This window comes from Malania oleifera, chromosome 8 (genome assembly GCF_029873635.1).
Source record: "Malania oleifera isolate guangnan ecotype guangnan chromosome 8, ASM2987363v1, whole genome shotgun sequence".
Classification (NCBI taxonomy): domain Eukaryota; kingdom Viridiplantae; phylum Streptophyta; class Magnoliopsida; order Santalales; family Ximeniaceae; genus Malania; species Malania oleifera.
In genome coordinates this window covers 9,848,047-9,917,292 of record NC_080424.1, presented here as the reverse complement: position 1 = coordinate 9,917,292, position 69,246 = coordinate 9,848,047, and the positions used below count along the sequence as shown (strand labels likewise).

General features: G+C 35.5%; 1 protein-coding gene across 5 annotated transcripts; it reads right to left on the bottom strand.

The window, feature by feature from the left end:
* Positions 1-32,820: 32,820 nt before the first annotated feature.
* LOC131161863 (uncharacterized) lies at positions 32,821-40,331 on the bottom strand. Of its 5 annotated transcripts, none has more exons than XM_058117853.1 (22): positions 40,100-40,331; positions 39,772-39,873; positions 38,263-38,433; positions 37,489-37,755; positions 37,160-37,369; positions 36,960-37,016; positions 36,607-36,843; positions 36,308-36,435; positions 36,054-36,201; positions 35,867-35,976; positions 35,670-35,789; positions 35,417-35,527; positions 35,215-35,316; positions 34,951-35,061; positions 34,739-34,828; positions 34,479-34,595; positions 34,158-34,272; positions 33,972-34,070; positions 33,798-33,875; positions 33,533-33,663; positions 33,353-33,428; positions 32,821-33,272 (listed from the first exon to the last, which is right to left on the bottom strand). In XM_058117853.1, the coding sequence occupies exons 2-22, from the start codon at positions 39,820-39,822 to the stop codon at positions 33,261-33,263; spliced, it is 2,541 nt and encodes an 846-aa protein (XP_057973836.1). In that variant the 5' UTR covers positions 39,823-39,873; positions 40,100-40,331; the 3' UTR covers positions 32,821-33,260. The 5 variants fall into 5 exon arrangements, with proteins under 5 accessions (XP_057973836.1, XP_057973833.1, XP_057973835.1 ...); XM_058117850.1 differs by having other exon boundaries at positions 32,821-33,268; XM_058117852.1 differs by having other exon boundaries at positions 32,821-33,268; positions 33,972-34,049.
* Between the last annotated feature and the right edge of the window lie 28,915 nt (positions 40,332-69,246).

Genomic DNA, 69,246 nt, shown 5'->3' with positions numbered 1-69,246 from the left:
ATTCATGTTCATATTTTTTTATGTAGGTTTTTCATCATTAATGTCTGTCCAGTTTTAATTACTTAGAGTTTTCTTTATTATATGTGTTATGTATATTCATATTAATATTTTAGGATATTTAGTATTAGCATTCTAATATTTTATCATGTTTACATATAAAAGTATCAATCATTATGCCAAGTTTAGCTTTTTGGTATATATTTTGCTATTATATTTAGTATGATATTGTATAGAATATTATGGTATAATTCTTAATTAGTTTTACTTATTAAGGCATTTTTTTTTATAGATGGTATTACTTTTTGTAGTATCTTTAGTATTTTAATATATATATATATATATATATATATATATATGGTATTTTATTACCTATTTTGACAATTGTAATATTTTAGTAGATGTGCGTTACTATTATTATTATTATTATTATTATTATTATTATTATTATTATTATTATTATTATATGCATTGTGATAGTTTAATATCTGAACTTATTATCCTATTAATATATATTAAAACCTCCCATACTAGTATTTTCCTATAAAAAATTCTATACAATTTCAAAATTTGGGAGTGTATTTTATTAAATATTTTCTTGATTTTTATCCCTATGATTGCAATTAAAAGAGGGTACAAGCCCTTCGGGCTTCACGTACCTCGGTTCTGACGAAATATATATTGTATATATTTTTATTGGTATTTCAAAAATTCACTAAAAGGGAGCAATTTTAAAGACTTTTTAAATTTACTTAGGAATAATTTCATAATTAATTAGGTACCGTTTGTAAGAACGGGCGCGTAGGAGGTGTTCGTACCTTCCCCTCTCGTAATCGAACTCTCGACTCCAGTTTTGGTAACGTAGACCCATCCTACCCTTAACTGGGTAATAATTAAATGTTCTAACCACACTAAAATGTTAAGGGCGACTCCATTCTAATTTTTCCCGAAAATTTAAACCACCTTTTTTATTTCGCCATCCCGGGGCTCCCGCGATCCGGGACATCGCGATAGCTTGGCGACTCTGCTGGGGACTGCAGAGAGTCGAGCCAGTAATTAATTAGAAATTATCCCGAGTTCAAATTTAATAAATCTTTTAGTTGCTCCTCATTTTGTGAATATTAATTATAAATACTTTATTTCCAAATTTTTAGTATTAATTATAAATATTTTCTTTCTAAATTCGTAGATAAGAATATTAATGGTAAATATTTTCTTTCCAAATTTTTGATATTAATTGTAAATAGTTGTTTTCCAAATTTGTAGATAAGAATATTTATTGTAAGTATTTTATTTCCAAATTTTTAATATTAATTGTAAATATTTTTTTCCCAAATTTGTAGATAAGAATATTAATTGTAAATATTTTCTTTCCAAATTTTTAATATTAATTGTAAATATTTTTTTTCCAAATTTGTAGATAAGAATATTAATTGTAAATATTTTCTTTCCAAATTTTTAATATTAATTGTAAATATTTTCTTTCCAAATTTGTAGATAAGAATATTAATTGTAAATATTTTCTTTCCAAATTTTTAATATTAATTGTAAATATTTTCTTTCCAAATTTGTAGATAAGAATATTAATTGTAAATATTTTTTTCCAAATTTTTAATATTAATTCTAAATATTTTCTTTCCAAATTTGTAGATAAGAATATTAATTGTAAATATATTCTTTCCAAATTTTTAGATAAGAATACTAATTGTAAATATCTTTTTTCCAAATTTTTTAAGAATATTATTTGTAATTATTTTATTTCCAACTTTTTAGATTAAGTGTGTTGATTGTAAATATCTGGTTTCCATAAGCATGTGATTGATTATAAATACTTTCCTTTGTTGTTTGAATAAACATGTGATTAATTGGGAATAAGCATGTGACATGCATAGGGGGTTAGAGGGATTATGCTAAGCTTATAAATTCACACACTTTCACTAGCCTTCTAGTCGGGCTTCACCTATAGGATTAGAAAGGAGCATAGTACCGTTAGCTCTCATGGGACAAGGTCCTTGGGGGCGCGTGAACCACTCCGCTCAGTTTGAACTTTGTCAAAGCCCATTGGGTGAAGATAGGGTTCAGGCTGGGAACCTGTTGTCTATAGGGAATAGAGCCTACCCACACATACTTATCTATAGTTTTTCCTAACTAGGATAGAGCCATGAAGAAATCCTGTAAAATACGTGTATCTACCTTGGGTTGGGATAGGATACTCCTCCTTCTCTATGTGACTTAATCCGTGTCTTTTGCATATATGTTTTGTGTTGTGTTATGCATCTTGTATCCATTTTAGACATGCATACTACTTAACCATTATTCTGGAAAAGCCCAATAATAAGACCATGACCCATCATTTTGAAAAATAAAACACTTAGCCTAAGCATTTTAAAAGATGGGTCGGTCCAATCCTTTTCAAATAAGTCAGACCCAACTTTTTTTAAAAAATAAACAAATCTAGGCCCGACTTTTCCCAAAAAAAAAAAAAAAAAAACCCAGCCTAGGCTTGATTTTCAAAAAATGCCAAACCCATATTTCAAAAGGGGGCTTTGGCCCTATTACCTGAAAATCCAGGCCAACCTTTTTAAAACAATCCAAGCCCAACTCTCTTTAAACTGGGGCCTCAACCCATCAAAAATAGCTTGAAGCCCATATTCTGAAACACTCGAGGTCCAAGCTAGTGCACATCAAAGTCCATAAGCCTGCGTTGAACCAAACCAATGGGTTGACTCGCCCGAGTTAATCCCAAACTCAGATTATTATCTGACCCTTCATAGGATTTAAGGTACATGGACCATCTTCAAGGAAAGACTTGGTTGAGGGAAGAATTGAATTGAAATGGTGGCCCATCAATGATCGTCTTAATCTTGAAATCTTTCATTAGTGGATTTTTTTCTAAAATTCTGGCAAAGTGGTTATCTAGGTAGCATTACATTCATGTATTTCATGCACTTCACACATAGTCATGCACGATAAGCTGCATGCATGTTCATATCCTTATTTGCATGTATTTTTGCACTAGTTACACCAATACATAAACACCTATTGCACAACATAATCATGCGTCCCATACTCAATTTCATAACCATGCATGCATAGTCATCTCCAATAAGTCGATAATCACATCCCAATTTTCTGTAAAACCAGTGTGCCAAGGTGGTGAGATCAAGGTCCGGTATTCCAAAAGTAGGCAGAGCAGAACAATCTCTGTACATACATTTAAATTCCTGACGAAGGGTTCGAGTCATGTGGAATCATCTAGAAGGCCACAGAAGATCTTTTGAACAAAATCATGAAAATGTCCATCAAGATGTTCAAAAGATTAAGGATCAAATGGAGGAGGTAGCCCCCGTGTGGAGCAAAACTACACAACATCCAGAGCAGGCAGTTGAAAACAAGCCTTTGTTCCCACCACGACTGATGGAGTCGTTAGGCCTAAGCCTACACGCATTTATTCTATCAACTCAGAGCCTAAGATCCTAACTAGAGATAAATGTCCAAGTTTCGCCCTTTATCAATCCTGATATTCAAGAAGAGAGAATAGCTGAAGAAATGGGCAAAGAGCAGATACCTGGTGCAGAAATGTATCAGGAAAATGAAGTATGGAAAGAACAACTACAAGTTATGCAGGAAGCAAACATGTCTGGCTCATCGAATGCTTTCAATCCTTGTTTGATGCCGAATTTTATCTTTCCTTCAAAGCTTAGCTATCCATATCCATGTGTTGTCTGTTTCCCTAAAAACACCCTCCAGAATAGTCCCAATCGGACGAGCACCCAAACTGAAGAGGCAATCAATATGGGAAAAGCAAAGTATATGGAGTCAGAACAAAGCCTTGCTAAATGGGTTGGTAGAAAGAAAAGTAAGAAAGCCCAAATGACACAAGAGCAATATTGTCAGACGGTCCCGCACTACGAATCTAGAAACAACTTTGATTTTAAATACAACGATGAGCAGACAGTACATGCAAACGCAAGGCCTTTGATTATGCCCGCCCATATTCAAACACAAGATAGAGGTGTCTAGAGGAAAGTTAGAAAAATAGACCGTATCCCAATGACCTATGCAGAATTATTTCCACAGTTGGTGGAAAGGCAGTTAGTTGTGCCTACACCGGGAGTGTTAATACAACCCCCTTACCCAAGGTGGTACAACCCAAATGCTCGCTGTGAGTTTCACGCTAAGGCAACAGGCCATTCAATTGAAAAATACTGGGCCTTTAAACATAAAGTGCAATCATTGAGAGATGCTGGATGGTTAGCCTTCGAGGATAAGCAGCCATGAGTTTAGGGGAATCTTTTACCCAATCACAGGGAAGGAAATGGTTAATATGTTGTAAGAGGATTTGGAAACAGAGGTCAGGAAAAATAATATATTAGTTATTGTTCCTGGAGTTCTCGTAAGAAGCCTAAATGGATGGATTTACTCTTTGACCGTAGGAGCAAAAGTACACAAGGGGCAAGCTTTTGATTATATAGTTCATTTTATGTAATGATGTCATTTTAATCCCCTTCTTCTTGTAGTCTATCGACAGTGTTGTCTCGAACAAATTTCCTTTCATCAATAAAATGAATTATGCATTTCCTCACATCACTTGTGTCATGAGTTTAGTTGCCAAAAATTTGTTTCGTGATGTTTCGTGCAAAGATAGGGAAAATGATGACACCAATATTCATAAGCCAGAAAGTGATGTTAAGTTTGAAAATCAAACAAAAGAGGCGGAAGGAAAGGAAGATGAAACAATTTCCCTCACCCTATGAATTTAGATGTTGTGAAGAAATAAAGAATCTCAAAGGAACTAAGTAAAATATATGTGTTGTGCCAAGAATTTCAAGTCAATTTGCTATTCATGTTTTGATCAAATGATAGATGACCATCCTTAGCCGACTAGTATCCCTAAAAGAACCAAATATTGATTTACCATTTGTTAACCCATTTGAGTTTGATTGTTAAGCCCATTTTTCTTAAAAGTTAGTTCACCAAAAATTTAACCTGAGTTGGGTCTCCTGGATTTGGAAAGTCATATGAGACAACAATAGGCTATCGAAATGATGGCAGGTCATTTTTCTGCTACCGAAAAGAAAAAAAAAAAAAAAAAAAAAATCCTTTTTATGTCTTTTTGACCCTGGAAAATTCAATTCTTGATTAACTCGTCAAAGGACCACGCCCCACATTAGGGCAGTTTTAAAAGGATCAGTCCCAAATGAGGTCCATATAAAATGCCAAAATTCCTTCATGAAAGGAAAAGCAAAAGGAGCAATAAAAGCAGAAGATATAGAAAAATGGAGAGAAAAAGAAGAAAAAAAGGATAGAAAGAAATAAGGGACATACTACATATGTGATCTTTGACCAAATTACCCTTGATAAATCGACAATTTTGAGTCTTATTTAACTCTTTTCTTATTTAACCCATACCCTGAGCCTGCATTACAATCTAAATGAAAGTCCTGACCAAATTGGTAAACTTTGTTGTCTCTAATGATTTGTCAGACTCAATGTTGAGTCTGAACTATGTAATGACCTGATCCTGAAAAGGTACGTAGGCAGTTTGTTCAAATAATAAGTTCGGTTGATATCTTGCAAAGTGTCTCAACTCAAACTGGGGCAAAAAATGTTATTATGGGATGAGAATTTTGAGCCTTAGTTTTCTTTTTCTTTTGAAAACCTATATCCATAAGCCTATGTTTCGTCCTGAGTCTTAAAGACCATCTTGAGATCAAAACATGGACTAAACTTGACTAAACTAAAGGCAATTAAACATGAGAAATTTCTAGTGGTTTCACAGTAGAAGGAAACAAAGAGGGAGAAGTAGCCATTAATAAAGTTGGGGTAGTCGAAGAGAAGATTGGCCATTCAATTTGGTAAATTAACATTAATGTCATATGACTTTTGAATATTGGTATGAATTTTCCTTGTAATAGCATTGAAACATGGTAAAACATTTATTTTGTGCGAGTGACCTTTTGATTTAACAAGTTGATGTCATAATTGCATAATTATTCCTTATTTAAAAAAAAAAAAAAAAACCTTCTTACTTTTCCAAGCTTGAAAAGAGGACGATTAATCGAAGAGTGTCGGAATCACCAGTATGCCTCTTGTAGAGAAGGTCCCCGTTGGGAATATACGATGTGGGTAGAATCAGTCACAGAATAATCTAACTAGGGCCATGTCAGGCTTTAGAGATCTGTTTAGTCAAGAAGAATCTAACAATAGGGTCAAGATCCGTGGCAGATAAATTCAATTGGGGCGAATTCCAAATTGAGTTTCAGTGGGACCCATTTAAGCACCTTCTTATTAGAATAGAATATGAAAACATGGTCAAGATCAGTTATAGATTTATTCAACTGGGGCAAATTTTGTGATTGAGTTTCATTTGAGCCAAGTCAATCACCTCCACGACTGGATGAATCAAGAAAATTGAGCCAAGATCAGTTATAAATCCATTCAAATGTGGAAAGTTTCTTACAGAAATTCGAAAACATGGCCAAGATAAAAGATGAGCTTATTGATCACAGGTGCACTGGGGGAAAAGATTCATGCATTGCCATGCATTTCATGCATTACCATATATTTCATGCATTGCATAGAAACATATAGCAACATATCCTTGCACTATAGCATCCCAAGTTAGTAACATATAGCAACATATCCCTGCATTCTAGCATTGCAAGTTAGCAACATGCATACATATAGCAACATATCATAGCATTCTAGCATCGTAAGTTAACAACATGCATATATATAACAACATATCATTGCATTCTAGCATCATAAGTTAGCAACATGCATATATATAGCAACATATCACTGCATTCTGACATCATAAGTTAGCAACATGCATACATATAACAATATTTCACTGCATTCTAGCATCATGAGTTAGCAATATGCATACATATAGTAACATATCACTGCATTCTAGCATCATGAGTTAGCAATATGCATACATATAGTAACATATCATTGCATTCTAGCATTATAAGTTAGCAATATGCATAGATATAGCAACATATCCATGCACTCTAGCATCACTGATGGCAATATTCATGCATCATATAACATCATTCATGTCATACTCCTTTTTTCGTACATCTTTTTTCATCATTGTCTAAGAAAAACTTGTTTCACTAATATTTGAATACTAGGGTAAATAGCTCAGGTTCCTACACCCGGCGCAAGTCACCCTCCGTGAATGCTCAGGTTCCTACACCCAGTGTAAGTCACCCTTCGTGAACGCTCGGGTTTCTACACTCGATGCAAGTCACCCTCCATGAACGCTCCGGTTCCTACACCCGGTGAAAGTCACCCTCCGTGAACGCTTGGGTTCCTATGCCCGATGCAAGTCACCCTTCGTGAATGCTTGAGTTCCTACATCCGGTGCAAGTCAACCTCCGTGAATGCTCGAGTTCCTACACCAGGTGCCAGTTACCCTCCGTGAATGCTTGGATTCCTACACTCGGTGCAAGTCACCCTCTGTGAATGTTCGGGTTCCTACACCCAATGCAAGTCACCCTTGGTGAACGCTCGAGTTCCTACACCTGGTGCAAGTCACCCTTCGTGAACGTTCGGGTACCCGGTGCAAGTCACCCTATGTGAACGCTCGAGTTCCTACACCCGATGCAAGTCACCCTCTGTGAATGCTCGGGTTCCTACACCCGGTGCAAGTCACCCTCCGTGAATGCTCGGGTTCCTACACCCGATGCAAGTCACCCTCTGTGAATGCTCGGGTTCCTACACCCAGTGCAAATCACCCTCTGTGAACACTCGGGTTCCTACACTCGATGCGAGTCACCCTCTGTGAATGCTCAGGTTCCTACACTCGGTGCAAGTCACTTTCCGTGAATGCTCGGGTTCCTACACCCGGTGCAAGTCACCCTCTGTGAATGCTTGGGTTCCTACACCCAATGCAAGTCACCCACCATGAATGTTCAGGTTCCTACACTCGGTGCAAGTCACCCTTCGTGAATGCTCGAGTTCCTACACTCGGTGCAAGTCACCCTCCGTGAACACTCAGGTTCCTACACCAGGTGCAAGTCGCCCTCCGTGAATGCTCGGGTTCCTACACTCGGTGCGAGTCACCCTCCGTGAATACACGGGTTCCTACACCCAATGCCAGTCACCCTCCGTGAACGCTTGGGTTCCTACACCCGATGCAAGTCACCCTACGTGATAGCACACATTCCTACACCCTGTGCAAGTCACCCCCGGTGAATGCTCGGGTTCCTACACCCGGTGCAAGTCACCCTCTGTGAACCACTATAAAAAATAAGCTTATTAGTGACGGTTCAAAACCGTCACTAATAGTATTAGTGACGATTTTGTGAGTATTAGTGACGATTTTGAATTAGTCAATATATCTGCTGTTACTAATACTTATTAGTGACGAATGTTTCAAACCGTCACTAATAATAGAGTATTAATGACGGATTAAAATCGTCACTAAAAAGCCCAAGCCCATCACTATAAATTTTACACCGGCTCGATAAAAAATCGTCACTAAAGCCATAGTATTAGTGACGATTTTAAATTCGTCACTAATGCTTTTGTATTAGTGACGGTTTGAAAATTGTCACTATTGCTCACAGGCAACTATTAGTGATAGTTTTCAAACTGTCACTAATAATATAAAACCGTCACTACTACTATATTATTAGTGACGATTTGAAAACCTTCACTAAAACTCTTTAAAAAAAAAAAAAGACAATTATTAGTGACGATTTTGAAACCTTCACTAATACTTAAATTGGACAATTAGTAGTGACAGTTTTAAAATTGCCACTTATAATTTTAAATTAATTTTTTTCCAATTATTAATTCCAGTAAAAATCTGTAATTACATTTTCGTATACGCAACATTAAACCATAATTGCTAAAAAATTCATAAATTGTTCAAAATTCTAATTCAAATTCAAATTTAAATAAAAATAAAAATATATTATACAAATTCAAATTCAAATACAAATATATTATACAAATTCAAATTTAAATACAAATACATTATACAAATTCAAACTCAAATATATTATCCTTCCCTTGCTCCCTCAATCTTTGCCACAAAAACATCACAAAGCCGACAATCACACCCACTAAGGTCGTCATGATCACTACTGCCCAGGTGATGGAGTAGATGACGAGGTCATGGAGGGTCATGAAGGACAATGAGGTCATGGATGACAGATAAGGACGACGAGGCCGTGGATGGTGGTGGTTGCATCAACAATTATTTATCTAATTTACCTGGAGTTTCTTTTCAAAATTGATTTGAAATGCGATAAGTCTGCCCATGTAGACAAAATGAATTTTAGCCTTTCATCTGATAGGGTTGTCTCTTATAGTTAAGGTATGATTTAAATATTAATTTTATTTCTCTTGAATCTTGATGCCCTTCAAGAGAAATAAAATTAATATTTAAATCATACCTTAACTATAAGAGACAACCTATCAGATGAAAGACTAAAATTCATTTTGTCTACATGGGCAGGCTTATCGCATTTCAAATCAATTTTGAAAAGAAACTCCGGGTAAACTAGTTAAAGAATAACCATCTACCCCATTATAAGAGTACCTGAACCTCCCTATTCTTACCTTCATAACCATCATAAACTCCAAAGAATGAAGTGGAAGCATCCAGAACAGGATATGCAGCATGCTAGCAAATCAAACATTCATAGTCAATAACAAAATATTCATACTACATACCCAAACAATTATTATTCAATTAGAGGAATTCAACAAGATGTTTGTTACTATCCAAGTATGAAAAAAAATGCCACAAATAAGTTTAACACATACTGATTCCCACAACTTGTGAAAATATGCACATGAGGAACAAATATTTCATACCTTATAAGCTGACTTGGCAAGTGCTCGCATATCGCAGCTTGAATGTGCATAAGAAACCAATTTTAACCACACAATGCAAGCAAATAACATTAATGTGACACCAGATAAGACAGCTGAATCACACTTGCAGAATTTAGAACTAATCATTGTATAAATCAAAATTTTTTTCTAATTCTTTTGACAAGGTTTTAATTGTTTTGAAACCTTAACAAGAGATTAAGACATGTACAAAATTGTTAATCTAACTTTGCAGATAGCAGTGAATGGATTGGCTAAAACTTCCTAGCAGCTTGGGTCCGTGCACCTCAAATCCAAAATAAATTTAGCTTGACTAGACCCAAAAAACGATACCAAGTTATCAAGGAGTCAACAACTAATAGATATTATAGCAACCAGCAAAATGAACTATGCTTTATTGGGGCAGCAGCACTGCATCTATCTACTAAACAATATCTTATACTGTAGCTTTTCAGCACCATAGACCTAGTTGTAGTTTCGAACCAAAACCATTCTCTTCATTCAACATCTCACCAAACCTATTAGACCAACAAATTATAGGATACAAGCGACACACATATATTTTGGTCATTTTCTATTCCATGCTAAGTAGTCTCCATATTTGTGCATAATTACAAAGGCACACATATATGCCAATTAAACTAGTATTTTCTTAAATATATGGCAACTAATAAAAAGGCATGACATGAAAGAGAATTCACGAAAACGCCAACTCCAAGCTGGAAAAAGAATAAAGTCGGAGCAGATCTAGCCATTTTTGAACTAGAAAAGATAAGAAATGTATGTAATTACATTTCATAGAATTATATTCCCACTCGTTTCATTATACAATGAATATACGTCCCATTGTGCCCTTCCACTCCACCACCGGTAACATTTGACACAAAACGCGAACAAAACAAAAAAAAAAAATCAAAACTCGAAAAACAGAACATTGAGCTTGAGTCCCAGCAATCCGAAAACAACACAAATGAAAAGGAGAACCACCAAGTCTGGCGTCATTCCAGCCCCAAAAAATGTTTTTTGAATAAATAAATAAACAACAATAAACACCCTCAACCCAAACAAACAATCGCAGAGCACTTCGAGAACTGAACCCAAAGCAAAACAGAAGATTCAAACGCTAAAACGCTCCACTCACTTGCAGCATGGAAATACCCAACCCCAAACCTCAGATCAAGTAAGAACCCGACGAAATGCGAGAGAAAAGCTTGAAGCACAAACGTACCTAAACATTAATGGCAGAGAAGAGCAGCCAGCCGTAGATTACAAGCGGAGACTACAGCAGCGGCGAAGCCATTGCCAATCTAGGGTTTGCTATCCTCCTCTTCTTGTCGTCCTCTGCTCGCTGAAACAAACAAGCTTTGTTTAGCTTTGAAAAAGGAAACCGAATCGGAATTTGGGGAAAGAAGAGACGGTAGGAAGGAGAAGGAGGCGGGAGGAGAAAGAAGAAATTTAGGGAAAGTGAGGGAAATTATGTGGGTAAAAGCAGGGATTTCAGATTTTGAGCATTAGTGACGATTTCAAAATCGTCACTAATACCCTATTATTTGTGACGGTTCTCCCAAGCCGTCACTGATGCCCATAACTATTTTTTTTAAAATATTTTTTAAATAAAAACACTAGTAGTGACGATTTCAAAACCGTCACTAATACCCTTAACTAATTTTTTAATATATTTTTTAAATAAAAACACTAGTAGTGACGGTTTCAAAACCGTCACTAATACCCTATTATTAGTGACGGTTCTCCCAAACCATCACTAGTACCCTAAACTAATTTTTTTTATATATTTTAAAATAAAAACACCAGTAGTGACGGTTTCAAAACCGTCACTAATACCCTATTATTAGTGACAGTTCTCCTAAACCGTCACTAATACCTTTAAATAATTTTTTTAATTTTTTGAATAAAAATGCTAGTAGTGATGGTTTTAAAACTGTCACTAATACCCTATTATTAGTAATGGTTCTCCCAAACCGTCACTAATACCCTTAACTATTTTTTTTATATATTTTTTAAATAGAAACATTAGTAGTGACGATTTCAAAATCGTCACTAATACCCTATTATTAGTGACAGTTTGGGAGAACCGTCACTAATACCCTTCACTAATTTTTTTTATTCATAAATATTAGTAGTGACGGTTAGTTAATTGTCACTAATAAGTGACTTTTAGTGACGAATTTAATCCGTCACTAATACCCTAAAATCATTGCCAATATTTTCCCGGAAAAATTTTCACGCGAAAATTGTTTACCGCGTTGGTTTTACTGATGAAAGTATTAGTGATGGTTTTAAAATTGTCACTAATAGTGTCGTATTAGTGACGGCTGCTAAAACCGTCACTAATGCTTACACTATTAGTGACGGCTTTTAAAAACCGTCACTAATACCAACTTTTAGTGACGGAATTGAATTCGTCACTAAAAATCAATTTTTTTTGTAGTGAATGCTCGGGTTTTTACATCCGATGCAAGTCACCCTCCATGAACGCTCGGGTTCCTACACCCAGTGCAAGTCACCTTCCTTGAACGCTTGGGTTACTACACCCAATGCAAGTCATCCTCCGTGAACGCTCGGGTTCCTACACCCGGTGCGAGTCACCCTCCGTGAATGCACGGGTTCCTACACCTGGTGCAAGTCACCCTCTGTGAACACTTGAGTTCCTACACCCGATGCAAGTCACCCTTTGTGAATGTTCGGGTTCCTACACCTGGTGCAAGTCACCCTCCGTGAACACTTAGGTTCCTACACTCGGTGCGAGTCACCCTCTGTGAATGCATGGGTTCCTATACCCGGTGCGAGTCACCCTCAATGAACCCTCGGGTTCCTACACCCGATGCAAGTCACCCTCTGTGATAGCACATATTCCTGCACCCAGTGCAAGTCACCCCCCGTGAACGCTTGGGTTCCTACACCCAGTGCAAGTCACCTTCCGTGAACGCTTGGGTTCCTACACCCAATGCAAGTCACCCTCCATGAACGCTCAGGTTCCTAGACACGGTGCAAGTCACTCTTCGTGAACGCACGGGTTCCTACACCGGGTGCAAGTCACCCTCCATGAACGCTCAGGTTCCTACACTCGATACAAGTCACCCTCTGTGATAGCACGAGTTCCTACACCCGGTGCAAGTCACCCTCTGTGAACGCTTGAGTTCCTACACCCGGTGCAAGTCACCCTCCGTAAACGCTTGGGTTCCTACACCCGACGCAAGTATTTTTCATGAGCTCTCAAACCCAATACAAATTAGTTTTTTCGGATCATTTTTGTCTCTTTTGTTATATTTAGCCTAGTTCAAAATCTACATCTTTTATCTTTACAGACTTGTTGCAACAAAAACCTAGGAGAGTTCCTATTGTTATATTGAAGCAACAAAGCCTACAAAGAGGGGCAGTTGTAGACACCCTATTTTTGCCCGAGCCAAATACAACAAAATTATTATTATTATTATTATTATTATTATTATTATTATTATTATTATTATTATTATTATTATTATTATTCTTTTTATTATCATTATTATTATTATTATTATTATTATTACTTTTAGTATTATTATTATTATTATTATTATTATTATTATTATAATAATAATTATTATTATTTTATTGTTACTTTACTATTATTATTTTCATTATTTTTATTATTACTTTACTGTAAATATTTTTGCTATTTCTATCTTTATTAGTATTATCATTATTTTCAAACCTCATTATTATTATTATTATTATTATTATTATTATTATTATTATTATTATTATTATTATTATTATTACTACTACTACTACCACAAAAGAAATAAAAATAAAAAAGGATAAAAAATAAAAAAGAGGCAAGGGGGGCGGAAACCCTAGGGTTCCTCTGCTCCCCCTCATTCCTCTATAAAGAAAGGTGCATCTCCCATCATCCCACACAGCCGGGGGGTGGGGAGGCTCACCTAAAAAAAAAAAACCTATTCTTTATACCTAGTTGCCCCCAGACTCCATTGAGCTCTCTCAGACTTACCCTACTGCCTCCCCCCCCCCCTTGTGCATTCTCTTCCTCTCTTTCAGCCTCTCTCTTCTCCGCCCCCTCTTAGCTCTCTCCCAAATTCATACTCCTGCATCTTCATAGCTTTTACCTCACTATCAATGTCCCTACCCACAGCCCAGGCAGCCACAACCGCTTCGAACTACCACATCCTTTCCTGCACAACTACCAAGATCCCGAGAAGCCAACCTCCTAGAAGATCTTCTGATTCTCTCTCAGACCACTGGTATCGCCGCTGCTACTCCACGCTCACCGCACCACCCTGCTGCCTCTCTCGCTGCATAGTCGAGATGAGCCCCCCAACACTAGCGAGGTCTTTTGCCTCTCGGCCAATCCGGCTGACCATATCAGCAGCCCTCCATCCATTCGGGAACATCGCCGGCCCCCTACTGCACAGCCCCAGCAGCAGAGAACCACCACAGCAACAGCAGTCCCAACTCCCCTCTACAGCTCCCTCGGACTCCCTTTGCTCCATGAGCCAAGCCACGACTGAGAAGACCTGCAGATGACCAGAACTCTCCAACAACCTAGTTGAGACCATCCTTGGCTCCACCGCTGCTACACCGATACCCAACTTGTTCCCCCTCTATAATAACCTACTATTTATTTTCGATTTTTTTTTTCCTTTTACACTATGAAATTTATAATGCTTTGATACCTACTAGATTAAACCAAACCATCAACCTAAATGGTGAGAAGTGGAATTCATATAAACACAATCAAGAAAACATACAATACCAAAGTGCTACAATGTTCAAAACTATACATATATGACTGTTCCCCAAAATACCCTCCATTGGCTAGGGCTATACAGGAATACTCCCAAAAATACCCACTTTATTGACAGGGCAGTACTGAAGCCCTTCTACGTGCGAGCTTGATCTGCTCGCCTACTTGGATCACCTGAAAAATGTTAAAGTAATTGGATGAGACGATGTTCAGTAAGACGAAATATGCTATTGCTAGTGTGTGGCAAATGAGTTACAATACTATGAAAATATGTTTCTATATAATCACTAACAATTGAATCTGTAAATGCAATTCAAGTAATATGCTCGCGTCTCCTGGCCTGCCGTCTTCGCCGGACAGTTGCTTGCGTTTCTAGCGAGCCGCCATCGCCGAACGTATTCTCTGTCACTCGCGTGGCCTTCGCCAGTCGTCGCGTCTGGATCTCCGGGAGATTGGGTGGGACTGCCTTGCCGTCCCTAGTGGGCCTTTCAGATTTGGCCTTGCAGCAGCGGTGTTCCGCGTCTCCTAGCAACGGAGTTCCGGTAGTGTTTTCGCCTCCGGCGTTGGCAGCGATTGGCTCCAGCGTTGTTGCGAGGAGTGTTAGGGAAAAGACGTAGCTGGCGAATTTGCACAAGAAACATATGGGAACGGCAGACGTAGATCTACGGGACTGCAGGTTTGGTTTTTTATTTTTATTTTTTATTTATTATTTGTATTCGCTTTTCGGTGGTCAATATGGAAAACAGGTAACTTATTTTTTAGACATGACTGAACCATCTTCGGTAACTGTTACCGGAGGATTAAGGGGAGGTGTCGATGCTAGTATACGGGAGACAGGGAGTGGTTTGGGGGATGTTAAAATCGAAAAGGGGGAAGGTTTCGTTGGGGGAAAATCGTTTGCGGAAGCCTTGAAGAGGCCAATTCCATCTTCAAAATTCAAAATCCCATTGAGAAAACCGGAACTAATTAATGGAGAATTAGGTTTTGTTTTCTCAGATGTGGAGATGGAAAAGGCTGCGGAGGATCTGAAGTTTGCATTGGTGCTTAAATTTCTTTCTGCAAGGCCGTCTATTGATGTCCTTCGAAGGCATATTATCCAATCCTGGGGTCTCTCTGAAGTCCCCATGATAAGTTTCATGGATAACTACCATGTTCTATTGCATTTGGTAAATGAAAAAGACTACATTCATGTATGGGCACAAGAAGGAAGATGGGTGGTAGGGTGCCAATTTCGGCTTTTTAATTGGTCCGTGAATTTTGATGTCAACAATGAGCCATCAATCGCACCTCAATGGATTTTCTTACTAGGTTTGCCTTTACATTTATATAGAATGGACTGTTTACAAAGTTTGGCCACAAGATTTGGTAGATTCTTGGGAACGGATAATGCCACGTTATATAGAACACAAGCCACGGGTGCGAGATTATGTGTTGAAGTGGATTTGCAGAAGGATCCTATGGAGGGTTTTCTGTTGATGGTAGGAAAAAAACAGAATTGGCAAAGGGTAATATATGAGAAGAGGGGTTTCTATTGTAACAAATGTTGTAGACAAGGTCACACTGAAGTAGTACGCCGGTTTGGAGTTAAGTCTAAGGATAAAAGGAAGGTAGGTATGAGAAAGGAGGTAGATGAGATGGTTTGGAAAAAAGTGAATAGAAAAGAGAATATGATAGTTGAAGAGGAAGATCTTATTTTGAAGAGTTAGGAACAACGGATGGAGGAGAAGAAGGATGGAAACGTGAATGATCCGTCGAAGGTGATTGAGAAAAATAAAGAAATTGTGAATGAGGTTAATAATGTGGGTACTAAAAAAGTGGAGGAAGTTAATTTGGTAGAGAAAAATAGTGGAGAGAAAGTCGATCGTTGTAAAGACCAGAAGGCAGGGGTGCAGGTAGAACGGGGAGGTTGTTCTAGGTCTGTTCAGGAAATCGGAGTTGTTGATGAAGGCGGGAGGGGAAAAGTTGAAAAGGATAAGGATGAAGAGTTGATTTTAGTGGATGAGGTGGATGAGAGAGAGGGTGAAGTGGAGGGTGGATTGTGGAGGGATAATTATGATGTGGTTGTAGACACCCTATTTTTGTCATAACCAAATAGAACAAGGGGTTCCCTTTTTATTATTATTATTATTAGTATTTTTATTAGTTTATTTATTCTTACTATTATTATTATTAATTTTCATTAGTCTTATTATTATTACTATTATTATTATTTTATTTATTATTATTATTATTATTATTATTTTTCATTAGTATTATTATTATTACTTTTATTTTTATTTTTACTTCTATTTATATTATTAATTATTATCATTATTATTATTATTATTATTTATTTTCATTACTATTAATATTATTTTTAACTTTTATTATTATTAGTATTTTTATCTTTATTAGTACTATTATTATTATTTATTTCTGTTATTATTATTATTACTATTATTATTATTATTATTATTATTATTATTATTATTATTATTTTGTTATCATTATTATTTTTAGTATCTTATATTATTATTACTATTATTATTATTCTATTACTATTATTATTATTCTATTACTATTATTATTATTGTTATTATTTATTTTTGTTATTATTTTATTTATTTCTATTACCTTATTATTATTATTATTATTATTTCCTTATTACCATAATAGTAGTTATACTCATAATATTATTTCCAAAAGAAAAAATACCATAAAATACAAAAAAAAAAACCAAAAAGGAAAGGAGATGGGTTAGGGTTGCTAAATTTTTTTTATATAAGGGGCCTTTGCTTCTCTTCTAAGGGGGGGGGGAGTGCACAGACAGGCCGGAAGCCAAAAAAAAAAACAGAGCCGGGGAGGCCAAGCGCAGAGCACGGCCAAAAGAAAAAAGTTTTCTCTTTTCTTCTCCTTCTTCTTCTTCTTCTTCTTCTGCCTCTTCTTCTTGATTCTTTCTTCTTCTTCTTTCTTCACTCAACCCCACGGCCCCTCCTCCACATCCTCCGGCCACCGCTGCACCACTCCAGACCTCCAGCCAGACGAGCACGAGCCAGCCAGCCGAGCACCGCCACGCCGTTGTTCCCCGAACACAGCAGCACCGCCACGCCAGCCCCTGCAACCGCACATACTCTGCCGCACAGAGCAGCACGACCAGCCCTCCCGACGGCCACTCCATCACAGTTCCTCCCATAGCTCCGACGACCCACCTGCGATCTATGATTTGCTCTCCACAGCCACCAACCCTCACCAGTCCTCGCTCACACACGGCAACCCACAGCCATCCTCCACGCCTCTTTGCAACACAACACCAGTCCGACGACTCCAGCGTCTCCACAACCCGGCGGCAGCAGCAGCACAGTAGCCCTGCAATCCCTCCGACCAGCATCCCCGGCAAGCCAACCCCACTCCGACAGCCTCTGCAGATCTCCCCGGCGAGTCCCTCTGTAAGCCCCACTGCATGTAGACACATAACACACACACGCACTCACACTGTCACACACATGCCTGTGTGTGGCGTTTTGACATGTAAAGTTTAAATTTTTTTTTTTATTGTACATTTAATTGGAGCTTTATATATATGTATATATCCAACATTATTCTCTATTAATTCAGGTTTCATATATGTATATATATATTTGACGTGGATTTATTTTATTTTATTTTATTTATTTATTATTATTATTATTTTTTTTTTGCAGGGTTTGTTTTTGTCATAGTATTAATTCAGGTTTAAATTTTTATTGTTTATATTAATGTATGTTAAATAATGAATATGGTTGTCTTTTATTGTAATATTTTCATTAGTGTTTGACATGTAAAGTTTAATTGTTATTATTATTATTTTTTTTTTTGTACATTTAAGTGGAGCTTTATATATGTGTATATCTAACATTATTCTATTTTTCGCAGGATTTTTCCACCTTTTGCAATAATATTAATTCAGGTTTCATATAAGTATATATATATATATATATATATATATATATATTTGACATTGATTTATTTTATTTTATTTTATTTTATTTATTATTTTTTTTTGTAGGGTTTGTTTTTGTCATAGTATTAATTTAGGTTTAAATTTTTATTGTTTATATTAATGTATATTAAATAATGAATATGGTTGTCTTTTATTGTAGTATTTTCATTAGCGTGTGATGTTTTGGTATGTTGTTCATTATCATGTTTATATTGTTCCTATGTTCATCTAATATATATTGTGGTATTTATAGGTATTACTATGTTTATATATTATTATGTTTATCTTTAGGTGTAGTTTATTAGGTTTATCTTTATCATTATGTTTACATTATGCTTATGGTGGTATTTATAATGTAGTTTATAATTTTAGTTTATTATTATGGCATTTTAGTATTATTATTAGTCTATATGGTATTTTTTTTTAGTATTTAAATTCATATTATATGTTTATTGTCATAATTATGAATTATATGATATTATTACTATGTTTAGTATCACCTATTAGGGTATTTTTAGTATTTTAACATATAGGGTATTACTTCATATGGTATCTTTAGGATATTTAGTATTACATATTAGGGTGTTTTTAGTACTTTCAATATATATGGTATTTTATTATTATTATTATTATTATTATTATTATTATTATTATTATTATTATTATTATTTTGATATTTTAATAGTTGTTGATTATCCTATTATCACGTATTGAAACCTCCCATGTTAGTATTTTTCTATAAAAAAATCTATAAGATTTCCAAATTTTGGGAGTATATTTTCCTAAGTATTTTCTTGATTTTTAATCCCTATGATTTTATTGCGGGGGTATGAGCCTTTGGGCATCACGTACCCTAAGTTCTGAGGGAATATATGTATATATTTATTTATTTATTTATTTTCCCTATGTATTTATAAACTCATAAAAAGGAGTAATTTAAAGACTTATTAGATTAACTTAGGGATAATTTCAAATTAATTAGGTACCATTCGTAAGAACGGGCGCATAGGGGGTGCTCGTACCTTCCCCTCGCGTAACCGAACTCCTGAGCCTAACTCTGGTAATGTAGACCTATTATACCCCTAACGGGGTAGTTATCACGTGTTCTAACCACACTAAAGGTTAGTGGCGACTCCGACCTTTTCCATGATTTTTCCATGAAAATTTTAAAATGATTTTAATTTCGCCACCCGGGGCACACACGCTCCCAAGACGTCGCGACAGTGGTATCTGAGGGAGATTTGGAGGTTTGCATTGATACTCAAAAAGAATATTATTCTGATCCAGGTAATGTGACAGTGGGTGAATCAGAAGGAAGAAAGAAAGATGATGGACAAGTGAGAAAGTCTAAGAGGTCTAAGGCAGTACCTCAAAAGTTGAACCTATGATTGAAAAAATTATGTTTTGGAATATAAGAGGGTTGGGCACGTCGAGGAGAAGATTGAAACAAATCGTGAAGGATCAGAAAGTTTCGATTTTGGCAGTCTCGGAACCTTTTCAAGATATAGAAAAGATACAAAGGTGGGCGATGTATTTGCAATTTACTAACTTTTGCTCTAATGTAGAGGAAGGTGGAAAGATTTGGTTGTTCTGGAAAGATGATGTTCAAGTGGATTGGGTGGGTACCTTAAATCAATGTGTGACAGTTTTGGTAACAGATGATAGAGACTCCTTGCTTCTTACTTTTGTATATGCTAAATGTTATCATATTGAGAGAAGAGATTTATGGGAATAGCTTCAGGGGATGTCGAGTGTTGACGTGGCTTGGGTTGTTATGGGAGATTTTAATGTAATTCGGTCAGATGAGGAAAGGGTGGGAGGTAGATCTCGCTTGGGTTCGTCTATGGCTGAATTCAATGGTTGTATTAATAGTTGTGGGTTATTGGACCTCAAATTCGAAGGAAGTCAATTTTCATGGTGTAATGGCCAACAAGGTTTGAGAAGAAGTTGGGCAAAACTGAACAGGGTGTTGATTAATAATGTTTTTCTATAAAATATGGTGAAGCTAAGACTTCTTTGTTGAAAAGAAATACTTCAGATCATTCACCTATCTTATTACAGCTGTGTGCGAGTATGAAGAGGTATGGACCGGCGCCGTTTAGGTTTTAGAACATGTGGACGTCACATAGGGATTTTTTGGAAATGGTTGAATCATCTTGGAGAGAACACATTGTGGCAGATTCAGGATTATGTAAATTGGCAGGTAAATTAAAAAGGCTAAAACAAAGGCTTAGGGTGTGGAACAAACAGATCTTCGGTCGTGTTGGTTGTTTTATTCAAGAGTTGGAGGAAAGGGTGGAAAATTATGAGAATTTACTGCAGACAGAATACTCGGAATCAGTTGAAGAAGAGTTCCTTGTGTCTAAAACTGAATTGGAGGTTTGGTATAGAAGGGAAGAGGTTCGATTGGCACAACAAGCAAAGGTGAAATGGTTGATAGACGGGGATCAAAATTCAAAGTTTTTCCATGCTGTGATAACGCAAAAGAGACGAAATTCTTGTGTAAATTCAATGACGCTTCCTGATGGTTCGGTGTTAGAAAATATGCAGATGGTTCATGATGGGGCTGTGAAGTATTTTGAGCAATTCTTAGGGCAAAATAGTTCGGTGCAAAGGTCAAACCTAGAAGAGATTATCCAGTCGGTAGTTTCTGAGGAGTCTATAGGTCAGCTAAGTGAAGACCCAACCGAGGAGGAGGTTTATGAAGCTGTTTCGTCTATTTCTGTGAATAGTAGCCCTGGACCTGATGGGTTTGGGTCTTCTTTTTATATTACCTGTTGGAAGATTATTAAAAATGATGTGATGGATGCGGTAAAAGAATTCTTCAGAGGTGATATGTTGCCTCGGTATTTTTGTTCCTCTTACATAGTGCTTATTCCTAAGGCAAAGGATCCTCAGTCTTTTGATAAATTTCGGCCGATAAGCCTGTGTAATGTAATCTATAAAATTTTCTCCAAAATCCTTGTTGGTAAGATTTCGTTGGTGATGAGTGATTTAATTTCTTTAGAACAGGGTGCTTTTGTGAAAGGGAGGAGTATTTTTGAAAATATAACGCTTAAGAGATGACAAAATTATTACATAGGCGGGTGAGAGGAGGTAATATAATGCTAAAGATTGATATGAGCAAAGCGTATGTTCGAGTGGAGTGGCAGGTGGTAGATCAGATTTTTAAGGCTCTTGGTTTTCCAAACTGGTTTTGTAAGTTGATTCATAATTGTATTTCCACTCCATGGTTTTCTGTCATGATGCATGGCACTTATAGAGGTTTCTTTAAGTCAAAAAGGGGTTTGAGGCAAGGGGATCTATTGTCGCCGTATATTTTCATCATCATGGAAGAAATTCTTTCTAAATTAATTCAAAAAAAGTTGTCTGAGAAGCGGATTTTACCATTTGCACACCCGTGTGGTGCACCTATTATATCGCATTTAATGTACGCGGATGATGTTGTTGTTTTTGCTAATGCTGGAAAAAAATCTGTTAGTCAATTAATGGAGGTGATTAAGGAGTATGAAAACTGGACTGGCCAAATGGTGAATAAAGATAAATCAGCTATTTTTTTCTCAAACAAGTTGGGTGTCCAGAGGAAAGGAGAAATTCTTCAAAAGATTGGTTTTATTGAGGGTAAATTTCCTTTTACGTATTTGGGTGTGCCAATAGTGGATGGTAAATTGAAAGGCTGTCATTTTGACCCTTTAATCCAAAAAATCAGTAAGAGAGTTGAGGGCTGGAAAAGTAGACTATTGTCTCAAGGAGGTCGTCTTGTTTTGTTGAGGCATGTGCTTTCAAGTATGTCATTGCATCTGTTAGCTGTTCTAAATGTACCGAAACTGATGATCAAAAAGATTCAAGGTATGTTTGCTTCTTTTTTTTGAGGATTTAAGGATGGAAAAGAAAAAATGAAATGGAGGGCTTGGAAGAAATTGTGTGTTCCTGTGGAGGAAGGGGGCATTGGAGTAAGGGACATTTCGGAAGTACAACGGTCTTTATTCATGAAGTTTGGTTGGCATTTATTAATGCAGAATTCTTTATGGGCTAGATTTTTTAAAGCTAAATATGTGAAAGGAGGACATATTGCTCTTTGCAGATCACATGGATCAGATTCTTCTTTTTGGAGGAAAGTTCTGCAGGGTATGCCTGATCTATTAAGTAAATCTAAGTGGAAGGTTAGAGAAGGAGATGTAAAATTGTGGTATGATAAGTTTCTAGATTCGGGACCTTTGTATGCAAATTGTCCAAATGATGCACAATCTTATATCAAATTAAAAGATTTAGTTATCAACAATGCGTGGGATGTGGAAAATTTGCAGAGGATTCCAGGGTATAATAAAGCGGATGAAGTGATGGAAAAGGTGGGAAATCTTAGAAATTTTTCGGACATTCTGTTATGACTCCCGGAAAAGGATGGCTGCTTTAATACAAAATCCGCATAGGATGTTATCAGAGTAAGAGCTCCAAAATTTGATTGGGCTAAGTGGGTTTGGAACAAATGGTTACCGAAGAAAATTTCTATTTGTATGTGGAAGGCTGCTTTTGAGTGCCTAAGTGTTGATGAAAAGGTGAGAAGGGTGGGGGTTTCTCTGGTTTCGGCATGTAATTGTTGTGAGATGAGGCAATCAGAAGATTTGGATCATGTGTTAAATAAGGGAGACCTTGCTTCTGAGGTTTGGAGGAAGGTTTCGGTCGAGGTAGGTGTTCCTTTCCTTAGGCAACAAAGTTGGAAAGAAAGAGTTCAAATGTGGTTTAATAGGGCTTCTAGGTTCTCTCAATTGGGTTCATTGATGGGTTTGATTCCTTGTTTAGTAGTTTGGAAGCTGTGGAGAAGGAGATGTGTGGCTAGAATGGGAGGAAAATTAGAGAGTAGTACTGATGTGTGGCTCTCCATTAAGTATTGGGTGGGGGTTTTGAGTAGGAACATGACGGAAATGGTTCAGTTAAAGGATGCTGATTTTCGGATTTTGCAGAATCTGGAAGTGCAAATTGTGAATAAAAGAATTAAAACTATGCAAAGTGTAAGATGGCTAAAACCGAGGCAAGGGACTTTGAAACTAAACTTGGATGGGAGCAGCCTGGGGAACCCAGGGCCGGCGGGTGGTGGTGGCATCCTTAGAGACCATACAGGTTCTTTTGTATTTGGTTTTTCAAAATATTTTGGTTCTTGTTCAAATAATGAAGCTGAATTGAGAGCTGTGTTAGAAGGAATAAAGATTTGCAAACAGTTGGGTCATACCTGTATTGATCTTGAATGTGATTCGAATATTGTAGTTAATTGGATTAGAGTCAGGAAGTGCTCATTGTGGTATTTGTGGGATTTTTGGGAGCAGCTTATTGGTTTATTGGAGGGAGTGGATTTTTCGATAAATCATTCGTATAGAGAAGGGAACAAAGTAGCAGATGCCTTGGCTCGATAAGGTGCTATGGGGAGGAATAGTTTGTTTACAAATAGTAGTCAACTCCCTAAAGTTAGCAATGGTTTGTATAAATTGGAGAAGATGGGTATGGCTTATATGAGGTATGTTTAGCTGATATCTTTTGGTTTTTGCTCATGCTTTTTGTTGTTTTTCTTTTGTTTTGTTATGTTGTGTGAGTTTTGTTTTGTAGGTCCTAATTTGTTTTGTTTTGTTTGGACTTGTAACCCGGTTTTGGCTGGATGTTGGTGTTGTTCTTTGGGAGTTTTTTAACGTTTGTCTTTTGTTATCTCTCATTGATTGTCTTGTAACCACGGTATTCCTCCGCCAAAAGTGAGGGTTTATCAATAAATAAATGGAGGTACCGCCCTTCCTTAAAAAAAAAAAAAAGTAATATAAACCACCCCCCTTCTTCCATGTTGCTTAACATATCAGTATTTTAGATTTATATACATAATACTTTTAACATATATATACGTATATTCCCTATTTCTGTGAAACTGTACATACATAATAATAACTGAAAACTTCCCTAGATGGATAACTATATGTCATGATTTAACCCCTCATGACAGGGTTGTGCGGCCCGTAGGCGGGATCTAACCTGGATGGCCGACTAGGTTAAACTACTATACTCCATCAGTCTGATCAGCCCTCCTCAACCCATATCTGATGGGGAGCTTATCCACAAGTGGGCAACGATCGACCTACCTACCACGTATTATCTAAATAGGTGGTTGCACTCTATTCTGTATATAGCAACTGTACCGTGCTCTGTAATCTGTAATGGTCCATTAGGGTCTGATACTATCATGAGGGGTTAAATCATGACTTTCAGTTATCTATCCAGGGAATTTTCTCAGTTATTATATATTTGTATGATCTGATTTTTAGAAAATAGTCATACATATAGATATTAGCAGTATTATGAATAAAATATTCATAAAAATCATTTTATGCTAAGTAACCTAGGTATGATTTATTTTGCAGCAGGTATACAAGTTTTATTTAATTGTGTTATCTATGGTATTTTTCCTAAATCAGATTTTACAAGCATGTAGTTCACTTGCCACACACTAGTAATAGTATATTTCGTCTTACTGAGCGTCATCTCATCCCAATAAATTGACATTTTTCAGGTGATTTAGTTAGGCGAGTAGATCATGCTCGCAGATAGAGGGGGCTACAATGCAGGCCTGTTAGTAGGGTGAGTCTTTTTGGGGAAATGAGTACTATTGTGTAGCCTAGTTCAGTTATATACGTGTAATTTGAGAATAATCTAGCACTCTGGTATTGTATTGTATTGTAAATATATATATATGGTTGTGGATATATGAATTCAGCTTCTCGCTTTTTAGGTTGATAGTTAGATTTATATTAGAAGGTATTAGAGCAGTGTAAACTTCAGTATATATGTATATTTTTTCTAAAAAATTTTTAGCAGGTCATTACAGAATATCTGTCTATATAATATTTATCTGTAAAATATTTGTTTGTATAATATCTGTCTGTATATGCACTGTAATTTATAATTCTGTAAAATCTAGTAAAACATATTTTTATGCCAAAAATACTATAAATCATGGTATTCTGAAAAACTGTATAAACTTTGTACTGAACAAATATCTACCCAGGCCACACAATTAATAAAACTCATGTTCTGAAACTTGTAAAACTCTGCATCTTAATAAACAAATACTATAATTTACTGATAAAATTTCTGAATTTACTAGCATAGCATATTTCTTTTACCTGGAAAACTAAATTCGTTTGCTAACTTGCTAACTTACGCCTATGGCGTTCATAATTCTATAATCATGAAATTACACACATGTGCGCGCACGCACACACACACACACACACACACACACACACACACACACACACATATATATATATATCCCTGTCAATCAATTGAATTTCTCAGAATAGTTTCATACTCACATTTCCTAAATCATAAACTACTTATCATTTACCTTTGTCTTTGAGAAAAAACACTGACTGAAAACGTAGCCTACCTGCTGTGTATATACCAACCCTGAATTATACAAAATCCCAATTTCTCAATTTAACCTCAAAAATACATTCACATCTAAACTTATACCTTTAATAATTAAATGATCAACCCAAAACACTCAAATAACACCTTTACTTCAGTTTTGGGATGGTGCCCCAAAACCCCTAAATTGAAATTCTACTCTACCTACGTTGTAGAGAATCTTCCCACGAATCCCGTGGTGGTTCATGATTGCTGAAATGAGACTAAATGGAGTAGAAATTGTAAAGAGATGGGAGAGGGGTTGTGGGTTTTGAAGAAAAAGAGAGAGTTTGATTTTTTTTTTTTTTTTTTTATAAAAATATGAAGCTCTCAGTTCTTTATAAGTTTTAGCACTCGCCAGAAAGTCGTCACTGATTTTCTGTACTTCTCAGAAAACCGTCGCCGATTTTCTATTAACCAACTCAAAGATTTACCGTTTTACCTTTACCCGGCCGCGGAAACTTCCCAAAACCGTCGCCGATTTTCTGGCTCCTTCAGAAAACCGTCATCGTTTTTCTCCTGCCTTAGCCAAAAAAATCCATTTTTTCAGATTTCTTTTATCATTTTATTTTTTCAGGTCACTACATTCTCCCTTTCTTATAAAATTTCATCCTTGAAATTTACTATCTGTGCTATGCACTATCCTTTGAGGAAAAAATTACTACTTATTTTATTAATTACCCTCATTTATGGCGAAAGAATACCGTGGTTACATATACGATTTTGGGAGATTACAAGTATATACATAAAATCCCAATTTCCAACTCGCCTGAACCAGACCCAATTAACCTGTTTTGCCACTTCTTTTTTTGGATACGCTCTGGGTGTCCATGTCCGTTTTTACGGTCCGCGACTAATCCCATGCCCTGTGCCAGCTGACCCCACAGCCCACAGAGAGGGTAAATTTCAGGAGCCCGCCACAGGAATGCCACTTTTTTTTTTTTTTTTGGATTACGCACCGGGTATCCACGCGTCCGTTTTACGGTCCACGTTACTAATCCTGCGCCCCTTGAAGTTGACCCCACAACTCTAAAGGGAGGGTAAATTCAGGAGTCCAGGGGCGGAAACAAGTCCAAGAGGGTTTGAACACCTGACCTCGTGAAAGGCACTCCTGCAACCCACACTACCACCTGAACCACACCCTGGGGGTAGGAATGCCACTTCTTGATTGCATGTAAAGGTGCACTTATTTTGAAAATTTTTATATTTTCACTACAAACTATATAAGTTTTATCTCTCACCAAAATCCATTCATTTCAAACATCTCAGTGGCATAGGAGCACTGCTATTGGAAAATTGCATCAACCATTCTTGCTCCCTACAATTTTCTTGTACAGTATTATCTTTCATGAGCTCACAAAGATGAAGCACTTTTTAACCTAATCCATTTGGAAGCAAGATTTCTATTGTGTAGGGCATGGCTCTTATACTTCGGGAGTTTATAAACAAAGGGAAAAATATATGGATATCGTTTTGGCGCAGGGCAGCAGCAAAGACTTGTCGATGAGTGGACAACATCGTTGACGAGTGGCCTTCTCTGACTCGTTGACGACTATTCTCGTCGACGAGGGGTCGTTAGGTTGCCCGAAAGAATTTAAATTTTGAATTTGAACGTTAGAGTGGTTGGGTATTTGGAGGGAAATTGTTAAACTAGTTATATTGTTAATATTGTTATTACTTAACTGTTTTTGAGTTTGTAATTTTTAGTTTGTAATTCTGTTATTGTATATCTCGTGTAGTCATTTTTTAGCTATAAATATATGCTGATGTAATGAATTATTATAACAAGAATTCAGAATTTTTCTCTGGTTGTTTTCTTCACATGGTATCAGAGCAATTCTCTGCTGCTGCTCTCTGTGGTTCTCTTTGCAGAACTTTCTTCAATCGAGAGCAAGATTAAAGAAATTCTCTCATGGCTTCTTCTGCAACCTCCACTGACACTACTTGTTCTCCTGTTAATTCTGCTATTAATCTGAGCTCAAATCCTTATTACTTCCAAGGTAGCGATGGTCCAAATCTGCATCTTGTTAATAAGGTTCTTACTCGAGACAACTATCAGACATGGAGCATGTGTGTTATGATGGCATTGAGTGCCAAGAACAAGCTAGGGTTCATTGATGGAACTCTGGTAGCTCCTTTATCTCTTGATACGAATTATGCCACCTAGAAACGAGGCAATGACACCGTGAAGTCTTGGATCCTCAATTCATTGTCTGATGATGTTTATTCTAGTGTGATGTTCATCAAATCAGCAAGGGATATATGGACTGAACTTGAAGATCGATTCTCATTAACCAATGGACCTAGGATTTTTCAATTATAGCAATCTATTTCTAATCTAGCACAAGGTCAGATGAATATTGTTGATTATTTCACACAATTGAAGTCCTTATGGGATGAATTGATGAGCTACAGGCCTATTCCCGAAACATCCCCTGCTTCTTTGAAGGTTTTGGCTGACTATCAAAATCAAGATTATGTCATGAAGTTTTTAATGGGTTTGAATGAGTCATATAGTCATATTAAAAGCCAAATTCTTCTTAGTAATCCCTTACCTCCCATAAACAAAGTATTTGCATTACTTGTGTAAGAAGAGAGACAAAGGGAAATTAGTTCAGTAATAATTACTGAACCAACAGCTATGCTGGGAAAAGCTACAGGAAATCAACGATACAGATGGAATTTTGGCAAGAAAGAAAGACCTTTGTGTTCTCATTGTGGACTTCTAGGACACACAGCTGAAAAATGTTACAAGCTACATGGATATCCTCCAGGGTACAAGTCAAGATCTAAGCACAATAGCTCTTTAGCAAATCAGGTAAACTTGGTAACCAATACTGAGCAATCTGGTGAAGTGCAACAGCTTCCATTCACTCAGAAACAACTCAAATAGATTATGGCAATCATGCATCCTTTACCTGAAATGCAGCTGCAACCTTCAATTGCTCAAGTGACTGGACCTTTTCTTCAAAATACAAATCCTTTTTCTACAGATCATCTTTTCTCCAAAATGACAGGTATTTCTTCCTGCTCATCTGCTGTTTATACTCAAGGTCTCACTTGGATAATTGACACTGGGGCCACTGATCATATGGTAAATTCTGTCAACTCTCTCACTACCATAACAACTTCCATTAATACATCTGTGAAATTACCTACCGGTACTCTTGTTCCAGTCACACACATTATAACAATTCGTATAACATCTACTTTGTTGCTCACTGATGTTCTTGTTGTTCCTTCTTTTGCCTACAACTTAATTTCTGCTAGCAAACTTCTTAAATCCATTTCATGTTGCCTTATTTTTCATGGAAAATTTTGCTTTATACAGGATCTGCAGACATGGAGGATGATTGGATTGGGTGAAGAGAGGGCAGGTTTATATCATCTCCTCAATAAGCATTCAGCTATGTCAGTCTCTAATACAATTTCCAATAAGCGTGGCCAAACTCTTGTATCTGCTTCATTGTCTATCAATAATCTTGACTTTGATATTTGGCATTATAGATTAGGACATCCCTCTAAATCTAGACTAGATCTGTTGCATGAATCTGTTCTTGCAATAAAAGAGTCTCATTTTAGTCATTGTAATATTTGTCCTCTTGCTAAACAGCAGAGGTTACCTTTCCCAAACAGCAATAATAAATCTTCAAAAGCCTTTCAACTTGTACATTGTGATATTTGGGGTCCTTTTTCTATTAAATCAATTGATGGTGCAAAGTATTTTTTGACCATTGTAGATGATTATACCCGATGTACTTGGCTATACCTAATGCAATCTAAAGCACAAGCAAGATATTATGTGCAATCTTTTGTTTCTTTTGTTGAAACTCAGTTTCCTGTTACTATACAAATCATTCGTACTGATAATGGAACAGAATTTCACATGCCTGATTTTTTTATTTCCAAAGGCATTATCCACCAAAAGTCATGTGTTTATACACCACAACAAAATGGTGTCGTTGAACGAAAGCATCAACATATTCTTGCTGTAGCTAGATCTCTTCGATTTCAATCCAATTTACCTCTTCATTTCTGGGGTGAATGTGTTCTAACTACAGTTTATCTCATTAACAGGCTGCCCACTCCAATTCTCCATGGTAAATCTCCTTTTGAAATGTTGTTTCATAAACTTCCTTGTTATTTTCATCTTAGAGTTTTTGGTTGTCTTTGTTTTGCCTCTACTACTTCACATGGTAGAACCAAATTTGATCCTAGAGCAAAGTCTTGCATATTTGTAGGCTATCCTTTTTCTGTAAAAGGTTACAAATTATATGATCCACACACTCAAAAGATATTCATATCCCGAGATGTTGTTTTTCATGAACATGTTTTTCCTTTTCAGAAATTTTCACAAAATCATTCTTCTGATATTCCTCATCCAATTTTGACAAACTGGGAAAATTCTTCTGATTCTATTCCTTTAGAACCATTCATTTCTGAATTACCTTCCCATAGTCCAAATATCACAATAGACATGAGTCATGTTTCTATTGATCCCTCGAATGTTTCTAATGCCTCCATTCCTTCGGTTCCTTTGCGAAGAACTTCAAGATAGATTCGTCCTCCTCCTTACCTCCAGAATTATCAATGTTCTCTCCCTTCTTTAACAACTCAGTCCAGTTCTGCCACTCTTGTAGGTCCAGGCTGCCCTCATGATATTTCTCCTTACACCTCCATTTCTAATCTTTCTCTTGCCCATCAAATTTTTGTGTCTTCAATCACCAACCTTGTTGAACCAAAATCTTATAAGGAGGCATCTTTACATCCTGAATGGAGAAAAGCTATGGCTGCTGAAATCAAGGCTTTAGAAGACAATCATAGGTGGATCTTGACTGAATTACCTCCTGGGAAGGTTGCCATTGATAATAAATGGGTTTACAAGATTAAGTTCAAATCTGATGGTACTGTTGAAAGGGCCAAAGCACGACTTGTGGCCAAAGGTTTTACACAGCAAGCAGGTTTGGATTACACAAAAACTTTCAGCCCTGTTGCTAAACTGGTCAGTGTTAGATGCCTTTTATCCATTGCTGATATCAAAGGTTGGCACCTTCATCAGTTAGATGTCAATAATGCCTTTCTTCATGGAGATCTTGATGAGGAAGTCTATATGCGTGTGCCTCCTGGATTTGCTAGCAAGGGGGAGAACATTGTATGCAAACTCAACAAGTCACTTTATGGGCTTAAGCAAGCATCACGACAATGGTACTCAAAATTATCTACTTCTTTGACAGAATTTGGTTACACACAATCACTTGTAGATTATTCTCTCTTCACTAAGGATACTGGTGAATCATATACAACTCTTCTAGTATATGTAGATGATGTTATTCTTGCAGGGAACGGCTTACAGGAATTTAAGAGTCTGACACATTTTCTACATGAGAAGTTTAAAATTAAAGATCTAGGAGAACTGAAGTATTTTTTGGGGATAGAGGTAGCAAGTCTAGACAAGGTATTTCTATATGCCAACGAAAATTTGCATTGGATATTCTCAAAGACTCAGGTTATATAGGCTCTAAGGCAGTAAAATATCCTATGTAGCAGAACATGAAATTAACTACAGAAGAAGGGGATTTACTTGAAGATCCCACTGCCTATAGAAGGTTAATAGAGAGAATGTTGTATTTAACTATTACAAGGCCTGATATATCTTATGCAGTCCAGGTTTTAAGTCAGTTCATGGATAAGCCAAGGGCACCACACTTGACTGCAGCATATCGAGTGTTAAAATACATCAAAGCAACTCTTGGTCAAGGATTGTTCTTTTCAGCTTCATCAGACATACACTTGAAAGCTTTTTGTGATTCAGATTGGGCAGGTTGCATAGAGACTAGGAGGTCAGTCTCAAGTTATTGCGTTTTCCTAGGAAATTCTTTAATCTCATGGAAATCTAAGAAAGAAGATAGTGTCTCGATCATCTGCAGAATCAGAATATAGATCCATGACAACTACTGTATGTGAAGTAACTTGACTGCTTTCACTACTTAAAGATTTAAAGATTGAGCATACAAGGCCAGTTTTGATTTTTTATGACAATCAAGCAACACTACATATAGTTGCTAATCCAGTATTTCATGAGAGAACAAAGCATATTGAGATAGATTGTCACATTGTTAGGGAGAAGTTACAAGCTGGAATTATCAAGACATTGAAAGTTACTTCGCAAAATCATTTGGCAGACATTTTTACAAAACCCCTTGGATATTCTTCTTTTACTTCATTGCTTTCCAAGATGGGAGTAATTGATGTTCATACTCAATCACATTCATCTTGAGGGGGAGTGTTAAACTAGTTATATTGTTAATATTGTTATTAATTAACTGTTTTTCAGTTTGTAATTTTTAGTTTGTAATTCTGTTATTGTATTTCTCGTGTAGTTATTTTTTAGCTATAAATATATGCTGATGTAATGAATTATTATAACAAGAATTCAGAATTTTTCTCTGGTTGTTTTCTTCACAGAAACCTCCAAGGGGTTGTTATATACGTCATTTTGGATATATTTCAACATGTAAGAGAGTAAGAGAGGGTGAGAGAAGGAGAGAAAATCATTGTATTGTGAGACTTTGATTTTCATAATAAATCTCTTACCGATTGCTCCCGTGGATGTATGCTTTGCCGAATCACGTAATTCCTGATCTCTTATCTTTACTCTCTTTATATTGTTATGGTTGTGGAATGATTCTGTTTATCACTATTTAGTTTGTTGCAAGTTGTATATGTGATCTTTTATACAATGTTCATTCCGCTACGCATTGTTGGAAAATGCCGCCCTTATATTTTTTACAACAATTTCTCATACTCAAACCATATATATATATATATATATATAAGTTTACATAAAGGATTGCCAAGCTGGGATACAGTTTAATTAATTTATTGACACAACAAGAACCAGAAACTGAGATTCAAAGCATAGCACACGAACAAACAAGACGAGGACAAGCTTGGACTCCATACTTCAGGCAGCAACAGAAGGGAAAAACATACATAAAAACCAACTGGTCCCATTAATTATTCATGTAGCGAAAGAGCTTGTTAATTTCTGGCTGCTCTTCCTAAAAGTTTTGGAACGGAAGCATAAATCCCATTATGGTACACTGAGATTCACGAAGAGAAGGATTCCGCTGCATGCTGATGACACCAAGAACAGCCCCCCCTCTCACTGCCCAATGTGGCAGCCATCCATCGAATCAGCTACGGCGCCTGTTGCGGTAGTGTTTTCTATATTTCTTCTTCTTAGCCTTCTACCTAAACGAAATGGCAAACGTTCAAGTAAACGTGTTTCAATTTAGGATTAGATGAAGGATGCACCATATTATGATAAGTACCAGCATACGTAGGTGGGGATCCCCCGACAGACCGATGTACTCATACTTCTTGTCGTACAGCTGATTGCGCATCTTCCTGAAACAAATGAAAATTCTTAATTAGCAGGCTTGAAATAATCTGATATAGTGGAATAAACGTGAATAAAACTACATAACCCGAATACCATAACAATTTTCAACCTTGAACTAGAAGGTCTTGGCTCATCAGATTGCCCTCGGCTTCGGGTTCTGTTTTGCCGAGTTGTAGCCCTCATCACTCTTTTGCCCTTGGCTGCTGCTGGGATCCGTCCTTGCAGGTCGATGGCTTTCCTCTACACCCCATCAAATTTATAATTAAGGGCAATCATCTCATGTTACAACATATATACAATGTGAGGAATGTGCTGATAAACGTTCATGATGAAAAGAGAGATCATCCAGAGTTTATAGTGCGACGAGTTCATACCTTGCCATCTCGAGGTAATGCTGATGTTTCCCCTGATTCAGGTGCCATAGCAGCACGAGGCCGTCGTCCTCTCCGAGCCTTCAAGAAAAGAAAAAAATGAAATGAAGAGAAAATTAGTAATGTCATTTAAACAATGAAGTCATCAATACTTTGAGTATATATTGGAGACCGAACCTCATTGTAATTGCTGGAAGAGGCTTCTGGATGAGAATAGATCATGACTGCCTTTCCCTTGTCACGGGAACGAGTTTCCTGAGGGCAAGATCGCAGGATCTGTTTTAATTAACTCACACCAGATTAATAAAAGATCGATTAATTTCAAAGAATGGTAGATCGAGAACAGGCAAGTGAGGAATCTACCTGCGGAGTTCGAAAACAGTTTGAGACTTGACTTGGCTGAGGGGTACCATAGCTTAAGCCAGTTGGTGCAGTAGATTTATCTGCAGCCTGTCCTTGGAGTTCTACTTCTTGTGACCTTTAGAATAAATTACATTTATGTGAACACGTCAACATAATGAAGGCTCAAACACATTCCCTCTTTCAAATTCAAGAATAGCAACTCTGAAATTATGTGCTCTGGGGTGCTAGTGATTTAATTATTTTATTAATTCTCCATGATACCATTTTAACAGTCTCAATCAACTTTCCCTATCATGTGAAAGTCATAAAATTGAAAGGCACCTTGAAGGCACTGAAGATTCAGTGGGCATGTTGTTCTGCTGCATCAGCCTAACAACATTGGGCAGTGTCAGGTGGACTTGATTCTGTTGATCGTGACGAATGATGATCTCTTGCAGCCTAAATTCAGACAAAAATACATAACAATAACAATAATGATAATCCCAAGAGCATAACATATACAATACCAGTGACAAATCTTCTGCATTAATTTTCTACAAATATATTTTTTACAGAAAAGCTGAACCAGAGAGATAAGTTACCTGGAAGAGCTGGAAGGTTGATCAGTTATGGGGTTGGAAGTCACTGGGACTACATTCAATTGTTGATGTTGATCCAATAGTGGCTGAGATCTTTTTTTTTTTAATTATAAGCATGTTAGTGCAATCAATATGAACCAGCATCACTAATTATTGTGCAAGATCAAAATCTGCGTCTTCCAATGACAGTTAATCCAAAAATAAGGAGAAAGTACCTCAAAAGTGTGGAAGGGGCCATTAGCAAGGAATTGTATGAAGTATCAAATGAGTTCGATGTCATCCGAACTGGAGTAGTATGTTGGTGGTATTGAACTAGCTGCTGAGGCCTAATTCAAAAAAAATAAATACATAAAATAATGAAAGGTTAATCGTAGATTGAACTTAGCAAAAATTACAAAATAAGATTTATATTTTTAACTTGACAAATCTTGCTTTTTAAGCATAAAATGAAAGACATGTCTTTTTAAAAATGAAGATACCTAGACGTTTCTGCAGATAGCATGGAGCTGGCACCCTGAGGATCGAGTACCTTAGCACTTGGCGGGTCTCCATTAAGTTGTTGATGATTTAACTGCGGAGGCCTATTTCAAAAATTGTTTTAAGGTTATGCTTACAGACAGAATTGATAGATTTTTCATACGGAAAAAGGAAAAAAAAATTAACAAAAGTGAGAATAGATACCTATGCATCATAGAAGACTCAGACATCAAGGAGCGGTACCATTCCAGATTGAACACTCTAGGTGCCGCTGGAACTTGATTGACATGCTGATGATCAGGTAACTGCTGGGTCCTATATATATTCAAAAGATCACATGTATATAACATAAGCTTCATGCAAAAATGCATATATCCTACAGTTAATTTCACATATCCTACATACGTTAGTGTGAAAATTCAACCCATGACGAATCGCAAAATCAAATAATTAGTACCTGCTCGGAAGCACATAAGACTCAGCCTGCATGCTGGGATTACAGAATTGTGAATCAAATATGCTCGCGGTCCCCTGGACTTGACAAGGCTGACCATTGCTACGTACTACTGGTTGAAACCTAAATTAAAACAACTATATATTAACAAGTACCAAAAAACAATTGGTTAACATCGATATAAATGATGATCTATGTACCCCAGTGAAGGCATATAAGCATAAGAGTTCTGGCTATGGTAAGGCCAAGGGGCTTGCTGTTGGTTGAGGAGCGACGATAGCCCACCACCATTAGCTTCCATCTGCACCTGCTTATATATAGCAAACATTTTTTGGCATAATACCATGGAAAGTTAGGGGGTGCCCGCACACAAACATATGTACTTACAGGGGCGACTTGAGAGCTGAATGGAGTATTGCACTGGGATCCTTGCTGATGATCAATATTAAAGATATGATTGCTAGCAATGTTCTGCACCGGCTGATGAACGTGCATCGGAGGGAATTGATGATTGAGTGATCCCATTGGTTGACTCCTGCAGGATGTAGTTTTGCAAATTAAAGTAATTAACTTTTTAAGCAACAGCTGACATTTTGACAGTAAAGTAGCTATACTATAGATAGAAAACTCTGTTGGCATACAATTGCATAAGCTGGTTTTGAAGCAGACTGTCATAACGAGCTTGTTGCTGACTCTGGTTGAATAGACTGATGTCCTCTTCCACCTGATGAAACGAGGGAAGGACTCCATGTTGTTGACCTAGCTCCATCTGATCATCACCATGACAAACCACTATAAGCAAAGCAGCAAACTTTGATTGCTACTTCTCAGTTGTAAAAACATAGCTTAATTAGCTTAATTTATGTTTTTCTCTTTAATACATATTGAATATAACTAACAATAGCAATTAAACCGATCGAGGTTGAGTGAGTGACAGTACAGTGGGATATTGGTAGGGCGCTGTTGTGGCAATCATAGAAGGAGTGAAGAAGGCAGTTCCCATATGCAGCAAGCTGTTCGCGTTGTTCTCATTAGGAGGGTCACATAAACGCTGCCAGCTGACACATGTTGATTGCAGAATATTTTGGTTGGAGTCTAGATGAACTCGCATGGGGTCTGATTGATTAAAGCATGGTGGTTTGCTTCCAGACTGAGTTCCTGATGACTCCCCGCGCTCCTGTAAATAATTCAAGAAAATAAGTCAATTAATTAATTAGGAGTTTAATCATAAAAAATATGTATATATAAGCACATGATATATAGATTGGCGTCAAGAATTAAATCTTCCATTACCATAGAAGTAAACAGTCCAAATGGATTATATGAGTAGTCCCAGCTGGGAAGCTCATGCTAGAGAAAGAAAATAACAAAAATGTAAAAGTCAGAAAAGGTGTAATTAAATGGAAGCATAAATGTGTAGTCATTTCAACTATTGAAGGGTGAGTTAGTTTAAATGAAATGAGTTAGTTTAAATGAAATGAATTGAATTAAACCTCTGTTGGAAGATAATTAGGGCGCTGTGCTTCAATTAAGAAAGAAGGATTGAAGGGCATGGGCTGTGCCAAAGTGGGAGCAACATGGTGAGTAGTGTATGTGCCTTCGCTGCAGCTAGTATATCCTTGTAATTGTTGCACCATGTTGGCATTAGAGACTGCCTGAATATTCAATTGAGGAGACTGGTTGCTTCCCCCAGACGATCCCAGCTGCACAATTTTTTTTCCCAAAAAAATGTTGACAGTAGATCCATAAAAAAGAATTAATCTTTCATTAATCGCAATATATATATATATATATATATATATGTGCATGTGCGGTTACGAACCATATTCTCGGGGCAGATTTGAACCATATTCTCGGGGCAGGTTTGAATCATATTCTCGGGGCAGGTTGGTTGTGGCTCGAGCGTCGGAGCAGGATGGACTGGGGGCGGCGGCGGCGGCATCATCGCCATCCTGGAATCGTTCACCGGTGGAGTGTAGCTGGAGCATCCTTCGCCATTAGCGGATCCTCCCGAGCTCATTGGGTTCGTATTGCGATCTGCCTGATGATACAAAGGCTGGGAACTTCCAGCAAGGTCCAGATACTCCTCCTAAACATGCATTGCCAACGACGAAGAGCAGAGATTTTTATGAACTTATCTTCTTCAATTCATTAAAACATTAAGAGAGAATAAAAAAAAAAAAAAAAAAAAACTCCCAAGTAAAACGCATCGCTTTGTCCCCTTTTTATTTACAAAGCGTCCAGAATAGTTCACGATGTTTAGAGCACAAGAGTTCGATTTGCATTTGCATATATGATGTTAAGAAAGTTCTCGAATAGTTTGTAATATTTTACATGTACCCAATGATTAATTTTTTTTAATCAAAATAATAGTGATGATAAGTAATATACTTTATGTAGGATTAGAATTCAATTCCTATTCTCTCTCTCTCTTTCTCTCTCTACACACACACACACACACACACACACACACACACACATATATATATATATATATATATATAGTTGCTTGATTCACATGGTATGCTAATTAAATTGACAAATAGCATATATTGGAAAAATAATTTGATAAAGTGGGAGAATGTATAAAACGTACCGGAGTGAGAGTGATGGCTGAGTGTAGAAAGTTGTCGGGTGTTGGAGTGATGGGGATGTGGTTGTTGTGAAGTAAGCTGCCCTCATCTGGGTCGAACTGGAACTGAAAGTTGCAATGCTCTTGTTGGCCACTTCCATTGAATGTGTTCTCCATTTTCTTCGAATTGATAATCTTCATCATTAATTTAATTCAATTTGTTAATTATAATTTAACAAATAACTCAAATTAATAAACTAAAACATCAAAATAATATGCTAGAATTCAAGCCATAAATGTAAAATCGTGCGAACAAATAAAAAGTAATGCAAAAATAATGAAACTAGAGAGAGAAAGAGAGAGAGAAGGGGGAGGGGGTTATCTTCGAGCCATGCAAAATGCAAGACCAACCAGCTCAGCTGGTGGGCGAGCCATGCATTTCTTTTATATATATGTATATATTTCCTTTACGAAGAAAGAAGGGCTGGGTGGCGAGCCATGCAAGAGAAACCTGCCCTTTCAACATGATTCATGTGGTGGGTTCTACACTATCTCTCTAGATGTGGACCCGCTCGGTGGGCTCAGCAGAGAAACCTGCCCTCCCCCTCCCAGAAGTGCAGCTATTCAATTTAGGCAAGATTATAAAAGGGGCCACGCCAAAATTCAATTTAGGCAACCTTACAAAAGTAACCAATTAGCTAGCCTTCTCAAATTGGGCTTTCGAGACTATCTCGAAATTTGGATACCGATGTGGGGTTCGCTCCATTTCTGTGTGTGTTTATATATTTTCGGAGTAATATTTTTTTTTTTCAGAATAGAAAATGAAAAGAAAAGGAGTAGCGATTAAAAAAAAGTTTGACTTGTTTGGGGTATTTTGAGACTGGATCGCTAGTATATATGCTTTTGGTATCATTGACGAGAACCTGGGGTGGGGTGGCGGTGGGTGGAGCATGTCTTGACTTGAAATTAGGTATGAAAAGTAGAAGCCATGCCAGAAATGGAGGAAGATGGTTGGGCTGTCGAAGAGTGAATAGGTGGGGCAACTGGCTAGCTAGTAAGGGTCCACTTAAGCGTGCATTTCCATCCGTGGCCAACTAATGCAGACAGCAAATGGAAACGAGAAATATAAGTGTAAATTGCAATCGGCACACCCTATTTATATGGATCACGGTGCAAGCCCAAGGGCTAGTCTTTGTGAACCCCATTCGCGTTTCCTTACTTGGCGCAGCTAGTTCATACGTTCTCAATCAACATTTCCTCCTCTTTCTCTGGATCTTTGATAGGTTTGCCTTTCTTGGGATATAAATTTCAAAAATTTTAAAATCTCACATCACATTTGATTTTTAAAACACTTACACTTCTCAAAAAAAAAAAAAAAAAAAAAAAAAAAAACCCTTCTGATAGAGATGAGGGGAAAAAAATGTTATCTTTTTGACAAATTTGAGAACAGCTCTGTCAAAATTTTGAAATCTTTAAACCTCTCTCTTACGTTAGTTTTTGAGAACTGGGAAATAAGATTCTTGAGAAACCCACCTCACGCTCGTGCAAAATAGACCAAGTGCAGAGCTGACTGGATGCCTGCATGCATGGTGGAGAGAGAGAGAGAGAGAGAGAGAGGTAAACCTTCCTACAGCCCTTTAAATGAGGAAAACACCGTGGTTACAGCTGAAAATTGCGACAGAAAATAAAACCTAAAGCATGCATGAAGAAAAATCTCTACAAAAAAGTTAACAGATGCACAACTTGCGAGCAAAGCACATTAGCGAGCAAGCTAGACTGCAAATTAATGATGAAACCGTATGAGAGTTATAAACGGAAAGGAACATGTAATGAAGTACTTTTTCTTGGGCAACATACTGACCTTACTGGAAGCACTAGGAGTTGAGATTTGAGAATGGAATCTAGCTAGCTAGCAAGCTAGGAGAAGGAAGATTGAAGAAGAGGATGGTGGGAAGGGTAAGGAAAAGGAGGAACTGTGTATAGGTGTGATATGATTGGGAACAAAGCTAGAGAAGGCAGCTTAAGAAAAAATGCAGAGAGACCTCGTCCTCGCCAATGTAGCTATGACAATGGAGAGGGAAAAGGTGTAAGCAGTCTTTGCTGAAGTGACATTGATAGCTGCGGGGAGCCCTATTAATAGGCAAACTCCATGTGTACGTGGCAACTTTTTTGATGATGACGATGAAACCACCATGCCAAGGGCACTTTGGTAATTTTACATATTATTTATTATTTATTATTTTTAAAATATTACAAAGAAAAGAAGGTACCCATCTAAGATTCTAAGGTACACAATCACATATCCACACAATTTTCAAAAGTTGATGAAGCTGTAGAATTCAAAAAATTTGTGGCCAGGATTTTATTTTTTTAATTGGATATTTAGTTGAAATATTATTTTTTTTAATTTATGAGTAAAAATTTAAAATTAATTATAATGATTTTTTGTTTTAAAATAAAAAATACTAATTAGATATATATATATATATAATAACCTACAACGGTCTATAAACATGTCATTGATCATGTGTAACGACATTCTTGTTTATGGTTATAGACCGTTAGAGGTCGTATATAATAACAATTTAATTAATATTTTTATTTAAAACAAATCATACTTTATTAAGATTTCATCCTTGATTTAATTATATAGCTTCTGACCTACATTTATAATTATAAGCATACCGTACGCGTTCAATTACATTCTTTATCAGTTGGGATCATGTCATTCAAACAATCGAATAAATTCTGTTAAGTACAATTCAGTTGATCGAGCTACGGATTAAATTTTGTCGTTATGTTCGTAAATGCACTCTTTATTTTTAGCATATAAAAATTGATCGTGCAATAAATGGTCCAAATTACTATTATTTAATATTGATAATACCACTTATGCTCTCTCAACCTTTGTGACTAATCAGTCATGAGTTCGAGTCTAAGGAAACAATCTCTGTGCATATAAAAATAGGAACAAGATTGCATACACTGTAAGAGAGACTTGTGACTTTGGTGACCCTAAGGTCACGGGTTTGATTCCCCCTTGAGAGTTTACCCCAGTGAATTACCAAGTTAGGGTGCGTCAATGGGCGGGCGGCTTTCACCCCTCAGATTTGTTGCCGCAATATAGTATCCAAAGTGGTGCGATGGTGGTTGGAGTCCCCGGATTATAAAAAAAAAAAAAGATTGTATACATTGTGATGACCTTGATCCCTTATGCTAGCTAAGTGTGCCTGAGGGCATCCTTCTATTATTATTATTATTATTATTATTATTATTCTTTTTAATAACTCGGAATTCCAGCTTCAGACGAACTCTTCGAACCCCTCCCCAAACGGCACCAAATCGGGGAAGGCTGATCGACACATAGCTGGCTTCCAAGTAAATCATGAGTATGCTCTCAAGGATAACGGAATCGAACCCCTAAATATGCAGACAACCACACCCAAACCTTACCACCAGAGCAACTCCAAGGGGAAAAAAAAAACGGGGGGGGGGGGGGGCAACCTTCTTTTATTATTTGTATGATTTATTACTACTATTACTACTTTTTTTTTTTTTTAGTAAAAGAAGGCGACACCTCCTTTTTTAATTTTATTAATAACCCTAACTTATGGCGGAGGAATACCATGAAAACAAAAGGACACTTGTAGTTTACATAATAACCAAATAGAAAACACTTCATGCATCAAACCAAACAAAAGAGGAATACAAACATATACTAATACCAAAAGGAAACCAACTAAATATACCTCTTATAAGTCATACCTATCTTATCCAATCTATATAAACCTTTGATAACTCTAGGAAGTTGACTAATATTTGTAAACAAACTATATTTCCCCATGACACCTTGTGGAACCAACACATCTGCCACTTTATTCCCTTCTCTATAGAAATGATTTATACAAAAATCTACTCCTTCCAACCATAGAATAATTTTTGTGCTCCCCAATTTTTCATGTACTAGTTGATTTTTCACTCACAATTTTAGACTTAAACATGATCAATCTTATAATTAATTTTTTTTTTTTACTATTTTCCCAAATAAATCACTAAAAAAAATAATTCAGGCTTCAGTTTGATATTATGTTAATTTGATAAAATTAATGTTATTACTCCTAAAATGCATTGGATGTTATAAATTAGAGTAAAAACTACTAACACCCCTTGAGTTTTCTGAAAATGACACTGTCCTTTGTGTTTTCAAAAACTACCAAATAAGCCCTTGAGGTTTAATTTTATTGACAAAATAAACTTCCATTAGTTGATCGTTAATCAATCGTTATGTCTATTTACAAAAATAATTAATTTTAATCATAATAAAATGATATTTTAAAATGACGTATTTTAAGTAAATTAAATTTTAAAAATTAGCTTACATAATGTCTTGAAAACTAACTTAGCGATTCAAAGACTTAATTAATTCTAAAATTAACTAGTCTATCTTGTCTAATTGCTTTAGATAAAAAAAATTGACATATAAGCATAACAAAAAAGAAACTATTATTTATTTCAATTTTTTTTTTAAAAGAAAACATGAAAAAGTAAAAATTACTAATGAATCATAAAAAAAATACCTTGTAATTATAACATCACAAAATATTTGGTAGATTTAATTTTCATCAAATTTTAATGACTAAACACATCATAAACAAATAAAAGATAGTGCACTTTTTAAAAAAAAAAAATTATTCAAGTAACTTATCAAAATAATATTACAAAAAGATAAGCTAAATTTTCAAAATTCATTCTTTATAAACTAAAATTATAGAACTGGATATTAGTTCTTCTATGCATAAAATATGAATGTTAAATGAATAAATAAAGAAAAGTCAAATTTATATTAATTGGTTGATTAGTTCGAGATAATGCACCAAATTTTCTTGATTTTATTCAAGTTACTATGTTATGAAATGTAGTATTCAATCAGACACAGAAAGTTAGTCACAATTCGACCAGCTGTCCAATCCGAGCCGATTTTTTAAATTATATTATATTTTTTAAAGATATATTTAGTCATTTAATTTTCATGAAATGTACATAGCAAATATTTTGTAACAGTATAATTATTTAAGTATTTTTTTGAATTATTAATATTATTTCATTTTCATTATTTTAATTTTAAAAATAATAACTCAATTATATTGTTATGCTTGTGTCTACTAATTGACCAAACTTAGTAACTGGATGTTGAATTCACTTATAAGTTTAATTTTCAAAATATATTACAATAAATTGACCAATTTTGTTCAACCTAATTTTTTAATTTATTGTCATTTTCTTAATTTACCTTATCAAAATTGAGTGTAAGGTTAAAATTTTTATTTTATTAAGTATAAAATTTAATTTTCACTAATCTAACATTTGCCTTTTAAGTTCTAACATATGACTTAAATTTTTTTAATATATTCCAATCCTAGATTTTCATACACAAAACAATTTGATTCTGTATACTAAATATATTCACACACAAAATATTTGATTCCGCATACAAAATATATTCACACACAAAATACTTTCATTTGTTTGAAGTCTAAAATTATATTTATTGACATTAATTATTGAGTTTGATATTATGCACATCCAACTTATAGCATGAGATGGGGCACTTGTTGGTTTAAGTCCCATATTCGAAACCTGCCCCAGCGAGAAAATTTTGTATTTACCCCTGCGCAGTGAGAGGGGCCTTTTTGCGTGGGTGTGGGAATAGTCTATGTACCCTATATTGTCACCAGAGTGTGTCAAAGTGTGTCCGGTCAATGAGATTGTTAGCTGAAGTGTCAACTGGATGTGCCGGGTAAGCCAGGACACCTAACGTAAACCAAAAAAAAAAAATGCTTAAACGTATCCAAAACAGATTCTTATTATAATCACCTACCTAATCTTTCATGAATTTAATTATTTTCTAGGCACGATTTAATATTTTTTTTAAGTAAAACTGTTAATTTTAGGTTTTTTACATTGAGAGGATTTTGTGTACTCATTTATTTATTTTATATTGATTCAATTTGGATATATATGTTGCCCTTCACAGTGTCTCTTCTAATGGCTAATCATCCAAAATTGTTCCTAAATTCTTTTCTCACTAATCCGATCCAAACTCTCCCTTTCGAATATAAAACAAGAAAATGAAAACAAATTTTTTTTTTTTTTTACAAGAAAGAAGTGGTGAGTATTATTAGAAGGACTTCAAATCACTCTTCTTAAAATGTTTGAATATGTACCTAATATGAAAAAAAATTATTCGACAATAATTTTAGTCATTTTTTTTTTAATTTTGTGTCGAATGCAAATACTTTTGCGACTAATTATTAATAAAAACATGTGACTCAAATTCAAAAATTATTCCTTTCATTAGGGTTATTATTTGAATCGATATGGCGTGTAGGCATTGACCGGTGAGTTTGAAGTTCAAAGTGTTATATTTATTGTTTCCTTTATATTCATTGAACTTTAAATTTAACCTTAATGGGATGCATTAATTGCCTTCCAATTATATATGTGGATGAAAATAAATGTCAGCTTAATTAAATAATTAAATAATAAAAAATCCTAATATAATACTATATTTTGGTGAATAGGATGAGTAGTGGCACGTCAGATTGCAAGCTGATTGGTCAAGAGAGTTGACTCATTGAATACGCAAGCTCACGCATGCCTTCAAGTGCGCAACTTACATCCGCACACGTGCATCGAAACAGACGGCGTACCTTTTCATTGATTTTACTTTCAAGCTTCTACTGTTCGCTACATGTGGCATTGTCGTTGGCCTATTAAACAGACACATGTGGCGCATAATGCTTGGTTTGAATCACACGGCGTAGTTGGGATATTTATCACTTGGTCTATATGAAATTAGTGGGCTCTTAACAGAGCATGCATCCACTCTGTCAAAGGCAAAGAGCCCCACTCCTTGACCAAGAAAGATTGAGTGGGTGTACATACATTGTATACACAACAACCTTTTTGTTTTAGGTTAAAGTTAAGCTAGGTTAAAGTTAATCAGCGAATCACATGCCATTCTTTCAAGGGTAGATAGCATCACCAACTTGGCTTCGAAGGAAGTGCATGAGTTAATGCTACGTGTCTTTACATAAACTAATCATAAATATTTCTATTTCTTTTTTTTTAAGAAACTAAAAAAATTAATGTTATGTCATTTATAAAACAATAAAAAATAAGTTTATTTATTATATATATATAAATAAAATATATATATATAAAATATTATTTTTAATAGGAGAAGTTATTGATGCTCCCAAAAAAAGTAGTTGGCTCTCCATAATTTTTCTCACTAAAATGACATATTTGCCCTTTCTTTCCTTTTTTGTTTTGTTCTCTTGTGAAGGAAAAATCAAGAGGTAATGTGTTTTCAATATACACAAAAAAACAATAAAGTTCCATTGACTTTCTTTTTGAGTGCTTATAAAATATTTTTAATGTGAGGTTGGATATATACTATGTTTGACCCTCTAGTTAAATATCCTAATTTTACTGTTGTCACTCTTTCTTTCCATATAAGCATCATCTATAACTTACACTATTTTGTGGCCACAAATATTTTGCTTAATTTTTTAAAAGTATATTTCAAATCACAAGGGATCCCTATTGTGTTAACAAGTCATTATATTTAATGGCTTGTCGTCAAAGTGCAATATATATGAGTAGCTATTACATAATTTCTTTTTTATGTAAACACGAGTAACTATTTTTTTTTTGAAATGATGGTAAACAAGACACTTTGGATAGTTAACTAATCCACCGGGATAATGAGTCTATTCCTCTACCTTTCTCTACTTAAATATCAAGATATTATTTCAAATGAAAAGTTGTAGGCCCTAAGACTCTAGTCATTTAATGAGGAGAGCTTTGAGTTTACCACTTGAACAATCATTGGAGGGCATGAGTAACTAGTATTTTTCTCTCAGATAGTTTCTCTTTCATGTCTCTTAAACAAAGTAAATAGTGAATGTATCATTTTTTGATTTACAACATAATACATGGATTTAACTAAAATGCTTACAAGTTAGCAAGAAATCTTATTTTACTTGTTAAAAGAATTAAAAGCTCATAATATATAACCAAATATGCAATTTATGTTGAGCATTTAAATTACATTTTGATGAAGGGTAAATGTAACTTTCTTGTAGCTTTCCTTCTAAAAGGATTTATAATGACAGCAGTAGATGGGGATGCACATTTATTCCCATGGAGGCAAAGGAAGGTCCACTGGGTCAATAGTTACATATGTAACCGCAATAATAATGACACCAAATTTAAGTGAATAATCCCACTACTTCCCACTAGTATATTATAGAAGTTAGGAAGACGGTTCAAACCCTTAGGTGGCACATAGGGTAGCCCAACGGATGTGGCTTAAGAAGAAAGAGAGAGCCCAAAAAAAAAAAAAAAAAAGGCATACTGAATCATATTATTGGTCTCGTATTGCCTTTTCCTGGTAACCATATTACAAACTTAAACATTACAGATAATTTTGAAGTCCTATTCTAATCACCCTTATTGACACTAGATTTTGCCTAGGTGTCAATTCACTGAAAGCGAGGGGCACATCCTAAATTTCGCCCCTTCCTTAATTTTATCTTTGGTGTATTAGGGCGTTTTCGATCAATTTTGACCGTCCCAAGTAATATGGAACAATCCGAAAGGTTTAGGTGGATTTTGATAGCGATTTTGACCTTAAGCACATAAGTTAAGGTAAAACCTCTTTTATTCAAGGCTTTTTTGGCCTCTTTCTTCCAAATTTGACTGCACTGGGTGATTCAGTGCACTCTAAAATGGTAAGGAGAGGTTTGAGAGTGATTATGACCTCGAGCACATAAATGGGGCCAAACCTCTGTCATTCGAGACTTTTCTTGTCTCTTTCTACCAAATCTAACAGTATAAGGTGACTCAAAGCAATCTAAATTGGTAAAAAGAGGCTTGATAGTGATATTGACTTTGAACACCAAAATTGAGGTAAAACCTTTGTCATTTTAGGCTTTTCTAGTCTCTTTCTACCGAATTTGACTGCATTGGGTGATTTGAAGCAGTCTGAAATGTTAAGATAAGGTTTTACAATGATTTTGACTTTAGGCAATCAAATCAAGGTAAAACCTTGTCGTTTTTGGATTTTTTGGTTCTTTTTTTTCACCAATTCAAACTTTACCGGGTGATTCGAAAAAAATTAGAAATTGTAAGATAGTGTTTCCTAGTAAGTTCGTTCGCTGACACAAAAATTGAGATAGGAGTCTCATCATTTATAACTTTTTGGCTCACTTTTTATCAAATCTGACTGCACTACGTGATCCAAAGCCGTAAAAAATAGTAAGTTGGGTCAATTTGTAATTTTAGGTTTTGCATAAAAATCAAGGCAAAATTTTTTTTTATTCTTGTAATTTTTTAGCATTTTTTTGACTCTTGAAATTTTTGGCTATTTTTGTGGACCTCATGCACTTATTTCCTTAATTTAATAAATTTAAAATAATTTTAAATTTAATTAAATATTATAATAATATATTTGGTTTTTTAAAAAAGAAAATCAAAATAAATTTTCGAAAAAAAAGAAAAAGAAAGTGAATTTTCAAATTAAATAAAAAAATAGGCAGACGCATGCTCACACAAACCCCTTACTTAACAAAACAATGTCGTTTCAAGTGGGTTTAAAAGTTAATAAAAGGGGAGAAACGATGTCGTTTTGGCATCGTCCCTCTTCCCTCCTGCGCATAGCCAGCCGTTTTTTGCCGTTAATGCTTGCTGGGGAGGCTCCCTCTCTTTTTTTTTTTTCTCTCTTTCCCCCTCTCTCACTGTTTCTTTCCCTTCTACCCCATACCTCTCTCCCATCACCACTCGCTCTCCTGCCTCCTCTCCTAGCTAGCATAGCAGCGTGGCTCTAGCGACTATGTCGGAGTTGCCTGCCACCTGCCATTTTTCATTTAATTTGTTTTATTTTTATTATTGTTGTTGTTTTGTTTTTTGTGTATTTTGCTATCTTCTCCTCTCTTTACTTTTCCTCTCCTCTCTATAAAGCTTCGAAGGGGGCTCAGGAGTAAGGGGCTCGAGCTGGCTCTCTCTCTCTCTCTCTCTCTCTCTCTCTCTCTCTCTCTCTCTCTCTCTCTCTCTCTCTCTCTAGCTAGTTCTTCTTCTTCTTCTTCTTCTTCTTCTTCTTCATGAATCATGAATGCATGAATGCATGTGCATAAGTGTAAATGTATGTGAAAAATGCATGCATGTATAAAGGATGGATTGCATATGCATGTATGCATGGTGAAAGGATGCATGCACGGATGTGTCATGCATGTGCATGTGCAATGTGACATGAGATGCATGTTTGCATGATGGTGCATAAGTATGCACGTGAAGGTATGGGGACACATGTGTATGTGACATGCATGAATGGATGTATGCATGAGGTGCATGATGATGCATGAATGTTATGGAAACATGATGCATATATGCATGTATGCATGCATGTAAACGCGTGAATATTTTAGGTGGTGATGCATGTGCATGTGTGTATGCATGTTAACATGCTTGTGTGTTTGTATTTATATATATACTACATGTACTTATATATGTTTGTGTGTGTGTGTGTGTGTGTGTGTGTGTATGTATATAGAAATGTGTGTAAGTATATAAACGTGTGTGTATATGAATGTAAGTGTATATGTGTGTCGTGTGTTTTGGTATATATTAGCGTGTATTTTACCCTACTTAATTCATGGAGTCATTTGTTTATGAACTTGTCTTTCTTTTATTTAGGTACCCATACTTTCTTAAGTCTGAATGATTCAACAAGAGGTTTTTCTTTAATTTTCCAAACTTATTTAGTTTTAACGTATTTCCTCTTCAAAGGACATTCAAACTTTATATGTCCATTCTTTTTACATAGGTAGCATATAGTGTGAGCATAGACATTAGAAGATGTGCTAGCATAATTTTTGGATGCTTTTGTAAAGTATCCCATGTAAAGATTCTTTTTCCTTTTACTTTTAATTCCATTGAGCCCTATGCCTTCTTTATTCAAAGACATTCTTTGTGCACCTACCATTCTATTAAAGTTTTCATTTCCTCTTGTGAAATTGTAGATTAATTTGGCTTGATCTTCAAATTTTCCTTTAAGATCATTGATTTCTGAATTTTCTATATTTTTACCCTTTTCTTGCACCTTTTCTTGGTTTTGAGACATCTTAGTAAATTTATTCTCTAATTCAGAAATATATAAGTCTTTTTCATTATCCATGGAAGTTTTGAACTTTAAATCCTCTAGTTCTTTTATTACCTTCTCATTCTTGTTTTCTAGTCTATGAATTTTCAAATCTTTCTTTCTTTTAGTAAGTTTAAGGGATTCCAACGCCTTTATTGTACCTTCATTCTTATTTTTCAATGAAGTATATTGTTTAGTTACTTCGATTAGGATCTTATGAACTTTGAATAATTCATTTTGTAACTCTTCATAAGATGGTATGCTCTCATCATTGGATTCATTAGATGAATCATTACTATATTCATTAACCAATTTGGATGAAGAGTTTTGTTTTTCATCATCATCATCCCATGCTATATATCAAGTATAAGTAACTTCTTGGTCACTTCATTCATTTTCTAAACTACTAGTACTTAGATTGTCTCATGTAGTGGCCTTCATTGCCTTTTTATTTTTCTTTTTGGAATCCTTCATGAGCAGTGGACAATATGATTTTATGTGTCCATCTTTCTTGCAATTATAACATGTGGGGAATTTATTCTTTGATTTCTTTTCATTGGTTTCTTCTTCATTTGATTATGTTTTTGAGTTTCGGAATTTTCGTTTAAATTTATTCTTTCTTCTAAGGATTTTTGTAAGTTTCTTAGATATGAAGGCTAGTTCATCCTCATCCATTTCATCTTTATCTTCATTTTGAAGTTTTAAAAGCAATTGATTATTGGTGTTTATATTTTTCACCTCTTTCATTCATAGACATTTCATATATAAGAAGGGGTCCTATGAGTTCATCTAGGGATGTATTTTTTAGATTTCTTCCTTCTGTTATAGCCGTGACTTTTGGTTCCCATATTGAAGGAAGTCCTCTAAGGATTTTACGGATCATCTCATAGGTTGAATATGTTTTTCCTAAAGCATTGAGAGAGTTTATAATATGTGTGAACCTTGTATAAATGTTTATAATTGATTCATCCGAGTTCATCTTGAAGGCTTCATACTCGCTTGTAAGCATGTCTACTCTACTATCTCTAATATCACTACAAAAAATCAGGGTATTAGTGAAGGATCAAATCCATCACTAATACTCATTAATTCGTCACTAATACTTCATCACTAATAGTATTAGTAACAAATTTATAAGTATTAGTGACAGTTTTAAAATAATTGTTATATGGACCGTTACTACTAACTTTTAGTGACGAATTAAAAATTTCGTCACTAATAACGGAGTATTAGTGACGGATCATAACCGTCACTAAAACCCTAATGTCGTCACTATAAATTCTTGAACGACTCAACTCAAATTCGTCACTAATAGTAAGGTATTAGTGATGAATTTGTAATTCGTCACTAATATTAGGGCATTAGTGAAGGATTAAAATTCGTCACTAATAGTAGGGTACACTACAAAAGATCAGGGTATTAGTGACAGTTTTAAAATAGTTGCTATATGTACCGTTACTACTAACTTTTAGTAACAAATTAAAAATTTTGTCACTAATAATGGAGTATTAGTGACGGATCATAACTATCACTAAAACTCTAATACCGTCACTATAAATTCAAGAACAACTCAACTCAAATTCGTCACTAATAGTGGGGTACTAGTGACGAATTACAAATTTGTCACTAATACTAAGCATTAGTGAAGAATTCAAATTCGTCACTAATAGTAGGGTATTAGTGACGAATTTGTAATTCATCACTAATAGTACAGTGTTAGTGAAGGATTCAAATTCATCACTAATACTTTACTATTAGTGACGAATTTGAATCCTTCACTAATAATTAAAAAAATTAAAAAAACGTTTAATACTAATTTTTTTTAATCATAAATCCCTATATATCTATAATTACATTTTCGAATACATAAACTAAAACCATAATTACTACAAATTCGTAAATCATTCAAATTTTCGAATTCAAATACAAATTCAATTAAAATAAAGAAATAACATATGTTTAGATAACAAAAAAAATTCAAAATATTCAAAATTCAAATACAAATACTAGTACAAATTCAATTAAAATAAAAAAAATTCAATTTGTTCAAATAACAATAAAAATTACAAAGAAATAGTCAAAAGTTGCATCCAAAGTCGACTGTAGTGCATGCATACATGACATCGTGCTGATGTTATGACAGCCGCGAACCCTACAAATTAAGAGTCATTAAAAAAACTTAGTATACAAATGGAGAGTTGACATTCAGTATAATTAGGAAAAATAATTATATGATATAACAAATTCGCAAAAATTTCATAATCATGCATATTACACAATTTGTACCGTAGTAATATCAATAATGAAAAAAATAATGTCAATATTTAAAGGTAAACACTGAGTTCACATATTTCCATTGAGTTGCACACCTGAAAGGTAGCCTATAAAGTCGAAGGGATGAAGGGGTCTTCGAATAACCATGAGAAGATACACACACAACTATACTTGTAACTACTTATATATATTATGTGTAATTACCTTTTAATTTTTTGAAAGGTAAAATCGAGTGAATTTATTAATAAACAAAGCTCACGTCAGAGGTCTGAGGATACAAAAGTGCAGGAAGACCCAAAACAGGAAACCAACAAAGCAATAAAAACAGTGAGCAGCCAACAAATCAACAGAAAAACTGAAGAGAACACCAATAATAGAAAATGCCAAAGCAACTGAATCAGTCACCGAGAATTTGATAATGTTCATTAACCATACGTGTAATTATTATCTTAAGATTGAGACACCTTTAGTTGTAGAAAATTATTTTATAATTTTTTTCTATGATTGTGTTTAAGACCTTTCAAATAGTTGATTAATTTTTTAGGACATGAGGTTAGTCTGTCCTTCTACCCTAATCTCCAATTAAATAAATTTATGTCTAATATGTGAGTCCTCTATTGCCCTTTTGATAAGCTTAGATGCTTACAAGCAGGTTTTAATTATGTCTTTGAAAATTACATTAATTAATTATTTAATTTGTATTCTTCTTAATCAGTTTGCCATCCTAAAAAATAAAACAGTTTTTGAAGAAATTAGATAAGTTGAATAGAAGGGAAAATGTGCATATGACTTAAAATAGGAGAGGACATAAAATAGGAGTCATGTTTCATTACATGCTCCTCCTTTTAGATAGATGCATTTTGAAAAGTTTTGAAGGGAATTGAGAAAAATGAAAGGAAATGAAAGAATAAGTTACTCATAATTTAGGAGAAAATGATAATCAAGGAAGAATAAGGATTTACTTGACGATCAAAAGATTAGAATTTTAAGGATGTCTCTTTGTAAGTACTCCATGTAAACTTCAATATAAAATGAATTAAAGCTCTTATAAATAAAAAGAAACTAAGAAACACATTTTCAAAAGACCTTAAAATATGTTTTTAAATCAAAGTAACAAAGGTCTTAAAGGAAGAAAAGATTTCAAAGTAAATAAGGAAAATTATGAAAGCCAAGCGACTGTCCAATATAGGCAGTCGACTGCCAAAATTTAAAAGAATTAAACTTGGGAGGCAGTAGGGTCCTAAGCAACTGCCTGAACCTTGTTAGGCGCTTAGGTGGTCAAGCTAGGCGACTGCCAATCTTCTAGTTGCTTTATTTTCACTATGGCAGGCGACTATCAGGTCATGGCAGGCAACTGCCACTCGAACAGACTTTTAAAAATTCAATAGGAAGATTTTTTAAATAGATTTCTTGGGCACTACTCTTTTTGAAAACTTGATGTTTACTCCAAGTAAACTTGGGGGGCAAGGAATTATTTTTTAAACATCTATAAATAGTCCCAATCTCCAATGATTTTAAAACCCTAAGAAATTTTCCAGTGCTCAAAGTACTCTAAAAGCTCTCAATCTCTCTTGTGCTCATCCTACTTTCACTACTGAATTGGTGCTGATCCAAATTCCCAATAAGAGCTTTCAAAGTCTAAATCTTTCAATACTTGGAAGATATATTTGGTGATCTAAATTCAATTGTGCTTCAATTTTTTTATATTGATTTACATTAAAATATATTTGTCTTGAATTGTTGTACTAATCAACTCTTTTTGTGAGCATTCTTTGTACACATCTATTTGATTTGTATATTGTAGTTATTGGATGGTTCAAGGTTATTTGGATCGTTGGCTAAGAGAGGGGATATCGCTTAGAGAGGACTAATGAATAAAAAAACATGCAGAAAAACCATCAGGGTCTGGAAATTTTTTGTCCCCAATACTGAACAACGCCCTTTTAATTTCTTCATCTGCTATGGGAGCTATCATTCTTTCTTTTTGAGAACCAGTTAACTGGGGCCATTCCCAACAATCGATCTATCAACCCCAGCAATGATCACTTCCATACCTAGAAGCTGATGATAAAATCCTAGGAATTCCCCAACCATTTGAGACCGAGAGGAGGTTTGTTCACCGTTGCTCTTGCAAATACCAGAAATATGATTTCTGCTTCCATGTCTTCTCATAAGGCCATGGAAGAATGATGTATTTCTGTCACTTTCTTTCAAGTACTTGAATTTCGCTATCTGGGATGTAAACATCCTGTTAGCCTCAGCAAGTCTAGAACCCACTGCTTTTTTTGCACTCAATTGGATTCTTTGTTCTAACCAGACTAGATGGCTAACCATTAATGGGTTGGGCTGGGCTCATTTCAACTAGGAAGCCTAGCCCAACCCTGAGCCCAATCTCTAAATATTTTTAGCCCTTCTACAATGTTATAAACAAAAATTTTTAAACAGCCATAATTTTTGTTTTCCACTTTTGTTTTTCCCCTTCTTTTTTTTGAACAGGAGGAAGGATGGACTAAAGGAGACTTCCAAGCATGAATTTGTTATGATAAAATTTTAAAAAAATTATCAATACTCATTCGATAGGTCTCATGCATCTTGAATTGTGGATTGATCAAATGAACGATAATGCTATATTCACCTATCACATCTCTTGTAGTCATCTAAAATGAGTTTATACATGAGAGTTTTTGAAGATTGCGACCTTTCATAGTTAAAAAAAGATAGACATGAAAAAGTTTAGGATCTATGGGATAGCTCTCATATTATTTAAAAAAAAAAATTGTATTAGAGGAACTAAAAGCATAAGTGATGGACGAAATATGTGGTGTTAAATAATTTATAAATTATTTAGTAAGAAAAGTCATATAAAACAGGAAGATGCCAAATTTATCCAATATTTAGCAAGAAAAGTCATATAAAGCAGGAAGAGACCAAATTCAAGGGAAGGGATGATGTCTTTTTGTGCTCCTTACGGATTTCAAACTCATTTTTATGACTTAAAAGGTAAATGAAGAAGGAATTGTAAAATGAAAATCAATAAAAAGTTGCGTTTGGGAGCATGGATTTCACATCACAACCTTTGATTTGAGTGGATTTGGAAAATTTTTAATATGATTTTATATTACATCTTATTCAAATCCAATACAACTTCAAATCTAAGACGCCTCCAAACATAAGGTAAAGAGATTCTCATTTTAGTCTTTTTTGATTGATTTGTAAAGTGACCAGGAGGTGCAATAATTCTCCCATAATTTTTATAGTCATTAAATTTTATTGAAAGACATGGTTCTGTTTTATGTATATATTCCTCTTTTTCTTCAAAAATTTCTTGAAAACATCAAACAAATCCCAATGGTTGCTTAGAGAGGAAGAGAGTAGAATGTTTAAGTCTTGTCATAATGGGACAGAAGAAATGAAAACTAGACATTGTTAACTTCATCACCAATGCTTTTGTGCCTATGTAAGTTTTGTGCATTCCTATACATTTCTTAAATAAAGTGCTTCTCTTGCGCAGGATAAATTAGTTCTTTTAACCTAATTTGATCATTTGACACTTTAATTGAAAAGAAATGCAATTGTTAAAATGCTGGCGAAAATGAACTCATTTGCAATAGCTAGTTTGTGTACTTGCAATCATGGTTCATGGAAGCGGCAGCAGGTAGCATAATGTACAACAATGGGAGTAGCACTCCTCATTTTGAAATTGAAGATTAAAAATATTTTAGCTGGTTTAATATGGAATGCTCATTTTCATTATTCATTTGTTTAAATAAGCATATCATATTTCAAGATTGCCGTAAGATTGAAACATAAGGTTGTGACAGTGGAAAAGATGGAGGTGGATTATAGTGGTCAAGACGAAGTTCCTCACGAGTATCAGAAAGCTAGTGGTGGTGGATTATTGTGACTTTTATAGCAACAAGGTATGATCGTAGTCCTAGTTTTGGGGCAGTAGTTAGATAGTGACGTAGGTTAAACTAGTATGAGTATTCATTAATCATTGAAAAATTCGCTATATTATAACACAAACAAAATCATAAAATACTTTTGCACAAGTACTATGTTAAGTTATAAGTACCATACATACCTTCTAATTAGAGGAGCCACCTACATCATCTGGTCGAGATTGGCGCATCATTTCCTCGAAATGCACTTTCCTTTCCATCATGACTTGCAGTTGGGCTTGAATGGTGGAGACCATGTCTTTCAATTGCGCGTTCTTCATTTCCACCATATGTGTGATGACCCAAATATATATATATATATATATATATATATATATATATATATATGATTAAAGTACAATAATAATAAAATAATAAAAATAGTCATTAAGTTAATATCAATACAGAAGTGTTTTTCTGTAGGATCCTTGATTCCATGTTTGATGCCTAAGAAAGACCTTGTCTTAGCGAGTGCTCAGAGACCATTGCGGCTCAGTCGCTCCCTGGAGGTCGGCCTGGTCAAAATGGAATTTCATAGGATAAACAGGATAGAGACTGTTTGTACACGTAAATAAGTATATATACATAAAATAGTGTTTTGACAAACATAATTTGCAGAAATACATAATAAGATGATAATAATATAGGTATCATATGTGGGGCCCACAAGACTATGTGGGGTCCACATGAGTCCCGGAGCCACAAGACACTGTTTATATACGTAAATAAGTACATAAAATAATGTTTTAACTGATATAATTTGAAGAAATATATGATAAAATAATAATAATATAGGTATCATATGCGGGGCCCACAAGACTGTGTGGGGCCCACATGAGTCCCGAAGCCGTATGGAGGTTTACACAAGTCTCAAAGCTATGTAGGATGCATAAAATCGTATAAGAGTTATTCAAGTTACGTATGATCCTTTCGGGTCTCGAAGTTGTGTGGGGCCCACAAGACCATGTGGGGCCCACATGAGTTTTCAAAATTTAAATTTAATTCTTGTTCAAAAATAAATAATAAAATAAATAAATACTAAAAGTAGTTTAAAATTAATAACAATGATAATAATAATGATAATAATGATTAGGAAAAAAAATAATAAAATAATAAAATAATTAATTAAGTAATTGATTAATTAATTAGGTAAGTAATTAATTAAAAAATTATTTAGTGGGATTGGTGGCAAGCACTCCCACATGGCCTCCATCCCTATCCCATACACAACCCATACCTTGCTCATTCTTTAATTTTTAATAATTATAATTTCACCCATCTCCCCATACTTTTACAAATTCCATTTCTTCCCCAAAATTTTCCTATAAATAGGGAGCTCTCAACCTTCATTTTTCACAACAATTTTCCAAGGAAGAGAAGGATTAGTGAGTGAAAGAATTTGTTGTGGAGAGAGAATTTTTGAATAAATTCTCAATCACCCACTTTTTCCGATCTCATTTCTTAAAGATAATTATTGTGTTCGTAGCACACGGTAAAAGAAGAAGGCAAGTAAATTTTGATTATGTTAGTTTCTTTTTATTTTAAATTCATACTCGAGTTTATTTTGTACGTAAATTTTAATTATGTTATTTAGTTTCACAAAATTTCCATGAGTTTATTTTTACGCATATTTAATTATATCAATTCTATCTTTAATATACTTGCACCTATTTTTGGGTTAAGAAATGTTCTAATCCCCTCGGGTAAATTTTCAGCATTTCTTTCTATTCAAAAGTAAAATTATATATATTTTTAACACAAAAATTGTGTGGCATGAGTTTATTTTTACGTTGCATTTTTATGAAAATATAAGTAAAGATGAGATTTTCACGATATTGTATTAAATTGCATAAATTATAATAAGATGATTTTAAAACCCCTTATGGCAAACGAAAGTTCAAAGTTACAGATGCTCGGTACCGCAGCTTAAAGTTTATACGGATCAGAGTGCACCCACACTGTTTACAGAGTGGTCATTTATGTTAGTGGATTTCTCCTGAGTGCACACCTGATTCTGGACCAGGACTTAATAAGGAAAATCTCACTTAAAGTTTACGTACGTTGATTTAGTTTGGTCGGCCAGCCAGCTAAGTCCAGTCTTCGGACCGCACAACCCAGTCATGGGGGTAAACATGACTTACGCCAAAAAGGCCTAAGGGTGGTTTTTATAATATATGTTTATACATATTTAATTACGTATACAAGTTACTGATGATTTGAAGGAAAAGTATAAGTTTACGTGAAAAGGATCATTCTGGTGCTTAAATGACGATTTAAGGAAAACGTATAAGGAAAAGTATATGTATGTTTATCATTAAATGTTTTTACAGTTTTAAAGTTAAAAGTTTAATTTAACAGTTATAATATATGATTATAAAAATTTACTGTTGAAATTGATGACAAAAGTTTTATGCAGAAATTTTTAAATTTATATCTATTCTAAAAGCAGTCTTGAAGTTATAGTATTAAATATTGTTTTACGAAATTCTTTAAATGCTCATTTTAGTCACACACTAATAATAATCTTATTTACTTACTGAGCGTCGTCTCACCCCAATCATATTTTATTTCAGATAACTTTGAAGGACATGTCAGAAATCAGGCTTAGCAAGCATGCGGGTGGGGATTAGAAAAATAAAGATTTATTAGAAATATTAGTATGGTTTCAGATATTTATATTTGTGTAATTTGTCTTCTTTTGAAATAAATGATTGTAATATGGAATATTAGTGCTCTGGTTTAATAAGAATTGAGTGTATTTTGCTTCCGCTATAAATCAGTAGTAAAAAGTTAATATCCCAGGCCCCTCGGGGTCGGGGTGTTACAATATGCATCCATTGAGCCATCTCCTGCTTACGATACTCGGCCTCTCGACGCCCTCATTCCATGTCTGCACGAGCCGCCGCACCCATGGATGATGATGCTGTTGGGGCGATGTATCCACTTCCAAGACCTTTCACCCAGCCTCCCGCTCGTTGTCCAAGCACCTGGGAAGTGATCTCGAAATCTATCATTTTCTGATTCCCCTCTAAATTAGGTGCATCCCTAAGCTTGACCATCCGTGCCTAATTTCAGTCATAAAAGTAATAAAAAGGAATAAGTAAGGAAACAACTTTGATATTTTGAATCAAGTAATAAACTAAATCTTTTGCTTCACTCACATGTTTGTCCTGCGCACCCTCGCACCATGGCCTCGATCACCGTTGGTGTGTTCTTTGATACAGATCCGGCAGCGGCTCCTCTGCACCAGTCTCGGGACATGACTAGATTATCATATAAGACATCATTAGTATTATGTCATGTAATGGTCAGATAGTTTTATATATAGTAATTACTTGTCGATGATTTACGAATAACCTTGATCCACTGCAATGCGTCATAGGGAATTTGCTGCGGTTCGTAGCATTTGTTTCACATATGGCCTACAAGGAAGATGTAATGACAGTTTATTAGCAACATCATTGTGAAAAATTAGTGATTATAATACAAACACCACCTGATAGCATGGGTCGCGGAAATGGCGACACACCACCTCCCAATCCTCTTGATATATCTTATCGTATGGCCACGCTTCTGCTTCATCTCCCATAGCTCGAAAATGGGAGCGCATTTTCGAGTGATAGCTCTTAAATTTATTGCACAATTAGATGTTGACCGCCCTCCTCACATGGTCATCCTCGAGGATGTCAATATTGAACTCCTCCTGTATATATAGGTAATACAATTACAATGTCAGACAATTCTTAATTGGCTAGTATATTAAAAGTAAAAAAATATTTAATTTAAAAGAACTTTATAGGGTTTGGGATTACTTACCAAAATGCGCATGTAAAGAACCATGCGCTGCTCCTGAGTCACCTGCGGCTAGCTGAAGGCCGTGACTGGAGCATACTATCGGCATATAATGTTGAGCTCCCTTGTCCGCATGGTGCACCAATCTTTTAGCGGGGCGGTGTATCCTAGAGGAACGTCGATCCGAATCCGCTGCTTTGTCCTCTGTAGGTGTTTCTTCATCGACATGTTCTTCGCTGCACCACTGCCAGACTTGACCGTGGACGTAGATACTGAAAGCAGAGTTAAATTAAGAACAACATTATAATCATACACGTGAATAACTATCATTAATAGTTGAAATCTAAATAAATTAATCGTATCCATACCAACACTACTAATCATGGTCGGCAACTCACCCTGCGTATCAATCGCATAAGTGGTATCCATGTCTGGCAGAGGTGCTGATGGCTCAGATAATGGTGCCACCGCATCAGGACTGACGGGCTCCGCCGGTCTTGAGGATGTCGAATCATCCTCATGCGATGTAGTCGTGTGCCTGAAAGGAAGTCTCCAATGTTGACCTCCTGGTGCCATATCTGCAAATTATTAGACAAGTAAATATAAGAAGTACGAATATTAGATGGAGGCATAATACATATATTTTAAGTTATTTACACATGTCTGATATATAGTAACAAACATAACATGTTTACCCTCCTATATGTCCTCAATATCGGTATTATCCTCACTTTCTAAAGTTTCTTCCTCTTCACTACAGTACTCGACCCTTGTTTCATCTTCCCCATCAGTTTCCTTATCGTCGATGAAGTGAACGTCTATAGAAGATTCAATTGTAATGTCAGCTGTCCCTATGTGTTCTGCCGTGGCACTATCCCAATGCAATGGTATAGGATTTGCACCTTCTTCGACAACATTTAAAGCAGATTGCGCTGTTGCACTGACGGATGACTCATCTTCTTGGAATGCAGTCTCACTGACACTCATCTCCCCATCTGCAACTTTTGTAATAGCGTACAAATTCGGGGAGGAATCTTTTGGGCCACATGCCATTCATCCTTCAATTTGGTGTCTTTAAGGTTGTTAGCTTTACCGTGATCCCAAGAGGGGGGTGAATTGGTATTTGTAAATTTTATCTTCTAGGTATTTCTCCTAGCAGCAGTATGTTCACAAGCTTAGGGTCAATCTAGTGCAAATAATGTAAATATACCAAAGATTAAATAAAGTAGTTTAAACAATCATATAAGCTTCAGAAAGCAGTAAAGGAAAGATGACACGCAGATATGTTATCGAGGTTCGGCCAACTGCCTACGTCCCCGCCTTGGCTAACCAGCACAAGGATTATCACAATACCTTGCTCACTTAAACGGGTGGAGCGGCACCTATACAAACCAGGTCAAATTACCACAGGGCTGACCTCAACCTTTACACCAATCCTTACCGGGCTGGATTATCGCCCCCTCAGGCCACACCTGGAATCTCTCAGATATACAATCACAAGGTACAATGCAGGAGTGCTTTCACGTAAAGCAGATTTGTACCACAAATGCGCACAAACACAAACACCACAAGTGATTTAAAATGTAAGCTCTGTGTGGTCTGAATATGTCAACTCTCAACTATGTTTTCTATCAGTGTAGTACGTACGTGAGAGTGTCAATAATAATCTGTGTACTTTAAAATATTCAATAAAGCTTATTCACACAGAGTATCAAACAAGCCTCAGCATAATCAATCAATAGAATGAGTCAATCATACGAATATGTATATGCTTGAATGGCAAAATAGATAATCTTTGTTTTCGGTAAATGCTATATTACTTGTATAAATAATACCACAAAGATTAGTGTAACAAGCACAAATACCTTTTCACAAATTGTTCAATAAGTTCCACAAGATATTTGAGTAAGCTTGAAATATGTTTTTGCAAATCAAAACAAATACACACTTCCAAAGATGTTGCAATGATAATGCAACACTCAAAAGTTTACCACAAGTTTTCTTAGAATAGGCTTATTAGCAAAGCCTCCTAAGAAAACTTAGGTTATGCTCTCGAGAGAAAAATCGATTTAAACACTCTTAAATAATGAGAGCAAAACCTGTTTGAATATACACTCAAAGCACTTACAAATGATTTGAAAAAATGAGCTAAAGTGCTTTTGGGAAAGATTTGAGCAAGTAGGAATCACAAGGAGGTATTTTTGCTTGAGAGAGATTTTCCTAATCCTTTTTGCTAATCAGTGCTTAAATCACCAAATGAAGGAGTATATATATAGACATACTAAAAATTTTGACCGTTGGGGACTTATTAGGGATTTTCAGAAAAGATTAATGACACTTAAGAAACTTTAACCCTGTTTAAAAAATTTAACCTCACTAAAAAAATATGAGCAACCCGAGAGGTCCGGTCGACCAAAAGTGGTTCGGTCGACCAGGACTTAAGTAGCTCGGTCGACCGGGAGCATTTTGAACTGAGTGGTCGGTCGACCGGACAAGGGCGATTCTCAAAAATACCGCGGTTCGGTCGACCGGGGCCTTTTTGAACTGCGTGGCTCGGTCGACCGGACAGTTGGGAATCCTCCCAAAACCCTTCGGTCGACCAGGTAGTTGTAGTACAATTTTGGTCGGTCGACCGGGGGGTCAAAATGTTGACTCCCAGGGGGTTCGGTCGACCGAGGTCAAATGACCTGTAAGGGGTCGGTCGACCGGGACCGGGTCAAATAGTTGACCCGGACCGGTTTTGGTCGACCGGGCCAATTTGAACTGAATTGGCCGGTGGACCGAAAGTGCACCAAGTGTGTATTTCGGTCCCAAATTGACCTAAAAAGGTTTATTCCAAGTGCCTAATAAACATATGTGCATATGTGTGTGTCCTAAGGTCACTTGGGGTCCAGTTTTGGAAACACCGAAAAAGTTCAGTGTCGGTCGACCGAAGGTGTACCCTAAGGTCTCTCTACAGTACTCTTTCATTCAGGGTTTGGTTCGAGCTTACAAAATAAATCATGCATGTGATGTGTGTGCTTATTACAAACCAAAACCCTAATTACTATTACAGACATCCTAGTTACTATTACAGACAAAATTCACTTAGAGATATTACAATTTGGAATATGAAATTGTCTTCAAGCTTTCACGTGTCCTTGAATATATGCTAGTATAAACCTGCACATGAACTAGATATTTATTAAATACAATTGTATTTGTCATTATCAAAACCAGGGTGCGACCTATAAGGTCAACAAAGGTAAAACACTTGTTTTGCCTGTGTTGTAAGCACGAAAGGGTCATTTTGATACCAGGTCTTGCTAAAATTGACACTGGTAAAGTAGGCATCAGTGTTTATCCTAGTCTTTTTATTATCGATGTCCCACCAGTTACACTTGAACAGGTGAATGAATATGTTGGCTCCATAGCTAAGCTCTATAATGTTGTCCAGCATACCAAGTAGTCAATTTCTTCATCTCCTTCTGTGCCTAGTACCGCAACCTCACAATTTGGGTTCCTCTATGCAGTTCGAGAGACATTGTATGAAATCGTAACTCATTGACAATACAATCGCTGTAGCGGTTAACTCGTTGATCAGGGCCACATGCCAATGCGTACAAATCTTTACTTGCCGTTGGTTCCTTATTGTAATACATGACTTTCATCTATTAAATAAATAGGATTTTAGAAGAATAAACCGTCAATAGTGAAAGCATACATTGCTTCTCACTTAAGCAATATTTGTTACTTACATGACTCTCAAACTAATTGATAAATTCCTTCTTATGTCTTTCGTCAGCATTCCGTTCATTTTAGGTCAGAAGTTCACCTTTATGTTCGCTATATGCAACAGTAGTACATGTTAATGTCAACTAAATATATAATTATGCATATGTAAATACAATGCAAAGTAAGGAGTTTGGAATCACGTACTTGATATATGAAACAGTTTCATCACAATTATTGAGGATGTAAAAATGAGCCTTTTGTAGGTCATCCATATCAATGAAATTGTAAATTTATGCACCGAGAGGCCTAATATTTTTTTGAAATATAGACCTCCTGGGTTCTTCATCTTCGGCATTAATAGCATGAACGTCTGCATTTCGATCCTTACGAGTGAACATTGTGTTAATATCATGTAAATACATTGAGCAAAATGTAAGACATTCACTGTCAATGTATGCCTCAATGATTGAACCTTTCGGACATGCCTTATTGTACACGTACCCCTTCAAAGTGGACAAGAACCTGTGCATTTTACGTAGCATTATAGATTTCTAGACACAATAAAGAAAAAAAAAATAAAAACGAGGAAATCATGTGACCATTATAGAAGGACTTTATAATTTACTTCTCAATATGATACATTCAATGATATTGAATCTGTCCTCCAATTATGGCCTCCCTTGGTAAATGGACGACTAGGTGGATCATCATATCGAAGAATGTTGGCAGAAATATTTTCTTCAGCTTGCATAGTATGATCACGATGTCATCCTCTAACCGTTCAAGTACGTTTATGCTCAATTTTTTGGAGCACAACTGTCAAAAAAAGATTCCCAGCTCCATCAACACCGAGCGAACATCTTCAGTCAAGTGTGCATGAAGGAAAACTGGTAGAACCTATTGTAGAAGGACGTGACAATCATGAATTTTCATTCTTAGCATCTTCCCTTCTTTCGTGTTTATGCATCGAGCTATGTTCGATGCATATCCATCGGGGAACTTCACTGATTTAAACCATTTGAAAAATTTATTCTTCTCATCCTTCAAAAATGTGTAACAAGCTAATGGCATGCGAATTTTATCTCCATCACGAAACAGGTGTAACTCAGGCTGTATTCCCATATCTTCCATATCCCGGCGAGCATTTGCGGTGTCCTTTTTCTTCCCATTTATATCAAGCGATCTACCAATTACATTCTCGAAAATGTTCTTTTCGATGTGCATGACATCCAAGTTATGGTGTAGTAGAAGATCTTTCTAGTATGACAACTCGAAAAAGATGCTTCTCTTTGTCAATTTCAACTCCCACTCAGCGCGTTTCTTTTTCTACTGGTCGGTGGTTTCCCAAATTTCATATCTCTGATCAACCTTAACTGGTTTAATATCTCTTCCCCACTTAGTCTCTTTGGCTACGACCTTCGTTAAGGTTTTCCATTGAAGCTTCTGACGCCACGAGTCCTCCAAGAATTTCCAGTTCATAGAAAACGACGATTAAACATAAAACATAACTTACGGCCATACTTCAAGGATAAGGACTCTGCATCCTTATTACATATTGGGTATGCTAAGTAACCTTTTGTGCTCCAACTTGATAGGTTGCCGTAAGTGGGGAAATCATTAATTGTCCACAAGACTGCAACATGCATCCGAGATGTTGTCCTGGTTTCCACATTGAATGTCTCCACTCCTTTTTCCCATAATTCTTTCAACTCATCAATTAAAGGACACATGTAAACATCAATATCATTACCAGGTGCCCTCGGTCCGGGAATGAGCAGGGACATATAAATGAAAGGTTCTTTCATACATCACCATGGCGGCATATTGTATGACATCATCATAACTGGCCATATGTTATAAGGTTTGTTCATGTTACTGAAAGGATTGAACCCATCTAAAGCAAGGCCAAGTTTGATGTTACGAGGATCACTAGCAAACCACAGATGCATTTTATCAAAATCGGCCCAAGCTTCGGAGTCCGCTGAATGGCTAAGGGCTTTTCCATCTTGAAGACGTTTCTCATGTCTGTAGTAGTCTTTTTGCACATATACAATCGTTACAGCCGCGAGATTAAATGAAAATATCGTAAACCTTTTTTGGGGATCTTTTTACCCTTCTTCTGATTAGTTGTATACATCGGTTCACCACATTCTGGGCACTCGTTCGCATTTTCATGTTCACCATAAAAGAGTGCATAATCATACCTACACGCATGTATTAAAGTGTAAGTGAGATCCAATTCATGCATGTGTGTTTTCGCCTTATAAAAAGACTTGGGAAGTGTTTCACCATCAAGTAGTGCTGCCTTAATGAGGCTTAAATGCATGTTGAATGCGCTCTGAGATAACCCATGCATTTTCCTTACATGAAACAACTTTATCAGAAACTCTAATTTTGAGAACTTTTTACTGCTTGGATATATGGGCACTCGTGCATCCCTCATGAGATTAGCAAATGATTTACCCAGTCGATTCAACATACTAGCATTGCAAGGTACGGTACCTACTGAAGTAGTTTCATCACCAGTATGCGACACTGGCACATCGTTCGTGTCCATTGCAATCCTCCTTTGCAAGTTACCTAACATTTCAATTACCCCTTCCAAATAGGTATCACCACCTACTATATTTTCCCCCTCATCTTCATCATTAGTATCATCGCTCTGAACTACGTATTCTTTACTGTGGAACACCCATGTTGTGCACCTTTTCTCCATTCCAAAGTCTAATAAATGTGAATGGACCAAATCAATGTGTTCGAATGTTATGTTCTGACATTTCTTGCAAGCACACCTTATTCTATTGGCTTTATCAGCACGATGGTGCTCGAACTCTATGAAATCATGTACCCCTTTCATATATTCTGGAAAAAACCTACCCCAAGCGTTCATCCAACTCTTATCCATGTTTATTAATTACCCTATAACATGTTCAAGTAAATGGTGTTTATTACACTCTCATAATGTTTATAACGCATGCATCGTGAATCCTATAATCAACCATCATACTCTAAAGGGTACAGATCACATCCCATTCAGGAATGTTGCATTTATATTGCGATCAATCGCTCAAATTCCTTCGTCGTAGTCGTTATAAATTTCGGCAGCATCTCCCCATGTCTCTCCAAGTACACGAGATGGGGGAAGTGAACATGTTGCTAATTTTTCATTACTAACAAATTGTCACAACACCCCACTATGCACCCAGAGAACACAAGTAGAAACGCGCTCAAAATATATAATGACAATTGATAAAGAATGAACGATGACAACAATGTAAATACAACTTCCTAAACTGTCCACATTGGACAATCCAAGAATGGTTGAAATACAAACATTACTAATCGTAAGTGAAACAAATAATTAACATGTTCAAGTGATTATTAGTCAACAAAGTATGACTAATAATCAATTGAAATATAACAATTGATTTGTCTCACATGTACGATTAGGTATGAAGGTACAGTAACCGTTTTTGGACGAGTCTAAGCTTCAATGAATACATGAAATGACAGTAATTAATTTGACATTTTACTTATTGACCTGTCACTGTACACTTAAGATAGTTGTTCTTAGCCAAGTCTTTTTTATTTTCAATTATAAGCCCAAGATCGTCTCTTTTCTTACGAATTTCAACACGTGAAAGGCGCGAGTTAGAATGACTTTAAATTTTAACTGATCATGCATACATTTCTTTGTACATAGTTTTATTATGGACAAACTTTAACAAAAATTCAGCAGCATGCAGTCTGTAAAATGAACATATCCCAAAAAATTCCTGCGCTAAAACTTGATATATTCAAGTAAACAAATCACGATAATACGCATCATGCAGATATCAGTCAGTTTGAGCATGCAAGAACCTAAATCCACCACTAGCATGCAATTCACAATGTACTGTATTAGCCATGCAGTTGGTGTTTAACACAAGCATGCATTTCAGTATTTCAATTTACAATGGAGATTAAATTAAATGAAAGAGGTGATCAATAAGAATTCAATGGTTTCCCTTGTGCACAAAGTGAAGGCATCATGATTCATGTCATTGTGTCATAATTCCTTTTCTAAACACTCCTTAATATTGGAGAATGCTATCTAGTCTTAGCCACTAATGGAGTAAATGATGGGCTAAAGATTTTTATTGAAGGACTAATGATCTTTGCTTCAACAAATGTAGCATCTACCCTTCTTTATGGTGGTATTCTTTGAAGTTTTTTTTTTCTTTTTGATTTCATTTGCCTTTTAGGGTTCTTGTCCCATTCTTCTTTCCTTTTGTAATTTTTATATTTTTCTATAGACTCTTGGTTTTGAATACTTAATTTTCTGTGGTTGAATCGTTAACTTTAACAGCACCTTAAATCGTCTCTACTTTGGGCAAAAGATTATACCTGTTGTAAATAAATGCCTCCTCCTAAGTAGCTTGAAGCCTCCACTTTCACATATCTATGTGTTTTTTTTTTCAAATGTTACATATGATAAATTGATCCTAAATTCATTAATATTAGAGGGTGACCTATTTTCAATAAGTGTACAATTTAGGAAATAGAAAGGAAGGTCCCTTACAGAATTTTTGGTTTATCTTAGGCCCATTAAACATTTGATATCACTTTTACAACCAAATCTAATGTCTTCAAGTGGACTAGATATACATATGTGAGTACCACGTGACCCAAAAGTTTAAGCTATTGGATATTGGACCCATTTGATCCTTGCACTAGCTAATTATATAGGTCCATCTCCAATTTGTGGTATATTAGAGTCCCTTAATTTGTGCTTATATTATTTTAACATATGTTTATTTTATAGGTTAAGTTTAATTAGATTAAATTAACCACTCTTAATTATTTTGTTTGAGATTATTTGATTTTTAGGTATCAAATTTAGTTTTGAGCGGATAAGGTAAAAATTTTATATTACATTTCATCCAAATACCTACACAAATTCAAATTTTGGATTTGAACTTAGGTCAGCTCCAAATATTGAGTTAAAGTATATTTGATGTTACAGAATAAGAGATATGACATATTAAAGTTTGGAGACAGCTCTAAGCCTCCTTGTGTAGGTTAGATGTAGTCTATCCCTCAACACTTCCTCCCCCACCCACGCCCTATCCACTGATCAGCTCTAGTTAATGAAGTTCAAAGGATAAAAAAAAAAAAAAAAAGAGAAGAAGAAAGGAACAAAAGTAGATTTAATGAAAATTTGATTGATATACGGTAGGTGTCAAAGGTATATGGGTAGGTTTGATGGAGGTGAACGGCCCTTGTGCCATTGTCATCAAAAGAATGTGTGTGTCTCTGGTGTGGGAATGATCTGATTTGCAGCGATTCTTTAATTAAAAATTACAAATTATGAGTACCATGTAATGACTTTTCATATGGTTGATTTTTGTGTGTAAATATTTTGAATAAAAAGTTTAGATCAATTAAATTTGATATTATTACTAAGTTAATTAGGTATTGTTTGATAAATGGGTGTGTAGAGGATGATAATTTATTTCTCTCGCATACATGTATTCTTGAACTCGATTATGGTGACGTTGACGTTCACTTTGACTATTGTTTTTCTTGACCAACGTTTGACTTAGAGATCAATTAATAAATAGTAATTAGATTATCTAACCATACCAAGGTAAATTAATAGTTAGTGGCAACTCCTTGTATTTTATTAACCTCATTTCTCACATCACAACTGCTTCTCTCACATTTTGACACATAATTTGGCCGATTTTCATTTCCGAGATTGTCATCCCTCACTGCCGAGGTCCTTCCGAGACGTGTCAACACATGTATATAATATGTATTAAAACTAAGTCAAGTTAAAAAAATAACAATAGTAAGTCAAGCAATGTTGAGTTGTACATTGAGTCGAACCTGAATAACTCACGAGCTCATCAAGGAGTTACAAAGCAAACATCAAAAGACTAGATGATCAAGGAGTTACGAAGCAAACATCAAAAGATGAAGCCGGCGGCATCATCTACTTTTTTTATTTTATAGAATTGATAATTTCTTACAAAAAGCCTAAATTTCTTACAACAGTTAAGAAAATGATCCGTAGCATTTTTGTCATACGAATAGAAATAG

Bases quoted from the DNA above. Each gene is read 5' to 3' on its own strand.
- LOC131161863 (XM_058117850.1), bottom strand. From the start codon at position 39,822: ATGCAGGCATCCAGTCAGCTCTGCACTTGGTCTATTTTGCACGAGCGT. The intron at 36,844-36,959 runs GTAATGGAAGAT...AATTATTTACAG, and splicing joins TTGGACTGTTTACTTCTATG to GAGCGCGGGGAGTCATCAGG. The intron at 35,977-36,053 runs GTAAGTACATAT...GCTATATATAAG, and splicing joins TCAGCTCTCAAGTCGCCCCT to CAGGTGCAGATGGAAGCTAA.